This window comes from Chrysemys picta, chromosome 2 (assembly GCF_011386835.1).
Source record: "Chrysemys picta bellii isolate R12L10 chromosome 2, ASM1138683v2, whole genome shotgun sequence".
NCBI classification, from domain to species: domain Eukaryota; kingdom Metazoa; phylum Chordata; order Testudines; family Emydidae; genus Chrysemys; species Chrysemys picta.
In genome coordinates this window covers 1,742,161-1,813,458 of record NC_088792.1, presented here as the reverse complement: position 1 = coordinate 1,813,458, position 71,298 = coordinate 1,742,161, and the positions used below count along the sequence as shown (strand labels likewise).

General features: G+C 50.0%; 1 protein-coding gene across 2 annotated transcripts; it reads right to left on the bottom strand.

Moving 5' to 3' along the window:
• Nucleotides 1-13,077: 13,077 nt before the first annotated feature.
• Nucleotides 13,078-69,103, bottom strand: LOC122173213 (stonustoxin subunit alpha-like). Of its 2 annotated transcripts, none has more exons than XM_065586516.1 (4): nt 68,978-69,103; nt 35,184-35,315; nt 25,608-27,662; nt 13,078-13,738 (listed from the first exon to the last, which is right to left on the bottom strand). In XM_065586516.1, the coding sequence occupies exons 2-4, from the start codon at nt 35,278-35,280 to the stop codon at nt 13,209-13,211; spliced, it is 2,682 nt and encodes an 893-aa protein (XP_065442588.1). In that variant the 5' UTR covers nt 35,281-35,315; nt 68,978-69,103; the 3' UTR covers nt 13,078-13,208. The 2 variants fall into 2 exon arrangements, with proteins under 2 accessions (XP_065442588.1, XP_065442587.1); XM_065586515.1 differs by lacking the exon at nt 68,978-69,103 and adding an exon at nt 40,921-41,006.
• Between the last annotated feature and the right edge of the window lie 2,195 nt (nt 69,104-71,298).

Here is a 71,298-nt window from a genome sequence, read left to right as displayed (position 1 = left end):
AGAGGGGGAAGGAGGGAAGAGACATCCCGTGGCATATCTAAGTAAGAAATTGTCCCTCACTGAGCAAAATTACGCTACCATTGAAAAGGAATGTTATGCCATTGTCTGGGCTGTCAAGCAACTTAAGCCCTATTTGTACAATAAAAAATTCACTGTGTTGAGTGATCATGCCCCTCTGGTCTGGCTGCACAGGGCCAAGGGCAACAACTCCAGGTTGCTGCGTTGGAGTTTAGCCCTTCAGGAGTATGAAATGGATATAGTCCACATAAGGGGAAAGGAAAATATTGTAGCTGATGCATTGTCCAGAGTGGAGAGCTCTTAGGATGCAGTCAGTGGTGTTTGTGACATCCCTTCCTGCATCAATTTTGCGTTGGGGGTGTGACGTTATTGATATACTCTGGGACCATATAGATCATTGTTGCAACCAAGGTCCTGTAGTGGCACCCAGATCTTGTGTAAAGGGGGTCAAATGGGGTGTCTAAGACAAGGCTATGGTTTACTGGTTATAATTATGCTGTCTATATGTATGTATCAATTTTGTAGTTGAAGTTAGGAATATTGGCTCTATACTGTCTGTATTTCAAACTTAGGCTATGCTGCTGGGTGACATCCCAGACAACATGGTGTTAGCTCTGCCTAGCCTGCTTGATGGCCCATTAAAGGACCATCAGCTATACAATGGACCCATTGAGAGAAGGCAGATACGCCTTGTAACTCAGCAAAGTATGCAGGGACTGGCCCATGTGACTCCAGACTCCATTTGCTGTTCTTACACCTGGAAAAGACTATATAAGGCTGATGCCTCATCTCCATCTGATCTTCAATCCTGCTTCTTACCTCTGGAGGGACTTTGCTACAAGCTGAAGCTTTGAACAAAGGACTGAGGACCCATCCCAGCGGGGGATGTTCCAGAGACTTGATTTGAACCTGCAGTTTATTCCATCGCTGCTGCAAGCCTGAACCAAGAACTTTGCCATTACTGTATGTAATTGATTCCATTTAACCAATTCTAACTCTCATCTCTATCTTTTTCCTTTTATGAATAAACCTTTAGATTCTAGATTCTAAAGGATTGGCAACAGCGTGATTTGTGGATAAGATCTGATTTGTATATTGACCTGGGTCTGGGGCTTGGTCCTTTGGGATCAGGAGAACCTTTTTCTTTTACTGGGGTATTGGTTTTCATAACCATTTGTCCCCATAACGGGTGGCACTGGTGGTAATACTGGGAAACTGGGGTGTCTAAGGAGATTGCTTGTGAGACTTGCGGTTAACCAGGGGGTGAGACCGAAGTCCTCCTAGTCTGGCTGGTTTGGTTTGCCTTGGAGGTGGAAAAACCCCAGCCTTGGGCTGTAACTGCCCTGTTTGAGCAATTTGTCCTGAGTTGGCACTCTCAGTTGGGTTCCACCAGAACCGCATTGTCACACCCCCACCCCCACCTGCCTGTCTGCCCCCCATCTGAGAGAAACATGGGCTGATCCCCACCCCCTGCTGCCTGCCTCTCCAGCCCCCATCTGAGGGGAGCGCAGGCCAACCCCCCTGTCTGCCTCTTCGCCACCTGTCTGAGAGGAGCGCAAGCTGCCCCCCGTCTGCCTCTCCACCCCCCGCCTGAGGGGAGCACGGGCCCATGCTCCCAACTGCCTCTCCACCTCCTGCCTGAGGGGAACACGTGACAACTCTCCCCGCCTGCCTCTCACCTCCCACCTGAGAGGAGCGTGGGCTGACCCCCTGACTGCCTCTCTGCCCGCCCCGTGCCTGAGACAATCGTGGGCCGACCCCCCAACTGTATTTTGACCCCTTCCTGTGTGTGGCCTATTTTGCCATGAAAAGTGTTTGTCCAACTACTCTGGGAGAGAGCGACTTGGTTGAAAACACTGAGGAGACCCCTGTATCGTGAGGACTTTCTCCTGGGAGTAACGCCCTGGCCTGTTGCTGCCACAGAGGTTGACCTGGGCCAATCCGCGCCCTTATCACCTCGCCGCTCTCAAGCACCTTCAGCCTGCGACGCCTCATCCAGGTACATGGTTTCCCCACATTTCAGAGTCCACTGGCGTGGTCTAAAGTGGACTCATGAACAGAGGGAAATCCACCCTAGGAGCTGTGTTACTTGCGGGCCGTATGGTCTTACTGATGTACCCACTGCAAATCCATCTTCCCCTTCCCTTGATATGCTCCTGTCAGGGTTCCCTCCCCACTCTGAACTCTAGGGTACAGATGTGGGGACCCGCATGAAAGACCCCTAAGCTTATTTCTACCAGCTTAGGTTAGAAACTTCCCCAAGGCACAAATTCTTCCTTATCCTTGGACGGCATGCTGCCACCACCAAGTGAGTTAGACAAGGATTTAGGAAAAGGACCACTTGGAGTTCCTGTTTCCCCAAAATATCCCCCCAAGTCCCTTCACCCCCTTTCCTGGGGAGTTTTGAGACTAAACAAGGTGAGCACAAACCCTTGAGGTTTTTAGGATGCTAAAAAACCAATCAGGTTCTTAAAAGCAGAACTTTATTATAAAGAAAAAGTAAAAGCAGCACCTCTGTAAAATCAGGATGGAAGGCAATTTTACAGGGCAATCAGATCCAAAACACAGAGGATTCCACTCTAGGCAAACTTTAAAGTTACAAAAAACAACAACCCAGGAATAAACCTCCCTCTTAGCCTACGGAAAATTCACAAAAGATAATCTAACGCATTTCCTTCCTATTACTTACAATTTGTAATCTTAGATGCTTGGTTCAGGTCTGGCTTTAGGAGATGTATTTTCCCTGCCCTGATTCCTCACTGACCCGGAGAGAACAACAAAGAGAGACAAAACAAAAACCTTCCCCCACAGATTTGAAAGCATCTTCTCACCTTATTGGTCCTTTTGGTCAGGTGCCAGCCAGGTTACCTGAGCTTCTTAACCCTTTACAGGTAAAGGAGGGATTTTATGCTACCCTTAGCTGTATGTTTATGACAGCTCCTCTATATTTTCTCATGTGTCCCGGATCCACAGGATCAGTGCTGTGCCCCCTGCTTTGGAACAGTCTCTAGGAGGAGCTCCTTCACTGTGCCAGACCTCCTAGGGGTCTCACTCTTCTTCCACAGTGAGCCATGTGGCTTCACCACCTCCTTAGACCGGACCTCTGGGCCTGCAGCCCCCCCTGCTCCACCCTGTGAGCCCTGTGATGCATCCGAGAAGTGGGTATTCAGCCACGAAAGCTCATGCTCCTATACGTCTGTTAGTCTACAAGGTGCCACAGGACTCTTTGCTGCTTAACTATGGAGTGACTTCCAGCATCTCTTCCCTTAGCACCACCCCAGTGCCACTGACACCTCATAGCTGTGATTTCAAAACACTGCCCAACCCTCTCCCCTTGCCATTCTGGGCTGAAGAGAAGACACAGCCGAAACCAAAAGTGAAATGTTGTCCTGGCAACCCAGAAAGGGGCCTATCAAGAGGCTCCAGAAAAAGGACCCGAAAGATCTGCCTACCTGACAGCCGGTGGAGACTGCACCAGAGAAGAAGGGGAGTTACTGGGCTCAGAATCCTGACTGACATGCCAGGGCAACCAAGCAAAAGCCCAGAATAGCCTGTCTATTGCTGGGACCATTCAGATTTGTGCACAGACGCTAAATAAGCTCATTTAGGGGGATGGGTTCAGCCGTAGGCTCAGGAGGAGACACAGCCCCTGGGTTGCTTTGAGTGGGATGGGAGAAAGCAAAAAAAAATCCTCTTCCTATCAGATCCAGCACCTGGGGCTTTCCCTCGACAGGGCAAGGCTGAAAGAGACATCCCTGTTCCTCACCAGGCTCGCTGCCCCCCAATGAATCCCCTTAACAACCAGGGACAGGAGGGAAGTGAGCAGCTTCCCAGCAATGGACTCTACCCAGCAGCGGAGTGAGACTTCTGGCTTCCTAGGGCTGAGCAAGAGGGGGCTCCAGCAGCAGCATCCAAGCCCCTTCCAACGAACAGACCAAACATGCAGGGTCACAGCTGTCGAGGCTGTTTTTGTCTTTGGTTGGATTCACAGAACGTGTGGATGGACTCTGGAGACTCTTCCCCCCCCCCAGTTCTCTGAGTCCATCCATATTCTGCCCTCTATTCCCACCAGTCCCTCCATCCTACTCCATCCCAGAGTAGGATTGCTGGGCATGCCAGGTCATTTGCAGGAAGTGGCAGAAGAAAGGACACATCGCTGTGTCCTGTCGCAGCGTTCAATGACCAGGAGCACAGAGTAATCGCCACGTTTTTGAAGCCTTATACCAGAGAAAAGTTAGTACCAAAAGGGATACGCCAGGTGAAAGTTCAACTAGATGGACCATCAGTTGTTTTACCCATTTATGTGATTGAAGGAAAGTATCCACCACTATTTTGGCAGATCTTGGCTTGAGCTCAAGGTGAATTGAACTGAGATCAAGGCAATCAAGACCACAAGCTAAATATGAGTCAACAGTGTGATGCTGTTGCAAAAAAAGCCAACATGATTCTGGGATGTATTAACAGGTGTATTGTGAGCAAGACACGAGAAGTCATTCTTCCGCTCTACTCTGCTCTGGTTAGGCCTCAGCTGGAGTATTGTGTCCAGTTCTGGGCATCGCATTTTAAAAAAGATGTGGAGAAATTGGAAAGGGTCCAGAGAAGAGCAACAAGAATGATTAAAGGTCTTGAGAACATGACCTATGAAGGAAGGCTGAAAGAATTGGGTTTGTTTAGTTTGGAAAAGAGAAGACTGAGAGGGGACATGATAGCAGTTTACAGGTATCTAAAAGGGTGTCATAAGGAGGAGGGAGAAAACTTGTTCACCTTAGCCTCTAAGGATAGAACCAGAAGCAATGGGTTTAAACTGCAGCAAGGGAGGTCTAGGTTGGACATTAGGAAAAAGTTCCTAACTGTCAGGGTGGTTAAACACTGGAATAAATTGCCTAGGGAGGTTGTGGAATCTCCGTCTCTGGAGATATTTAAGAGTAGGTTAGATAAATGTCTATCAGGGATGGTCTAGACAGTATTTGGTCCTGCCATGCGGGCAGGGGACTGGACTCGATGACCTCACGAGGTCCCTTCCAGTCCTAGAATCTATGAATCTATGAATCTATAAAAGCACCTCAAAGTCTTCAAGAAATACTGAGCAGACACTCCAAAGTTTTTGAAATAGAACTTGGGCCGATGAGCAACATCAGTGAAATTCCCTGTTCAGTCTGACAGCCAGACAAAATAGTGCAAGTCCAGCGTTGTGCCTTGTGCTCTAAAGCCTCTGGCAGAAGCTGATTTGGACTGTTTAGTGTTGTCAGCTGTTGGCTGCGAGTGTGTCCTCTCTGTGTGCTGCACCAGCTCTGGGCAGAGAGCTGCCACAGCAGACTTCGGTTGCACTGCCCAAGAAGACCACAGACTTGGTTCAGTGGCAAAGGCGCTTGGCCAGAGTGTTAACAAAGCACAGTCCTAGTGTCCTATATGTGCTACTGGTAACTAACACATGTATGCCCGTGCAGTGGCCTCAGCTCTGTGAGCAGCAGGACTTTCCGCTCCCCTCTAGGCCAGACAGACACCCCCTTTGTGACTCCTTTTTTACACACTGGAACAAACAAGGTATGTATTGCTCCTCTGACGTAGTTAGTTACCACCCTTTTCTTTGTACCTGTTGGTTCAATCAAAACATTAAAATCCATCACCCTGTCTTCCTGACCTTATCTTTAGGAGGGGTCAGTGTGTCCCTGTATCATCTTCGGAGAGTGTGTTTACCCCATAACCTTCTACATTTAGTGAACACTGGGGTCTTGTCACTGGTTTCACACAGTGAGTGGGCTACGTTCTTCGTACCAGTGATGAAGAAGGATGGCTCCATCTGTATTTGTGGAGATTTCAAAGTGACACTGAATGCAGTGTTATGTGCAGACCAGCACCTACTACCTCGTATTGCCATTAGAAAGCACATCTTTACTTTTGTTTGTTCATGACTCTTTCTATCTTTACACCTTACACTTGGTAGCACTTAAACCTATGATTTTTGTTTAATAAACCTGTTTTACCTTTATTATAAACCAGTTCAGGGCTGTGATTAAAATGGGAGTGTTTGTCAAACCCCAGTGAAATTAATGAACTACAGTGTATTGACTCTTTAAAAGAGCAATGAATTTAAGTGGGGGGAGGGATAGCTCAGTGGTTTGAGCATTGGCCTGCTAAACCCAGGATTGTGAGTTCAATCCTTGAGGGGGCTACTTAGGTTGCTGGGGTAAAATCAGTCCTTGGTCCTGCTAGTGAAGGCAGGGGGCTGAACTCAATGACCTTTCAAGGTCCCTTCCAGTTCTAGGAGACAGGATATCTCCATTTAAATAATAATAATAATAATAACTTGTGTGTGTGTGTTCCAGGAGAGGACTGGACGCTACAGAGACACAGTTTTGGGGAAATTCAGCACTGGGAGGGTGTTGGGGTCATTCTGCACAAGGTAACCGGGTGGTGGAAGCCAGTGTGTGGCTTGTAGTTTTGGCTGGGCTGTGTGCCACATCAGCGTAGCATTGAAGGCACCAAGAGTTGCAGGGCAGAGGGTGACACGCCCCTTCATTGATGACTTGTGCTGGACACAGCGCCTAGATTGTCACCTAATTACTAAAACAATTAGTGTGTTACAGTGACTGACTTTATTGGCAAAGGAAAAGTGAAACCGCAGATGAACCACAAGTGTGGCTGGCATTTGGTAACACGTTTGCTGTCCTGGGTCTGCCATTCTAGACACTTTCCAGCAGTGAAAGAGAAACATGAAAGATAAACCATTTCTTTAACTAATCCTATAGAGCCCAGAACATGCATTATAGGATCTGAGGACTTTGTAGATCTTCACCAATTTTTTTTAAAACAATCACATTTCAACCTGGGGGGTGGGGTCGGGTTCTGTTTTCATCCACTTTAAAAGATTTTGAAGCCACTGAGCTGAGGTTGAGACATTTTCTGTGTGGCAGGCTGATTCTTTGGGTGCTGTTCTTTGGACTCTGCAAGTTTTGGTTCAAGACAGAGCCTTCATCAGGATTTTTTTGGACAACTTCTACATCACTTAAAAATCTGTTCAACGTGTAACACCTGGTCAATACCCTGAATTTGCAGGGACATAACTCCTGGTAAGCAAAAAATTCAAAGTCATCTGTCATCCCTGCATCACCCACTGACTTTGGCCAGATTCTGAAAAGTATTTTAGTGCCTAACTTATATTGTCTTCAGTGGGCGTTAGTTAGGTACCTAAATCTCTTGGAAGAAGCTGGGCCTTGGTTAGTAGATTCAGTACAAACTCTTTGGCGCTATTTCAAAAGGCCCCAGTGGCCAATGATAACAGATTTCAGCTCAGCAACAGGCTTATCCACCTGCTTAGCTAGTTGCAGGGGGGAATCCTCGTGAAAGCCGAAGACTGTGCAGTAATGCTGTATTGATGTCCGCAAGACGGTACCTCACAAGTGAAAGGGAGCCCTGTACAAGGACTGGCAGCAATACTACAAGGTAATACAAGGGCCACTTTCCATATCTGCTTCTTCAGGAAATCCTGTTTCTTTATCAAGATTGCTGTAGAGATGTTTGGGAGTGTGACGGGGTGTACCAACCACGCACTGGGCCACTGGGAGCGGACCAATCACTGTGGGCCCAGGAGGCCATGTCCCCTTTCCCCGCTGCGCATGCTCCAGGTGGAGAACCCAGGTAAAGGAGGCAGTCCAGCTCGGTCGGGGCGGGCGATGGAGGAGGAAGGACGTACACTGCCGGTTCCTGCAGAGGTACCTGCGACGCTCCTGGTGGTAGAGCCCGAAGACCCGGACTATGCGCCAGACGACTCGCTGACTGCGGAGACTGCCGGGGAAACCAAGCTGTCGCCCGCTGAGGAGGCTGCGGCCTGCTCTGTGCCCGGCCCAGAGGGAAGTAAGACCTATGCACTGTTTGCTTACCTTGCCCCACCCAAAGGCCGCAGCCTGCTTGCTGCTTCGTCCTGCCCGGGGGGCTAATTACCCAAGTGCCACAGCCACCCCAGCCAGGAGGCTGCAAGGCTCTGAACTGTTCTTTTACCTTGCCCCACCCAGGGCCTGCAGCCTGCTTGCTGCTAAGTACTATTGCCTGCCCCAGCCAGGAGGCTCCAGGGCCCCAGACTGTTTGTTTTGCCAGCCAGAGCCACGGACTATTCGTTTCAGTGACACCATCAGGGGGCCGGAACCCACTTGGCCAAAATCACCCATTTAACGGGGAATCCCGACAACTGGGTGACGGGGTGCACCAACCCCATACTGGGCCGACGGGGGAGCCCCAGCTTGAGGCGCAGGGCCCCTGTCGTAGGCAGGATAACTAAATATAAGCTTCTCTTATGAACATACAATTCCTCTTCTGATTTTCCTTCCAAAGGATGGCAGTCGTATGTACTCAGTAGCCAGGTGGAGAGAAGGAAATCAACAGGGAGACCACACGTCCTTGGGATGATTATTTTAAGCAGCAGAATATGCCCGTTTCGGAGCATAGAAAATAAAACTTCTTCCCTATCTTCTGAATCGCTCACACAGGGTTGTCTGGTGGGACGGGCAATGCTCAGAGGAAATGATATGAAGGAAATATCCCCTTGAAGTCTCTGTTTGTGCTAAAGTATCATTCCTCAAATACTCGTTCTTCAGGCCCATGCATACTGCATTTGTTACATTAACTGATTTAAAAGTTCTATTTCAACATCCGAGAGAAAGAACATGAACTAGCACAGGGCACCCACCTTTCTGCGTATATCACATTTCAGTACGGATGAAAACTTTCCAAGAAAGAAATAACCTGCATCCGCTCTCCCCCAAAGCAAATTTGTTGTCCAAAATACCCCTGCGTATAAAATACTAACTATGTAGCCACCACATTTTTGTATGACAATATTCTCTCTTATAATCAAGGTAGATCATCATAAGTAGAGATCAACACTTTTAATTCAGGTGAACAACAAATACCTGGAAATGTGTCGGGTTAGAATTTAGCCTTTTCATCCAGCTGATTGAAAGTTGATCCCAACTTGTTACCCCTGTAGTCATTTCATTAAAAAAAATAGGAATACAGTTGGTTTTATGTAAATCTTTCATGTCCAGAGTAAAAATTAGTCAGCTCTCGTTAAGCTCTTTGGCTTCAATTTGAAAGGGACATCTTTGTTTTAGAGAGACAAGCTGGGTGAGGTAATATCTTTGATTGGTCCAACGTCTGTGGATGAAAGAGACAAGCCTATGAGCTTACACAGAGCTCTTCAACCTGAAGAATAGTTATCTGAGAGCTCGAAAGCTTGTCTTGATCACCAGTGGAAGTTGGTCCAATACAAAGTATTACCTCACCCACCTTGTATCTCTAATATCCTGGGATTAGCATAACTACAGTAACACTGCATCTTTGTTTGATGCATTCCGTTCTCTGTACATTTTGCAAAATGGATTTAAATAGATTTAGTGGGTAAAATTCTGGCTCAGCTGAAGTCAGTGAGAGTTTGGCCATTGACTGCAATGGAGCCAGGATTTCACCCCTTAGCTTTAATTTTGAAACCTGATTTGAATCCATTTTCTTAAGTCCTAGCACTCATTTATGATACAGTATTCATGGGATCAGATCAGGGAAATAGTATGCCACTTTCATATCATGATACAAGATGGGAAGGATGGCCAACCAGAATACATTTGAAACTGGCATTTTTGTAAATAGTTTTGGCAACACTAAATTAACTAAATGTGGAGAAAGAAAAAAGCTTGGGGGGGAGGGGGTGTTCTTCTTTGTAATTTAAAATAAGTGGAGATACTGCCATTAATTAAAATAGAGGGACAAGGAAAAGCATATAAGGACGATATCAAACTTTGAAAATCATCTGAGATACACATAACTGAAAATGCATCAAAGAGATAAATTCATTCAACGGAATCAAATCTCGTCTTGGCATCAAGTGATAAACTACGTCTGATTTGTAGGAATAATGGACTGAGTGGATTATTCCAACTGCTCTTCTAACGCTAGCTGCTGAAGATTCTCCACAATGACAAGGGATCAGCAGGAGCGAGAGATGTAACTTCATTGGTGTTTGAACAGCACTACAATAAATCCCACAAGGATTTGCACTCTGAACCCCAAAACTATGAGATCCATATTGAATCTGCAATAATCAGAACTTATATCAATTAACTGGGTGGGCACCCTGAAAACTATCATGATGGAGTAAAAGAAGAAATCAAAAATACATGTCTAAAGCAACAACAAGAAGCCACTAACACAGAAGGAAAAAAGAAAACACTTATAGTTAAGGCCCTACTTGAATCGCGGGATGATTGTCAAATAATTGCGGCTGAGTTGCTGAGAAGACATGGAAAATTGCAGAAAAATAATACTGGACCTTTATTAATTGCAGTAAGATGGAAAAGCCAGAGGAGACCAATTTGTTTAAGAAAAATTTGCTGGAACAATATAAGCACTCAAATATTATGTTGTGCCTGCTAAGTTTTTTGATAACTAGATAGTCTGCTGCAACTGCCAGCCGCCCAGAGCTGACAGCGGGAGCCCCGCTATGTACGGGGCTGACAGTGGGAGCCTACTGTCAGTCCTGCCCATTTCGGGGGTCCCGTTGTCAGCTGCACAGCTGACATAACTGTGATGGAAGCTGAATATTGCGGGATCTGCAATATCCTCAATATCACGAATTAAGCAGGGTCTTACTTATGGTTTAATGAATATTCAGTGTAGTACAAAACACAAAATTGAATTAAAGGGCAAAACAATTAATTAACTCAGAATTAAGGTTACGCAGTGGTCTCTCATATCCTTCCAGGACATCAGGTTCAGCAAAACTCATACCTGTGAAAACCAGGAAATACAGAGTTCAGGTAAACGCCCACGCAACCTTAACTCTGCCCCCTGGAGCTGGCAATGGCCACTGGGAATGATCTGCCTGCACTCTGGCTGCATTCACTGTGTTAGGTGTAGCTGTGTGGAATGGTGGAGGAATTTGTGTTTTGAAATGTCAAACTATTTCCAAATTTTGATTAGCTCTGGCCTAAAGCAACACGTTGCGTAGTACGATATACCTAACACACAATCTGACAATGGTCTGAAAGCATAAAGTAGGATTTTATTTCGTAATTTCTGCTGTTAAAATACTTTGCATTCCTTGCTGCAAGAGAACGACATGTTTACAGTAGGATATAAACACCTCTGAGCAACCCAGAGAGAAGATGTGAGTAATCATTTTAGCACAATGGTAGGGGCTGATCCTGGGGCAGGGATCTGCCCTTTGTAGCCTTTTCTTTTATTTAGAATAAATGTAGTGATGTGATCCTACATCACCCTGGGTTTGGCTCTGGTTGCCACAGTGTCGAGTTCAACAGAGTGACAATCACCTCTGCTACTTGCTTCAGATTTAGAGCCTCTAGGAACACGTGAAGACCATGGATGGTGACACGCACATTCACAAGTACCACATCTAGTCTGTGTTACAAGTTTTCTTAGAGCCACAAGAAAGGTTTTAATTACCCAAGTGTGACTGGGGCCCTAGTGAGGAGCCTGCTGTGGTCACTCAATTAGGATGAACTGCATTTCCTTAAAGATATTCTGAGAGTCTGATGGATTCCTCATCAACTGAACATCGGTAGAGAAATGGCTCGTGCTGGGAATTTTCTCTTGACTACTCCCAATTTCACTCTTTTTCCTTATCTGTATTTCCACACCCCAGGAATATTGGGGTGCCCTGTTTTTCACAGGTCGTCTGTAGTTCCTCTTATTCTCATTAGCATCTATACACAACATGTACCCTGCGGCCAGGACACGTGTTGTAAATGATGTTACAATAAGGTATCTCGTGATTTTGAACAGTATATTGCAGTTGATTTTCCGCAACATCACCTGTTGGCACATCTTTCCAGTAGTCTTGTGATCTTACTGGCATAGGGTCAATCTTTGGTCACCTACTCATGTCAGGCATTCTTAAACCTATGGCCTAGTATGGCTAAGCTGAAATCTGACAGGCCTCGGCCTGCAGGCCTTGCGTTTCAGCCGTGCTTTACTTATATACCTAATGCTACTCATCACTCTTATATTTCTATAATCCTACGTCTTAAATCTAGTTAGCATACCTTAATGATATGTACCTCAGCGTCTGAGTTAATCATTACATCACACAGCACAACCATACATGGATAATAAAATGAACTAATTGGCTACACCTTGCGCCATCAGGCTGTGCAAAGGGCCCATGCTGCGCGTGGAGCAATTGTACGTGAATCAGCTAGAAGCCCCCCGATGAGCACATGGAGGCGGTGCAGTGAGCTGCCAGGGCTTGTGCCCTGTCCAGGAAGAGGGGGTGGAGATGCAGGGCGAGAGCCGTGGTTTTACTTCGCCCCTTTCAGACAGTGAGCACCACGGAGGTTCTGGCCAAGACCTGCACAGGGCTCAAAGGGCGGAGCTCCTGGTGCCCGTTCTACAGCTGAGCTTCCAGCCGCAGTGGCTCTAGGACAGCGCGGGGATCGCACTGCCAGTGGCATTGTGGCCCTGCCTGCAGACCCCTCAGCTTTCCTTTCCACCCTCCGCGCCTGTGCGGGGTCCAGCCAGACCCTCCCACAGACTCATTCTAAGGGATCCATTTCTGTCATATGTACTGGTGCATTGAGCGGGATCCGGACAAGGATCCTGCCATGGGACAGAGAATCTCAGGCCAGGTGGACACGACAAACTCACATCGGTATAACTACGTGTGAAACCCCCCCCCCCCCCGTGCGACACAGTTACACCGACCTGACCCCCATGTAGACGGGAGAGTGTCTCCTGCCGATGTAGCTCCTGCCTCTCGGGGAGTGGAGTCACCACGCTGACGGGAGACGCTCTCCCATAGTAACGTCTTCTAAAGCGCTACAGCAGCGCAGCTGCACCAGCGCAGCTGTTGAAGTGTAGACAAGCCCCCACTGACTCCACAAGGAGAATTACTAACCCCTCATCTCAAGGTCTGTGCCCCTCCCCCTTCTAGCTGTTTGCTTTGTTATCCATCCTCCATCCCTCCCCCCACCCAGCCCCCAGTTCCCATCTCCCATCCCCTCCTTCCCCACGCCCCGGACATACTTTTTCTTTCCTCCCCCCCAACCCCCCCACGCCTTTCTCTGACCCTGTTCTCTGATATAATCCTACATGAGAACAAGCAGACCGGGCAGTCACTGCAGGACCGTGAGATGGGTATACCCTGCTCTCTCTGGTACTGACAGGGGCCCGGGCTACCCTGAGTCTCAGGGATGCAGGCTAAGCTGGAATCCTGTACCCCAGACCCAGAAGAAAGGGAAGATTTTCTCCCCATTGAAAGAGGCCCGTGGGAAAGTGAAGATCGGGGCCAGATCATCAGCATAATTAAATGCCACCAACCCCCCTTCATAGTCCAGAGAGACCCGGATCCTGCTGGGTTCTCTATTCAAGGACAGGCGGGTGACAGGGGAGGTGTGAGCCCGGTAGTCTGGGGCACTGCCCCACTTCTGCACCACCCAGACCCCGTCCTCGGGGGTAAAGCCAACCTCTTCCTTCCTCTGCACAGACTGTCTAGCTACCCCCACAGCCCAGTCTCTGTCTGCTCCTCCCTCCACCTTCACCTGCCAGGAATGTTTCCCCGAGGTGAAGCCCTCAGAGCCCAGCACACTGAGCAAATAATCAAATCTCTCCGGTTTGTAAGGCAACATCTGGCTCTCATGTCCCCGGCTCACGCTTCTTCGATCTTCAGACAGGACGAGCTCAGGATGTGCCGTGTCTGGATTCAGAGTCACATTCGCTGGGGAGAGACAGAATCAGAGCGTTATTGGCAGACACGGGTCAATGACAGAGCGAAAGGATCGGCTGGGCCAGACCTGAGACTCAGAATCTTCCCCCCTGCACTCACCTACTTAGGAACAATACTGTGTAACGTATACGTGTGCCAGTGGGTGCTGCTCTTTATATAGCTAACTATCTACACAGAGAGAGAGAGATTACCTGGCAAAAGTACGTCACTAACCCAGCGTTAAGATGCCTGGTGATACCTTGTGCCCTTCAAGAAAGTCAGTTCAGCAAAACTGAATCTTGTGAATGCCGGGAGATAGCGAGTTCAGGTAAACGCCCTCACAACCTTAACTAGGCCTGCTGGAGCTGGCAATAGCCACTGGGAATTATCTGCATGCACTTCAGCTGTAATCCCTGTGCTAGGTGTTGCTGTACTGAAGGGTGGAGGAATAAACTGGACCAGCTTGAAAGATCTGTGATTGTGATAGGAGGTGACTGGGGGGTTGTGACCCTCTGGGGTGTGTGTCTCTCTCTCCCTGGCCCCTGTGTGGGTGATCAGAGGAAAGAGGTGCCTGGGTACCTTGGGAGAGCCAGGATGCCTTGTTTCACTGCTACGCTGGGCAGGCTGGTGTCACAGTGAAGCCCAGGGTTCCTCTTGCCCTGGGGAGCTGGGAGATGAGTGTGGAAGGTGAGTTTAATGCAGGGTAAGGGAACACAGGGTGTCAGATGGCATCATGTGCATTAGAGGGAGGTGACTGTAAAAGGGGTTGTAAGATTTAGCCGCTGTGATGTTCTTTCTATGGCATGGGCTGAGATTGAGTGTAGGGCAGGTGTAGGGAAATCCTGTTCAGTACAGCGCAAAGGCAGAGCCGGAGTATGTGTTATGGGTGTACTGGGGCATGGCTCAAAGTGGGCAGAGTTAAGGTTGTGTGGGCTTGTCCCTTAGCTCTGTATTTCCTGGTTTTCACAAGTTTGAGTTTTAGAAGCATAGAGTAACAGGGTTGGAAGGGACCTCAGGAGGTCATCTAGTCCAACCCCCTGCTCAAAGCAGGACCAACCCCCAACTAAATCATCCCAGCCAGGGCTTTGTCAAGCCTGACCTTAAAAACCTCTAAGGAAGGAGATTCCACCACCTCCCTAGGTAACCCATTCCAGTGCTTCACCACCCTCCTAGTGAAAAAGTTTTTCCTAATATCCAACCTAAACCTCCCCCACTGCAACTTGAGACCATTACTCCTTGTTCTGTCATCTGCCACCACTGAGAACAGTCTAGATCCATCCTCTTTGGACCCCTCTTTCAGGTAGTTGAAAGCAGCTATCAAATCCCCCCTCATTCTTCTCTTCTGCAGACTAAATAAGCCCAGTTCCCTCAGCCTCTCCTCATAAGTCATGTGCTCCAGCCCCCTAATAATTTTTGTTGCCCTTCACTGGCCTTTTCAATTTTTCCACATCCTTCTTATAGTGTGGGGCCCAAAACTGGACACAGTACTCCAGATGAGGCCTCACCAATGTCGAATAAAGGGGAACGATCACGTCCCTCGATCTGCTGGCAATGCCCCTACTTATACAGCCCAAAATGCCATTAGCCTTCTCGGCAACAAGGGCACACTGTTGACTCATATCCAGCTTCTTGTCCACTGTAACCCCTAGATCCTTTTCTGCAGAACTGCTGCCTAGCCATTCGGTCCCTAGTCTGTAGCAGTGCATGGGATTCTTCCGTCCTAAGTGCAGGACTCTGCACTTGTCCTTGTTGAACCTCATCAGATTTATTGTGGCCCAATCCTCTAATTTGTCTAGGTCCCTCTGTATCCTCTCCCTACCCTCCAGCGTATCTACCACTCCTCCCAATTTGGTGTCATCTGCAAACTTGCTGAGAGTGCAGTCCACGCCATCCTCCAAATCATTAATGAAGATATTGAACAAAACCGGCCCCAAGACCGACCCTTGGGGCACTCCTCTTGATAGCGGCTGCCAACTAGACATGGAGCCATTGATCACTACCCGTTGAGCCCGACGATCTAGCCAGCTTTCTATCCACCTTATAGTCCATTCATCCAGCCCATACTTCTTTAACTTACTGGCAAGAATACTGTGGGAGACTGTATCAAAAGCTTTGCTAAAGTCAAGGAATGACACGTTCACTGCTTTCCCCTAATCCACAGACCCAGTTATCTCCTCATAGAAGGCAATTAGGTTAGTCAGGCACGACTTCCCCTTGGTGAATCCATGCTGACTGTTCCTGATCATTTCATCTCCTCTAAGTGCTTCAGAATTGATTCCTTGAGGACCTGCTCCATGATTTTTCCAGGGACTGAGGTGAGGCTGACTGGCCTGTAGTTCCCCAGATCCTCCTCCTTCCCTTTTTTAAAGATGGGCACTGCATTAGCCTTTTTCCAGTCATCCGGGACCTCCCCCGATCGCCAGGAGTTCTCAAAGATAACTTGGATTGTCAAGAGAACCTGGAGGTGGAAAGTTTCCACTGTAGCTGGAAAGGTCTCTGCAGACATGGCAATTTCCTGCAATATCACTGAAGGACCCTATTGTATTAACTGTATGTATTGCTGTGGGCCAGGGTTGTATGTAACCTCTCTAGTGAGGAGATGTGATGGATGTAAGACCCGGCAGTTCAAAAGGCTGTATTGAAAATGTGCCAGACAAGTATGGACTTTTGGGACAATTAATATTAAGTGGATTTCCTGGGGACTCCCAAGGGAGAGCTTAATGCAAATTCCCCATCTCTGGTCAATGCAAAAACCCAGCCTTTTGAAGCTATGCCCTGAGGAGAGGGTTTTCTCTGTTGATTACCTGTTGCAGAAAGCCAAGATCAATAAAAGGCCCAAGTTGGATAAAGAAATAGCTGATCTAGTGCCCTAGGTTGGCAGTGGGGAGATCTCTGGTAAGCGTTCGAGCACACGTGAAGGTTCTTTTATTGTTTTAATGTTTTCTCTGTAATGCTTTTACCTTAGGAAGAAATGTGCTTGCTTACAAGGAGCTGTGTGGAAACGTATAGCTGTGGGCAATTCACTAGTCGTTGTCTTCAGAGATAAAGCAAAGCGCAGGCCCTGGCCTGTTTAGGCAGTCTGGCTTGTTGGGGACATCACAGTGTGAGGCCGGGAGCTGTGCAGCCCTAAACCCAGTCAGGAGGCAGTGAGACGTGGGTCTCTGCCTATGAGAGGTGACAGCTGGGATCTGGAAATCTTTAAATGGGTGCCCCTGACAGACCATGCAGGGGTAATAGAGGAGCTGTTACTCTGAAAACTGTGCAAGTGAGGATGATGAAAGTCCCAGGGAAGGAGAGTATCTAACTGGAGCAGAGGGAAACAATCCCATGGTTGGGACCCTCCTTCCAGGTGATGTTGTGGTATCCTCTCACACTGAGGATACCTCCCTGGGGGAGGGAACTCCAGCCATTAGAAAGAGACAGGTATTAGTAATGGGCAATTCGATCATTAGAAACATAGATAGCTGGGTTTGCGATGTCCAGGCGAACAGCATGGTGACTTGCCTGCTTGGTGCGAAGGTTGCGGGTCTCTCGAGACATCTAGATGGACTTATGTGTAGTGCTGGGGAGGAGCTGGTGGTTGTGGTACATGTAGGTACCAATGACATAGAGAAGGATAGAAGAGAGGTGCTGGAGGCCAAATTTAGGCTGTTAGGTAAGAGATTGAAGTCCAGGACCTCCATGGTAGCATTCTCTGAAATGCTTCCAGTTCCACGTGCAGGACCAGTTAGACAGGCAGAACTGCAGGGTCTTGATGTGTAGATGAGATGATGGTGTAGGGAGGAGGGGTTTAGATTTATTAGGAACTGGGGAAACTTTTGGGATGGGGGGATCCTATACAGGAGAGATGGGCTCCACCTAAACCAAAATGGAACCAGACTGCTGGCACTTAACATTAAAAAGGTCGAGCAGTTTTTAAACTAATGGCTGGAGGAAAGCTGACAGGTGCAGAGGAGCACGTGGTTTGGACAGAGACATCCCTTAATAGAGAATCTCTATGTCCTAGTGAGGACGAGAGGATGGAAAATGATAAAATACAGGCAGGGTCTGATCAGAAACAATCAAATAAAAAAAGAGTCCCATTCAATTACATCATGTAATGGCAGACAGCTAAAAGGAGACAAGTTTTTAAAGTGCTAATATACCAATGCTAGAAGTCTAAATAATAAGATGGGTGAACTAGAGTGCCTCCTATTAAATGAGGATATTCATACAATAGGCATCACAGAAACTTGGTGGAATGAGGATAATCAAAGGGACACAGTAATACCAGGGTACAAAATATATCGGTAGGACAGAACAGGTCGTGCTGGTGGGGGAGTGGCACTATATGTGAAAGAAAGCATAGAATCAAATGAAGTAAAAATCGTAAATGAATCAAACTGTACCATAGAATCTCTCTGGATAGTAATTCCATGCTCTAATAATAAGAATACAGCGGTGGGAATATATTACCGACCACCTGACTAGGATGATGATAGTGACTCTGAAATGCTCAGGAAGATTAGAGAGGCTATTAAAATAAAAAACTCAATAATAATGGGGGATTTCAATTATCCCCATATTGACTGGGTACATGTCACCTCAGGATGGGATGCAGAGATAAAGTTTCTTGACACCTTAAATGACTGGTTCTTGGAGTAGCTGGTCCTGGAACCCACCAGAGGAGAGACAATTTTTGATTTAGTCCGAAGTGGAGCACAGGATCTGGTCCAAGAGGTGAATATAGCTGGACCACTAGGTAATAGTGACCATAATATCATTAAATTTAATATCCCTGTGGCAGGAAAAACACCACAGCGGCCCAACACTATAGCATTTAATTTCAGAAAGGGGAACTACACAAAAATGAGGAGGTTAGTGAAACAGAAATTAAAGGGTACAGCGCCAAAAGTGAAATCTCTGCAAGCTGCATGGAAACTTTTTATTGACATCATAATATAGGTGCAACTTAAATGTATACCCCAAATTAAAAAACATAGTAACAGAACAAAAAAAGAGCTACCGTGGCTAAACAACAAGGTAGAAGAAGCAATGAGAGGCAAAAAGCATCCTTTAAAAAGTGGAAGTTAAATCCTAGTGAGGAAAATAGAAAGGAGCATAAACATTGGCAAATGAAATGTAATAATACAATTAGGAAAGCCAAAAAAGAATTTGAGGAACAGTTAGCCAAAGACTCAAAAAGTAATAACAATTTTTTTTTAAGTACCTCAGAAGCAGGAAGCCTGCTAAACTACCAGAGGGGCTACGGGACGATTGAGATGCTAAAGGAGCACTCAAGGACGATATGGTCATTGCAGAGAAACTAAATTAATTCTTTGCATTGGTTTTCACGGCTGAGGATGTGAGGGAGATTCCCAAACCTGAGCCATTCTTTTTAGGTGACAGATCTGAGGAACTGTCCAAAATTGAGGTATCATTAGAGGAGGTTTTGGAACAAATTGATAAATTAAACAGCAATAAGTCTCCAGGACCAGATGGTATCACCTAAGAGTTCTGAAGGAACTCAAATGTGAAATTGCAGAACTACTAACTGTAGTCTGTAACCTGTCATTTAAACCAGATGACTGGAGGATAGCTAATGTGACGCCAATTTTTAAAAAGGGCTCCAGAGGTGATCCCGGCAATTAAAGACCTCTAAGACTGACTTCAGTACTGGGCAAACTGGTTGAAACTATAATAAAGAATAATATTGTCAGACATATAGATGAACATAATTTGTTGAGGAAGAGTCAACATAGTTTTTGTAAAGGGAAATCATGCCTCACCAATCTACTAGAATTCTTTGAGGGGGTCAACAAGTATGTGAACCAAGGGGATCCAGTGGATATAGTGTACTTAGATTTTCAGAAAGTCTTTGACAAGATCCCTCACCAAATGCTCTTATGCAAAGTAAGCTGCCACGGGATAAAAGGGAAGGTTCTCTCATGGATTGGTAACTGGTTAAAAGATAGGAAACAAAGGCTAGGTATAAATGGTCAGTTTTCAGAATGGAGAGAGGTAAATAATGGTGTCCCCCAGGGGTCTGTTCTCGGACCAGTCCTATTCAACATATTCATAAATGATCTGGGAAAAGAGGTAAACAATGAGGTTGCAAAATTTGCAGATGATAAAAAATTACTAAAGATAGCTAAGACCCAGACAGACTGCGAAGAGCTACCAAAGGATCTCACAAAACTGGGTGACTGGACAACGAAATTTAATGTTGATAAATGCAAAGTGATGCACATTGGAGAACAGAATCCCAACTATACATATAAAATGTTGAGATCTTGGAGTCATTGTGGATTAGGGTGACTGGACAGCAAATGTGAAAAATCGGGACAGGGTGGGGGGTGGGGGGTAATAGGAGCCTATATAAGAAAAAAGACCCAAAATCGGGACTGTCCCTATAAAATCAGGACATCTGGTCACCCTATTGTGGATAGTTCTCTGAAAACATCCACTCAATGTGCAGCGGCAGTCAAAAAAGCGAACAGAATGCTGGGAAGAATTAAGAAAGGGATAGATAATAGGACAGAAAATATCATGTTGCCTCTATATAAATCCATGGTATGCCCACATCTTGAATACTGTGTGCAGATGTGGTCACCCCATCTCCAAAAAGATATATTGGAATTGGAAAAGGTTCAGAAAAGGCAACAAAAATAATTAGGGGTATGGAACGGCTTCCGTATGAGGAGAGATTAATAAGACTGGGACTTTTAAGCTTGGAAAAGAGACGGCTAATGGGAGATATGATTGAGGTCTATAAAATCATGACTGGTGTAGAGAAAGTAGATAAGGAAGTGTTATTTACTACTTCTCATAACACAAGAACTAGGGGGCACGCAATGAAATTAATAGGCAGTAGGTTGCAGACAAACGAAAGGAAGTATTTCTTCACACAACGCATAGTCAACCTGTGAAACTCCTTGCCGGAGGATGTTGTGAAGGCCAAGACCATAACAGGGTTCAAAAAAGAACTAGATAAATTCATGGAGGATTTGGATTTTTTGACCATGGGATGGTGTTCCAAGAAGGAGGAGTGCTAGGCAGAGACGGGCTCCACCTAACGAAGAGAGGGAAGAGCATCTTTGCAAGCAGGATGGCTAACCTAGTGAGGAGGGCTTTAAACTAGGTTCACCAGGGGAAGGAGACCAAAGCCCTGAGGTAAGTGAGGAAATGGGATACCAGGAGGAAGCACAAGCAGGAGAGCATGAGACGGGAGGACTCCTGTCTCATTCTAAGAAAGCAGGACGATCGATGAGTTATCTTAAGTGCCTATACACAAATGCAAGAAGCCTGGGAAACAAGCAGGGAGAACTGGAAGTCCTGGCACAGTCAAGGAATTATGATGCGATTGGAATAACAGAGACTTGGTGGGATAACTCACATGACTGGAGTACTGTCATGGATGGATATAAACTGTTCAGGAAGGACAGACAGGGCAGAAAAGGTGGGGGAGTTGCGGTGTCTGTAAGAGAGCAGTATGACTGCTCAGAGCTCCGGTATGAAACTGCAGAAAAACCTGAGAGTCTCTGGATAAAGTTGAGAAGTGTGAGCAACAAGGGTGATGTCGTGGTGGGAGTCTGCTATAGACCACCAGACCAGGGGGATGAGGTGGACGAGGCTTTCTTCTGGCAACTAGCAGAAGTTGCTAGATCGCAGGCCCTGGTTCTCATGGGAGACTTTAATCACCCTGATATCTGCTGGGAGAGCAATACAGCGGTGCATAGACAATCCAGGAAGTTTTTGGAAAGTGTAGGGGACAATTTCCTGGTGCAAGTGCTGGAGGAACCAACTAGAGGCAGAGCTCTTCTTGACCTGCTTCTCACAAACAGGGAAGAATTAGTAGGGGAAGCAAAAGTGGATGGGAACCTGGGAGGCAGTGACCACGAGATGGTCGAGTTCAGGATCCTGACACAAGGAAGAAAGGAGAGCAGCAGAATACGGACCCTGGACTTCAGAAAAGCAGACTTTGACTCCCTCAGGGAACAGATGGACAGGATCCCCTGGGAGAATAACATGAGGGGGAAAGGAGTCCAGGAGAGCTGGCTGTATTTTAAAGAATCCTTATTGAGATTACAGGAGCAAACCATCCCGATGTGTAGAAAGAACAGTAAATATGGCAGGCGACCAGCTTGGCTAAACAGTGAAATCCTTGCTGATCTTAAACGCAAAAAAGAAGCTTACAAGAAGTGGAAGATTGGACAAATGACCAGGGAGGAGTATAAAAATATTGCTCAGGCATGCAGGAGTGAAATCAGGAAGGCCAAATCACACTTGGAGTAGCAGCTAGCAAGAGATGTTAAGAGTAACAAGAAGGGTTTCTTCAGGTATGTTAGCAACAAGAAGAAAGTCAAGGAAAGTGTGGGCCTCTTACTGAATGAGGGAGGCAACCTAGTGACAAAGGCAGGGCCGGTGCAAGGATATTTTGCGCCCTAGGCGAAACTTCCACCTTACACTCCCCCACCCCTCCCCCCAGAGCATTGCTTATTATAAACTTTCAAAAATGAATACTGCATAATGTGGCATTGTTAATTAGAATTAATATACGTTCGGCTTGAAAATTTATTATTTTCATTATTTAGTCTACATATTTAATGAAAATAAATGAATAACCTGACAGAGTGTGGGGCTGGGTGGCTTCGGGCAGAGGGTGTGGTAGGGGCTGGCTGGCTTCGGGTGGGGGGTGCGGCAGAGGTTGTCTGGAGACAGGGGGTGCGGCAGGGGTTGGCTGGAGACAAGGGGTGCGGGGCTGGCTGCGTGCAGGGCAGGGGGTGTGGGGTTGGATGGAGACGGGAGTGCGGGGCTGGCTGGCTTCGGGCAGGGGGGTGCAGCAGGGATTGGCTGGAGACAGGGGAGTGAGGGGCTGGCTTTGGGCAGGGCAGGGGGTGCAGCAGGGGGTGCGGCAGGGGCTGGCAGGAGATGGGGTGTGGGGCTAGCTGGCTGCGGGCAGGGGGTGCAGCAGGGGCTGGCTGGAGATGGGGTGTGGGGCTGGCTGGCTGCGGGCAGGGGGGGTGCAGCAGGGGTTGGCTGGAGACAGGGTGTGGGGCTAGCTGGCTTCGGGCAGGGGGGTGCGGCAGAGGTTGTCTGGAGACAGGGGGTGTGGGGCTAGCTGGCTTCGGGCAGGGGGGTGCGGCAGGGGTTGGCTGGAGACAGGGGAGTGTGGGGCTGGCTGGCCTCGGGCAGGGGGTGCGGCAGGGGCTGGCTGGCTTCGGGCAGGAGGGTGCGGCAGAGGTTCTCTGGAGACAGGGGGTGTGGGGCTAGCTGGCTTCGGGAAGGGAGGTACAGCAAGGGTTGGCTGGAGACGGGGTGTGGGGCTGGCTGGCTGCGGGCAGGGGGTGCGGCAGGGGTTGGCTGGAGACAGGGGGTGTGGCGCTGGCTGGCTTCGGGAAGGGGGGTGCAGCAAGGGTTGGCTGGAGACAGGGTGTGGGGCTGGCTGGCTTCGGGAAGAGGGGTGCAGCAGGGGTTGGCTGGAGATGGGGTGTGGGGCTGGCTGGCTTCGGGAAGGGGGGTGCAGCAAGGGTTGGCTGGAGACGGGGTGTGGGGCTGGCTGGCTTCAGGAAGGGGGGTGCAGCAGGGGTTGGCTGGAGACGGGGTGTGGGGCTGGCTGGCTTCGGGCAGGGGGGTGCGGCAGGGGCTGGCTGGAGACAGGGGAGTGCGGGGCTGGCTGCGCGCAGGGCAGGGGGTGCAGCAGGGGCTGGCTGGAGATGGGGTGTGGGACTGGCTGCGGGCAGGGGGGGTGCCCCAGGCCTCCATGGGGGCGGGGAGTGGGCCCAGGAAGGCCCCAGGCCTCCTCGGGGGGGCGGGAGCAGGGGGGCCCCAGGCTTCCGGGGGGGTAGGCCTTGGGGGGGGATGGCTTTGGGGGCAGGGGGGAACCGCCCCCCAGCACTCCCCGGCGGCGTGGCTGGGGCCGGGTCTCTGCACTTCCCCCCACCGGTGAGTGCAGCCCCGGCCCTGCTGCAGAGCTCAGGGGAGTGTGGGCGGGGCGGGGCGGAGCAGGGGCGGGGCCCTTGGGAAGAGCCAGAGCAGCAGGGAGCAGCGCAGCGCCCCCGGCGGACGGAGGAGGAATGACATCACTTCCCGGCCGGCCGGAGCTGATCAAAGCCGCAGCGCCCCCTCGCACAGCGGCGGGAAGAGGGTTACACGTTTAGCAGGTGCCGAGTGAGCATCCCAGACATTTTGGGCACCGCTTTTTGGCACCCTCAAATCTTGGTGCCCTAGGCGGCCGCCTAGTTTGCCTAGTGGTTGCACCGGTCCTGGACAGAGGATGTGGAAAAAGCTAATGTACTCAATGCTTTTTTTGCCTCTGTCTTCACAAACAAGATCAGCTCCCAGACTACTGCACTGGGCAGCACAGTATGGGGAGGAGGTGACCAGCCCTCTGTGGAGAAAGAAGTGATTCAGGACTATTTAGAAAAACTGGACGTGCACAAGTCCATGGGGCCGGATGCGCTGCATCTGAGGGTGCTAAAGGAGTTGGCGGATGTGATTGCAGAGCCATTAGCCATTATCCTTGAAAACTCGTCGCAATCAGGGGAAGTCCTGGATGACTGGAAAAAGGCTAATGTAGTGCCCAGCTTTAAAAAAGGGAAGGAGGAGGATCGGGGGAACTACAGGCCAGTCAGCCTCACCTCAGTCCCTGGAAAAATCATGGAGCAGGTCCTCAAGGAATCAATTCTGAAGCACTTAGAGGAGATGAAATGATCAGGAACAGTCAGCATGGATTCACCAAGGGCAAGTCATGCCTGACTAACCTAATTGCCTTCTATAATGAGATAACTGGGTCTGTGGATGAGGGGAAAGCAGTGGACGTGTTATTCCTTGACTTTAGCAAAGCTTTTGATACTGTCTCCCACAGTGTTCTTGCCGGTAAGTTAAAGAAGTATGGGCTGGATGAATGGACTATAAGGTAGACAGAAAGCTGGCTAGATCGTCGGGCTCAATGAGTAGCGATCAACGGCTCCATGTTTAGTTGGCAGCCGGTATCAAGCGGAGTGCCCCAAGGGTCAGTCCTGGGGCCAGTTTTGTTCAATATCTTCATTAATGATCTGGAGGATGGCTTGGACTGCACCCTCAGCAAGTTTGCAGATGACACTAAACTGGGAAGTGTGGTAGATACGCTGGAGGGTAGGGATCGGATACAGAGGGACCTAGACAAATTAGAGGATTGGGCCAAAAGAAACCTACCTGAAAGGGGGTTCCAAAGAAGATGGATCTAGACTGTTCTCAGTGGTACCAGATGACAGAACAAGGAGTAATGGTCTCAAGTTGCAGTGGAGGAAGTTCAGGTTGGATATTCGGAAAAACGTTTTCACTAGGAGGATGGTGAAGCACTGGAATGGGTTACCCAGGGAGGTGGTGGAATCTCCTTCCTTAGAGGTTGGAACCTTAACTTGACCAGACCTAGCAGTCCAGTATAATTTGTACAGTCCCTGGCTGATTCCTGTGGTTTGGTTGGGCCCTGTATTCATTACTGCAGTTCAGATATTAAATTGCAATAAATAGTTTGAGTCTGAAAAACAACAAGGAGTCTGGTGGCACCTTAAAGACTAACAGATTTATTTGGGCATAAGCTTTCGTGAGTTAAAACCTCACTTCTTCGGATGCATAGTTCCTATGCATCCGAAGAAGTGAGGTTTTAACTCACGAAAGCTTATGCCCAAATAAATCTGTTAGTCTTTAAGGTGCCACCAGACTCCTTGTTGTTTTTGTAGATACAGACTAACACGGCTACCCCCTGATATTTGATTCTGAAGTCACTCCTACATTATACACCTGGGACATCTCAGTTTTCTTCCAATGATAAATATAGTTTTACCTGAATGAACTACTCCAGAGTCCTGTGTTGGGGGGGTGGAGGGGTGGGAAATGTGCAAATATATTTATATGTTACCTTTCTTTAGGGTTGAGATGCAAGTCTCCTCACTTGGGTCACTCACAGCCCCATCCGCACACACAGCCAACACCCGGAATCTGTAGGGAGTCTCAGGCCTCAGTCCATCAATGCTACAGAACTCGGTTCTCTTTTCTGTCCTTCGTTCCAGCCATTTGCCTTTCCCCTCCTGACTCGTATCTCCTGCCTCCTCTTTATATTCCACCTTATACTCCCTTATACTGACTCCATCTGCAGTGACACTTGGACTCTGCCAGGAAAGGGCAATGGCAGATGAATCTACAATAACTGTTACAGGCTTCCCAGGAGGGCTGGTTGGAGGGAGAGTCTTCACAGGATCACTCACGTCACTGCTCTCGCTGAGCCCTGGTTTGCTCACTGCAGCGTATCGGAACTGGTACTCGGTGTTTGCATGTAGCCCTGTTACTGTGAATGTCTCTTGTGTGTTATTTACATCCAGAGCCGTCCAGTTCTCCTGCCCTGCAATTCTGTACTCTGCCCGATAGCCGGATATCGCAGCCCTGCCATAGGCTGCTGGATTAAACGTGAGCTGCACACGGTCATGTTTGATTCCACCAATCAGGGCAGGAAGAGGCTTTGATGGAGGCTCAAAGTTGGTGCTGATCAGCTCCCCATCTCCATACAGGTAAATGGCAGTGCCGGGATTGTCCTTGTCTGGAACAGACGCCACAATGAACCGAGTCTTCCCGTTAGATTTGTTGACACTGACAAAATGTGAAAGGGACTTTGCAGATTTTCGAGCTTTTTGATATATTTCTTTTTCCTCAAACCACACTTTGGATTTTGGTTTCTCAGCGACAGAACTGGCTGATGCAGGATCATGAGTTTCCTTTATAAACTGGGTCTGAAGCCATTGTTTTAAATCTGATAAATATGGCTCCTCTTCATGCAGTGAGGTGAATGTAAAGGAGACGATGAAGTCAAACTCATGATTGAGTACTATTTCATCTAGTTCACTCTGAGAGGACACAACTCCTACATTGCTTAGGATCCTAAGGTAGGAATTCACATAATTCATCTCTTTCTCCTTTGTATCCAGAAATTCACTGAGTCGCTGGGTATTGAACGGTGACTGGTTTTTACATGATAAAATATCCACCAGGGCCCCTTCCTCTTCTCCACCTCCACGGATAGATGGCAAGACGCATGCTAGCTGTTTCTGGAAAGTCTGTCTGTGTTGCTTACACAGATCTCTGAATTGCTCGATTTTCAGCTTGATTTCAGGGAAGCTTGTGGCGATCGGATTCTTCACCATGTCATTGCATCGCATGTTTAGTTCTGCCAGTTCCTCCATAGCAGTCTGAGCATCAGAAATCAGTGTTAAGCTGATCTCACGCACCAGCTGAGCAGCTTTGGAATCCAGCTTGGTCAGCGGGTACAGCCAGACTCTCACCGGTACGGCCTTCTCCCCGCTGGCACCCAGCAGCTTGGGGAGGGTGGAATAAATTTTCATGGCATCTTGGAAATTAGTTGGATTGTTCTCAAGAGCAAAATCACCATGGAACTTGCAGTTAAAATTTTCAGCATTTAATTTTTCCTTGTCATCCATTTTGACAGCTCCTTCCCCTTCTATGGAAACGAAGGGTATCATTTTAATTGCAAGCTGGAGCTTTCCCTCTATCTCACGTACATCCTCAGAAGAAGAAACTTCCCGATCAAACACGAAGAAAGCCTGAGCCCCGTACAGCACAGCCGTGACCACATGGGTGGCTGTGCCTTGGTCAAATACAGCAGGATAAGAGACATTCTTTGGTCCTAACTGGCTCATAGTTAGGTGCTCAAACCTTGTTGTGGCAGAGTACTGGAGAGTAACTCTGGCCTGTTGTTTGGATTTTTTGGTGTCATTTAAGTATTTGGCAGATCCACTTACTTCAACCAACCCCCCCAGGAAACTGGCCTTCAGCGATGCTGTGACATTGAGGGCATTGGCCTTCTCTTCAATGGTGTCGGATGCAATGATCTCATAGCTAGTCCAGGGTTGTGGTTTTGTGTTTACATCCTTGAGAAGCTGTTCCGGGTCCCACAGCGTGATCCCTGGAATAGTAGAGACAAACACATGGTAACGTAACTGATAGATGCACAGGACACAGAGTCATTTCTGAGATTGAAAAATAATGAGTGAAGGACATCAAGTAAACTGACCTGGTAACATACAAACATGCCAAGTCAAGGCTGGACTATGCCCCTAACAACCTTCCCTTGCCCCCGGCTTCTTACAGGACTTTGGAAGACGTGATCTTTTCTGATATTTTTTTTAATAAATCCCTCTCCAGAGTGACTGAGTTCACTCCCCTTCAGGAGTACACTGTCACAGGCAGCAAGTGCTGTAGTTAGGATTGAAATGTCACTTCATTAGAAACATCTGGTTTATTGGATTTAAGAAGCTAGGAATTGCCACGCTTGACCTGATCCGTGATCCATCTAGCCTAGTATTCTGTCTCTGAGCGTAGCCAGCACCAGATCCTTCACAGGAAGGCGCAAGAAACCCTCCTATATTGTTGGAAAATCTGCCCTCATGCAGGTCTCGTCGATCTCTAATAGTTGGAGATTGGCTTAAATCTTGAGCATGAGGTTTTATATCCCTTCCTCCACTTTCTTTTCATTGTTATAATCCCCGTATTCCTGTTACCTATATAAACTTCCAGTCCCTCTAAATGTCTAATCCTGGCCTCCGGACACAAGGCTGGTGAGACAAAGGCAGATGGGAGACTAAGGGAGTAGCCGGCTGAGTTTGCCAGGGAAGGAAGGCAGGGAGGTAGGGTTTTTCTTTAACTTGAAGGCACTGCACAAGGAAGAACCTGCAATGGTGCATTGCCAACACCACTGCTAGCTCTTAATCTGCCTGCATCTGTGGGGGCCCTGGCCAGACAGCCATCCTGACTGGAGGCTTCTACCCAGATCCTCATCTTCACTTGCTGGGAATGCAGCCTGCATGTCCCTGCTGAAAACAGCCAGGCCGGGGAACCAGCTGGTGTGAGAGGCGTCTGTCTGGGGAGTCCCTCAGGGAGCAGGTAAGAGCTGTGGGAGGAGGTGGCTCATCTGTGTAGCATCCAGGAGCGTGAGGACTTCATCACCAGGATGCACATGGAGACAGCCGGGATGGAGGACGCTAGCTGAGTAGGGATGACTACAGAGGCACCAGAAGAGGAAGGAGACCTGGCTGCTCTGCAGAAAGGAGACTGGCTGCTGGCCACCTTAGACAGTAGGCTGTGCTCCACTCCATCCCGCTCCTCCATCCGTCGAGGTCAAGGACTGGCACGTGCTGCACTGGCCACAGGAGGAGAGGAGCAGACCCCAATGGCTGAGGGAGAGGAGCCGCCTGCTCCCAAGGCTGGGAGGGTCACGGCCCCCACACCCACCAGGAGGGGACGTAGGTGGCAGTGGTCTGAGCTCCCTGCTGAGAGGGATGGGAGCCTCCATCTGCTGACCTGACCTGACGTCCCAGGAGTTGTGCTGCCTGCCTGGAGCCACAACCCAGGTGTTATGGAAAGTAGGGTTACCATATTTCCACAATCAAAAAAGAGGACACGGGAGGAAGCCCCGCTCTAGCCCCGCCCCATCCACTCCCTCCCACTTCCCGCCCCCTGACTGACCCCCTCAGAACCTCCAACCGCCCCTGCTCCTTGTCCGCTGACTGCCCCCTCCTGGGACCCCTGCCACTAACTGCCCCCCAGGATCCCACCCCCTATCTAAGCCTCCCTGCTTCTTGTCCCCTGACTACCCCCTCCTGAGAACCCCCCACCCTAACTGTCCCCCTAGGACCCTACCTGTCCCCTGACTGCCCCAACCCTTATCCACACCCCCTCCCCATATTCACACCCCCGCCCCCAGACAGACCCCCGGGACTCCCACGCCCTATCCAAACACTCCCCACCCCCTGACAGGACCCCCCAGAACTCCCGACCCATCCAACCCCCTCTGCTCCCTGCCTGCCTCGACCCCTCTCCACACCCCCGCTCCCTGACAGGCCCCCCCCAGAACCCCCGACCCATCCAAGCTCCCCCCCACTCCCTGTCCCTTGACTGCCCCCTCCAGAAACCCCCTGCCCCTTCTCCAGCCCCCTGGCCCCCTTACTCTGCCGCTCAGAACAGGGTGTTGGGCTCTGTGTGGAGCCGGACACGTGGCTGCGCTCCCCAGCGCAACACACAACCCGGTCCCTGGCCCCGCACAGTGCTGCCGGAGCGGGGCGCTGGGCAGCGGGGGAGGAGGAGCTGCCGAGGCCGGATGCGAACGGCCCGGCCGGCCGGCCGGCCGGCTCAGAATGCGGGGGGTGGGGGGGGGGAGGAGGAGCTCTACGGCTGCTCCGGAGTCCAGCCCGGAAAGCTGCGGGGGAAGGGCTCCGGCTGACTTTCCTGCAGCCCTCCCAGCCGCGCCTCGCTCTGCCTGGGGGGGAAATCCCGGACATTTTTAGTGATTTACAAATTCCCCCCCGGGCGCTATTTTTAACACAAAAAGCAGGACATGTCCGGGTAAATCCGGACGAATGGTAACCCTAATGGAAAGGTTTCCAAGGCTCGTCCATCCATCTAGCCACTGCCGCACACCGCGCATCTATGTGGGCACTAATGATACTGCCAGTCCGACCCTGCACAGCGACTCCTGGGCTCTGGGAGTGAGGGTGAAGGAGTCACGGTCCCATGTTGTGTTCTTGTCCATCCTCCTGGCTGAGGTTAAGGGCCCAGGCAGGGACGTAACCCCGGAGATGATGCACGGCTGTGCGGGTGGTGTCAAATGGTGGAGTTTGGCTTCCTGAGCCATGGGATACTGCTTCAGGAAAGAAATCTGCTGGGAAGAGATGGGATACACCTGACCGAGAAGGGAGGGAGCATCTTCGAGCACTGACTTGCCAACCTCGTGAGGAGGGCTTTAAATTACGATCAAAGGGGCAGGTGACAAAAGACCACAGGTAAGTATCAAAAAAGTGACCTTCACAGAGGGCGAGATATTGCTGGGGTGAGGGGGAGGTGGAATGGAAAATTTACAGTCGGGTCATAGGAGCAACAAGTGGGATAACAGAAGGGGAATCTGCTCAATATCTTACTAGGCTATACACAAATGCCAGGTGTATGGGGAATAGACAGGAAGAACTGGAAGTCTTAGTACATAAACTAATTTAGTGTTTAATTGGCATCACTGTGATTTGGTTGGATAAATCTCATGACTAGAATATTGGTGCGTAGCGTGTTCAGGACGGAAAGGCAGCAAAAAAGGAAGGGGGGAGGGTTGCACTATACATCAAGAGTATTTACACATATGCTGTGGTCCAGGAGGTGAGAGGCCGACCCAGTTGAAATTCTGGGTAAAGATAAAAGTGGGCGGGGAAAACAGGGGTGATGTTATGGTAGGGGTCTTCTATAGACCATCACATCAGGAGAAAGAGACGCATGAGGCATTTCGAGAGCAAATAACAGAAATATCCATACCACAAGACCTGGTAGTAATAGGGGACTTCAACTACCCAGACATCTGTTGTAAAAGTAATACCACAAAACACAAAGTGTCCAGTAAGTTGTTGGAATGTGTAGGGACAACTTCTTATTTCAGAAAGTGGAGGAAGTTACAAGGGAGCAGACATTTTAGACTTGATTCTTCTCCATATAGAGCAGGGTGGGGACAGGGATGGAGAGAGATAGCAGCTTCTGTCTCAACTTCCTGATCCACTTAAAAAGACAATGCACTTAAGAGTGGGTCAGCTTACTTAAAGCTGCAGTGTGCATCTCTCTCTCTCCCACATACAAGGTGTGTGTCTGTCTCTGTCTGCGATGCTGTCTCCCCTCCCCTCCATTCCTGCTGCCTTGAAGAGTGTGAGGCTACATTAACAACAATGTGTTAACCCTTGAGGGCTCAGCCAAGTGCTAGTTCATCATTTAGCACCAGGGTTCTTAAACTGGGGGTCGGGACCCCTCAGGGGGTTACAAGGTTATTACATGGGTGGTCACGAGCTGCCAGCCTCCACCCCAAACCCTGCTTTGCCGCCAGCATTTATAATGGTGTTAAATATATAAAAAGTATTTTTAACTTATATGGGGGTGGGGGTCACACTCAGAGGCTTGCTATGTTAAAGGGGTCACCAGTACAAAAGTTTGAGAACCACTGATTTAGTAGCAAGGCATTCCCTGGGAAATATCCCACCCTCTTCCACCCTCTAACTTCACCACCTCAACCAAGCTTCACAATCATCATAGCTGTGAACAGTATTAAATTGTTTGTTTAAAACGTATTTGTCTGGTGAAAAAAATTTCCCTGGAACCTAACCCCCCCCCTTTACATTAATTCTTATGGGGAAATTGGATTCGCTTAACATCGAGAACACAGAGGTCTTTAATGCCTATTTTGCTTCAATCTCCTCTAAAAATGTAAATTGTGACCAGATGCTTAATACAATTAGTATTAATAATAAGGGGGAAGGAACACAAGACAGAATAGCAAATGAACAGCTTAAAGAATATTTAGAGAATTAGGGGTATTCAAGTCAGCAAGTCTTCACTAAAGTCACCTTAAGGAATTAGCTGAAGCAGATCTTGGATCTGTCAGTGATTATCTTTGAGAACTCCCGGCGGATGGGAGCCGTCCCAGAGGACAGGAGAAGAGAAGATGGTACCTGTCTTTGAAAGGGGGAAGAAAGAGGACCCAGGGAATTATAGAACAGTCAGCCTAACTTCAACACCTGGAAAGATACTGAACAAGTTACTAAACAATCAGTTTGTGAGCACCTAGACAATAACAGGGTAATAAGGAATAGCCAACATGGATTTGTCAGGAACCAGTCATGCCAAACCAACCTAATTGCTTTCTTTGACAGGGTTACTGGCCTAGTGTTTAGTGGGAGAAGGAGGAGTCATGATAGATATTGATTTTAGTAAGGATTTTGACACAGTCCCACGTGACAGTCCCATAAGAAACTAGGGAAATGTGGTATAGATGAAATTGCTATAAGGTAGATGCATAACTCGATGAAAGGCTGTACTCAGAGATAGTTATCAATGGTTTGCTGTCAAACTGGGAGGATGTATGTAGTGGGGTCCTGCAGGGGTCTGACCCAAGTCTGGTGCTAATCAGTATTTTCATCCATGACTTGGATGATGGGGTGGAGAGCCCACTTATACAATTACCAGATGACACCAAGCTAGGAGGGGCTGCCAGCACTTTGGAGGACAGGATTAAAACTCAAACTGACCTTGTTGATTTCAGATCAATTCTCCAGTTTATAAAGATGAAATTCAATAAAGACAAATGCAAAGTACTACACTTAGGAGGGAAAAATCAAACGCACAAATACAAGATGGGGAATAACCGGCTAGACAGTAGTACTGCGAAAAAGGAACTGGGGTGATAGTGGATCACACAGTGAATAGGAGCCCACAATGGGATGCAGTTACACAAAAGGCTAATGTCATTCTGGGGGGTGTTAACAGGAGTGTCATATGTCAGACACGGGATGTAGTCGTCCCACTCGTCTCGGCACTGGTGAGGCTTCTGCTGGAGCACTGTGTCCAGTTTTGGGTGTCACACGTCAGTGGACAAATTGGAGAGTCCAGAGGAGAGCAACAAAAATGATAAATGGTTTAGAAAACATGACCTCTGAGGATCGGTTAAAAAACAGGTATGTTTAGTCTTAAGAAAAGGAGACTGAGAGGGGACCTGATAACAGTTAAGGGCTGCTATAAAGAGGGCAGTGATCAATTGTTCTCCATGTCCGCTGAAGGAAGGACAAAAAGTAATTGGCTTGATCTGCAGCAAGGGAGATTGAAGTTCAATAATAGGGAAACTTTCTAACTATGGGAGTAGTTCAGCTCTGGACCAGGCTTCCAAGGGAGGTTGTGGAATCCCCATCACTGGAGGGTTTGAAGAACAAGTGAGACAAACACCTGTCAGGGATGGTCAAGGTGCACTTAGTCCTGCCTCAGCACCCGTAGCTGGACTAGAACCTCTCCAAGTCCCGTCCAGCCCGACATTTCTGGGATTCAGTGATATCGAGGGGCAGAGAGTTCATCATGCTGATCACATTGCTTTACAATGTCTGTCCTTTTGTTGTTTAAATCAGTTGTATTTTAATTTCATAGTGTCCCCTTGTTCTTGTACTATGAGAGAGTAAATAGGTCCTGCGTATTTCCCTTCTCTAGCCCATTCATTCTTCTGTTCCCTGGAGCATTTTCCCCTTATTCTTCTCTCCAGATGAAATCTTTTGTTTTGTCAATCTCTCTTCCTGTGAAATTCTCCCCAGGCCTCTAGTCATTCTCATCATCGCTGTCCAAACCCCCCTCGGTTTCTGTTAGATCCTCTTTGTGCTGGGATCGCCAGCACTGAACACACGTTCCAGGGGAGGGTGGCCCATTGATTTCTATGGAAGCAGGGTTTGAATGAGCTCTCCCCTGACGGCTAGCTGGGGAGGGGGAAAGGCTTCAGGACCAGACTGTATTGACATGAACACACCCACTCGGCCCAGGTATCCAGCAGACAGAGCCGTGCTGCCAAAGGGATCAGCTCTTGCTGGTGTTGGGTTAGAATCACTTTGTGTTGAATGCAGGGGAATGAAATGTTGTTCTCCTGATTGTAGGAGTAAAGGGCAGCAGATCTGTGCTTAGCCTGGCCTGTCTGAGGGGGTCACCCTCAACTGAACCGAACTCACCAAGCAGGGCAGACCCCTGTGAAAGTGAGGGTAAATCTACACTATGAAATTAGGTTGATTTTATAGAAGTAGATTTTTTAGAATTCATAATCTGAGGTGAGAAAAGGGAGAGGTTTTCCCAAATTAATATCAGGTGACTTCCCTCTTTTCATTCAAAGTTTATTTTTAGACTGTGCTTCAGAGTGGGGAAGGACAGCCTCTTCCAGGCGCCCAGGGGTGTGTGTAATTGTCCCGGGTTATTGGGTGGGAGCTTGAGCCGGTTCTGTGTTGTACTGTTGAAAGGGAACCCCTGGATATTGAATCCGGCCCTGGTTGCTGTCCATGTCCCCTGGCAGAAGGGTTATCTCTATAATGCCATTGGAATAGCTCTGGTGGCATTTTCCATCCCGTTCCTCGGGCACCCTGGCACCGTTTACTGTTTGGGCGGCGACTGGACCCAGAGCGGGTGTTTTCACTGAGCTGCCCACAGCGATGCCCAGGCCTTTTCTGGGGTGGGAACAGTTAATATAGGACACAGTGATGGGTGTGAATAGCTGAAGTTTGTCCTTCTAATGGGTCCCATCATGCCCTGAAGATCTGTGTAGAGAGGAACCTTCTCACTGGGACCTCACCCCTCCCATGTGGAAATGGGGGGATGAGCCAGCTCGGGGGCACTGTCCCCCTTTCCTAGGCCGACTGCGGTGCAGGGGAGGGAGTGGCTGCAGAGATACTGCAGTGGCAGGGGAGCGGATGGGGATTTTCTCGTTTCTCCTAGTGCAGCCAGGGCTGTAAGGAGGGTCGGCAGTACCCGGGCAGGTTTGGATGCCCTTTATTTTCCCCCAACTCAAATCCCAAACCCAAATGTTCCTCAAATAAACAGGTGCCAAATGCTTCTTTTTCCAGAAATACTAAGTTGGGCCCCGGGCTCCCCCCGGGGTGACAGTTACCTGGGATGAGGGAGTCGCTGCGGCAGTCGTACAGCATCCCCAGCTGGAACGGGCGGCCCAGAGCCGGCATCTCAATGGTGTCAGCTGACCCAGCCATTGTTCCACACCCAGACGCTCTCCCCTCTGTCTGACCTGCAAGAAATAACTGGGTTACACTTCCGTTTCTGGGGAGCAGATTTAGAATCGAGTCACTGGCTTCAGTCTTCAAAGTTTTTTCTGAACATTGCCCTGGTTGTAAAAGAAAGACGTATCTTCTAGTCTCCACAGGGGACAGGAGAGGAAGAGTCACTCACAGATTTACCTCTCCCTTTTCTTACCTCAGATTATGAATTCAAAATTTTACATTTCAAAGGATTTTGTTTCTTTTAGCAAGAATGGGAAATAGTTATAATTTGACGTAATTTAGAGAGATGTGAGCCACAAAGCAAAACTCCTGTTGTATTTTGCAGCTCTCATGTGCGATCCCAGAGGTGTTGAACGAATGCTGTGACATGCCAGCAAGCTGGATGTCCTGATAGGTGCTAAGTTGGAGCCCAGGAAGCCACAAATACCTGCTGCCCAATGGTTAAGAAGACACAGGCAACAGCTCTTACTTAACACAAGCCAGAGCATGCCTCTGAAGCAGGGGTGGGCAAACTACGGCCCGTGGGCCGAGCCGTTTTAAGCCGGCCCGCGAGCTCCCGCTGGGGAGCAGGGTTTGGGGCTTGCCCCACACTGGCGCTCCGGCCAGGGTGCCGGGTTGGAGGCCACTCCAGCTGGGGTGTCGGGTCGGGGGCCGCACCACACAGCTCCTGGAAGCAGCCGCATGGCCCCACTCCGAGGGTCGGGGCCGCTCCACATGTAGGAGCCAGAGAAGGGACATCCCCCTCCCGCACTCCAACCCCAACCCCAATTTTGTGAGCATCCATGGCCTGCCATACAATTTGTATTCCCTGATGTGACCCTCAGGCCAAAAAGTTTGCCCACCCCTGCTTTAAAGTCTAAATAAAACCATACCCCTTGCAGGCCTTGCAACTTGGAATAGAGCAGGAACATCAGCCAATAGATACAGCATAAGGAAATCTCCCTGAGACCATTCCCAGAAGAGAGTTAAAGGGAACGTCTCCATTTCATGTCTCTTACCTACACTTACAGAACCACAAGCCACCCACCAACTGTCTTCCTGTGACACATTTACCTCAGAATCCATCACACCAGCCTCCTCTTGATGTGTGCACTACACAGGGTTGTTTTAGAGTTTAATGAAACTCAGGCATTGTTCACATGGGGGTACGTTGGCAGGGAGCTGACACACACCAGTAGCTGCGCACTACGTAAGCCATACTCCTAGCAGGCCTCGGGGCGGAGCGTGGGCCTGGCCATGCGGGGCTGTTTGGGGAGGCACAGCCTTCCCCTGCCTGTGCTATCTACAGCCCACACACACAGACCAGTGTGCCCAGTGCCAGCTCTGCTGGGAGAACGGTTCTCTGGTCTTCCCTCCGAGCCTGCAGCTCGCTCTGACTTCTGTGCTGTCTCTCAGGCTGCTGGGGATTTCTCAGCACAGCTCTGGGGTTATGTGGTTCTTCTACATCAGACTAGGGCTTCTACCACGTGGAAACAGATTTCAGTTTCTGTGTGTGCCAGTGTTTGAGGTGGGGGGTGGAAAGGTGCTCGGTCAGCAAATTCTGACAGGAAACTTATTTGGAGTGAGTTCTACCGGTATTTTTTTTTCAGAGCAACATACGGGTACAACACCGGAGAGAGAACAGACTGAGCTGTTCCAAACAGTTAACCACACAGTGGGGTGTGGGAACAGGGTGTGCGATTTTAGAGCACTTAGAAAAATCAGTTGTTAAACAGTGAGAGAGTTTCAACCATAACTATGGTGGAGCTACTGCCCCACTAACATCTAGGTTCATCTGCTGCCCCCTTTACCATGTGTCACAGGGTCCAGACACCCCAAGGGCAGAACAGGGGGGTCTGAACCCCAAAGAATAAGCAATGGAATCAAATGATTGTGCACAATGCTATTGTGTTGAGTGAGGTCTTTTCTGAAAGCTTGTGATGTTCTCAACTTACTGGTCACTGTGCGAGATGGATCCAGACCGTGGTTAGGGATTTATGTATCGTGTTTGCAGAGAGCTGGTTCCTAAAGCTTTTCCTCCCCGTCCCAGCAGGGTGGTGGCCAGCCAGGGGGGAGGAGCTGCCTCCCCAGCCAGACAAGACTGACCCAGCACTTCGCATTGTACAACCCCGGGAGAGACAAATGCTGGGTCTCTAGTGTGCAAATGGTGTGGGGTGTGTCCCAAAGTGACCTGAGAACTGGGGGCTGGTTTCAGGCCTTTGGGGTGAGGAACCAGAGGGGAAAAGTCCCCAAGTCTGGTAGTGAAGAACTCGGGGTAGGCGGATTTGGGGAGGCTTGGGACTGGAAGAGCTGGTGGGGTCACCCTGCAGGGATAACGAGGCTGCTGGAATCCGGGGTGAGACCTTTATGCCTGTGGGTGGCTACTGGTGCCAGGGCTCTGAGCCAGAGCCGCACGGCATTAAGGCCCCCACGGTCACAGGGCAGGTGGTGACAGACCCCCTGACTGCTCTGGGCAGGGCCGGCTCCAGGTTTTTTGCCGCCCCAAGCCAAAAAAAAAAAAAAAAGCCAGAGTGCCGCCCCTTGAAAACAGCCACCCTTCAAAAGTGGTGCCCCAAGTACATGCTTGGAGTGCTGGTGCCGGCCCTGTCTCTGGGGGATCCCCAGAACGTGTCACCGTGGTATCAGAGTGCTTCACATCCAGGCTCCTGCTGTGTCTTGTCACTGTTCCCTGTACAACATCAGTACAAATTAACCCTCTCTCTGCCACCCTGTCAGCTACAGCCCCTGGCCAGACTCATCCCAGCACTGGCACTGCGGCTGGTGCAGGGGGGTGGCTCATACTCTCGGGGCCAAGGCCGGCTCTACCTTCTGTCACGGAGTTCCCGGGCGATGCTCTGGAGCTGCTCCCCACAAAGCCAGTCAGGACTCTGGGGAGCCTCCTCTCCCTCGGAGCAGACTGTCCTCAGGGCAAGAAGCTCACACGGCTTCACCTCCTGGGTCTGACCTTGGAGCATTCAGCATATGCCCCTCCGTGCGCTTCCCACAGCGAGTCCGCCCAGGCGCGGTCCTGGGGAAGCCAAAGGGTCCTGCCCCCCCACTTCGCAGTCAGACGTGACTCTCAGACAGCCGGGAAAATAGAGGTTTATTAGATGACAGGAACACGGTCTAAAACAGAGCTTGTAGGTACAGAGAACAGGACCCCTCAGCCGGGTCCATCCTGGGGGGCAGTGAGCCAGACACCCCCGTCTGCCCCCACTCCCCGTCCCCAGCCAGCTCCAAACTGAAACCCCCTCCAGCCCCTCCTCCTCTGCTGAGTTCCTTTCCCAGGCCAGGAGGTCACCTGACCTCTTTGTTCTCCCACACCTTTAGCATCCCCTTGCAGGGGGAAGGGCCTGGCCATTAGTTGCCAGGTGACAGAATGTCGGCCAGAAACTGAGGCACCCACACAGTGTTCAGAGGAAACGTTAAGAACAGTCCCACTTTGTCACAGCTTCTTTGCCGCCCCAAGCAAAAAAAAAAGCCGGCCGACGAACTGCCGCCCCCAGAATAGCCAGAATGCCGCCTGTTAGCATGTGCCGCCCCGGGCACCTGCTTCCTCGGCTGGTGCCTGGAGCCGGCCCTGCTCAGGCTGCCTTAACTTGTGCCCTGCTTCAGTGGTTCCTCTGGGCCATTGCAGAGATGTAAGAACGCCCCTGTCATGTCTCCTCCAACCCCTGGCGCTCCGCAGAACACCCCTGACACCCCCCTGTGCTGGGCTCTTGGAGAGGGGGCCCAGGAGCTCTCTGGGGTGGGGGTTTTATCCGAGTGACTGTACATTATAGGGCACCTTTGAACCTGGTCCTTTGTCCATCTCCCAACTAGTGTATCAAAATCTCCAGCGTCCCTGATTCACCTCCTTCCCCTCCAGTCTGGCACCAATGCTGCTGCGAAAGTCACCTCCCTCTGCTTCCTCTCCAGGCACATTCTCTCCTCCTCAGTTCCCCTCACTGACTTCTGCTCTGTTACCACGTCCAATCCAAGCGCTGTGGGCCTGAGCCCCATTGCCCTGCACCGTGTCACTCACCCCAGTGCAAAGGGGATGTAAAGCACTGCCCAGTGGAATGAAAGTGCTTCACCCCCCAGTGTGCACTGGTGTAATTCACTTCACAAAGTGCCGGGCGACAGGAAATCAGAGCCAGTGAGTGAAACCCGCGTGTTCTATGTATTGTCCCCCTGTAACCTGCTTCCTTGGGTTCATCTCTCGCTCTCGCTCTGTGGCTCTGTCTCGCTGCGTTCTCTCACTGCCCAGTCCTACGTTTCATCTCTCCTCAGACAGCTCCTCCGGATCTCACCCCCCAGACCATGTACGAATCCTGCTGCTCCTGCCTCCACAATGTCTGTAAGATCCAACCTTTCCTCTCCAGCCTGACTGCTAAACCTCGTCCTCCCCGATCATCTCTGACTGCAACCTCCTCATCTCTGGCCTCCCCAATACCCACATCACTACTCCCCAATACAAAATGCTGCTGCCCTGATACTTCCCAGCCTGTCATTCTGACCCGACAATTCCCTCTTTCGATCTCTCCACTGGCTCTTCCCTACTTCACTGCATGTGGTTCAAACTTCTTGTCCTCACCTTCACAGCCAGTCTTCACCCCTTAATCCCTTATCACGTCACCCGCCATCCCCTCTGCAGCACCAGGAATGCCAGTCTCAGTGCCCACTCATCTGCTTCTGCCAAACCCGCTCCGTGCCTGCTCCCGTGATACCCTCCACTCTGGGAATGCCCTGTCCAGCCAGCTCACCGAGTCGTCACCCGCTCCTCACGTTTCCTTCCAGGAGACCCACAAGGAGTCCGCGAACAACACTGATTATTGCATGCATGCATCCGAAGAAGTGAGGTTTTTACTCACGAAAGCTTATGCCCAAATAAATCTGTTAGTCTTTAAGGTGCCACCAGACTCCTTGTTGTTTTTGTAGATACAGACTAACACGGCTACCCCCCGATACTTGACACTGATTATTATTTAATTTAAAAAAAATAAGACTAAGCTGCTTGTGGCAGGGACTGTGTGTGTGTGTGTGTGTGTGTGTGTGTGTGTGTGTGTGTGTGTGTGTATGTGCACACACGGGTCTCCAATGTGTCTGTGCAGCACCTAAAACAGTGAGGCCTCGATTCTGATAAAAGATAAATAATAAAAAGTTCAGAGGAAGTCCCCAAGAGGTGCAGGTGTCTGTATGGCTGTAACCTTCCTTCTTCCATGCCCCCTCCCTCCCTTTGGTTGGGTACCCGTATTGGTCACATCGTTCTAAACTCAGATTGGATCTATCTGAGGTGGGGACCAAGTTCTTCCATTTGTAGCCCACGATGTTCAGAAGTGGCTAGTGACTGTGGGTGCCTCAGTTTTCAGGTGCCCAATTGGAGACACTTAAAGGGGCCTGATTTCCAGGGGTGGGGGCTCAGCACATTCTGGGAGTCAGGCTCCTCTGAGCTGGGTCAAGCTGGGCCCCCAGCCCCACGAGTCACTTTTGACAATCTTGGCCATAGTGTGAAGTGCCCAGAACTTTGGGGCTGTAAAAACACCAATTGCTATTAACAAACAACCGATGAGAATTTTCAATGCAGTCACTGCTGTCACAAGTCCTTCTGTCAAATGCTGAACCCAAGTTTCAAACCCACAGAGAACACTGTACCTTGGAGCTGCTAATTCAGCTCGGAGACCCAACGTGTATTTGTCCTTCAGAGTGCGCTGGTCCCTGCAGCCTGTCCACCGCAGCCGTGGGACTTTCACAGAAAAGTATGTGGTTATATGGTTTATATGGTTTCATCTATTTATAATCCAGTTTCGGATTCGATCTGACACAGTTAAACTGTTTTACATTTCACTTTCTATATGGGGTCATGCCCAGGACCTTTAGGAATTGCTTGGTCAGTGAACTAAATTTACAGGAAAACAGCTTGGAGCTTTGCATGGTGACAGGTTTCAGAGGGGAGCCGGGTTAGTCTCTATCAGCAAAAACAACACCTTCTGGCACCTTAGAGAATAACACATTTATTTGGTGCCACAAGGACTCCTCGTTGTTTTAGCTTGGAGCTGATTTACCAGACTTGCTTTCTCAGATCAGTTCTCAGAAAACGAGACCCCAGGAGACAATCTGGCAAGCGCAGCTCTGTTCATGGTTACTCGGGGGGGCGAGTTGTATGGGCCACTGGTGCCTGGGCTCAAGGAAATTCAGGGCCCAGGGGTCCGGCTCCACAAATGTTCGGGACCACGCCTCTTCCCTGGCTCAGCCTGCCGCCCCTGCATCCTCTCCCCCGAGGATCCCCCAGCCCTGTGTACTGCCCCCGCATCTCCCCCGCCTGCCATCCCCACGCACCCCCTGCCTGCCATCCCCATGCGTCCCTGCACCCCACCTGCACCCCAACCCTGTGTCCCAGCCCAGAGCCTGCACCCAGCACCCAAACCCCCTCCCAGAGTCTGCTCCCCAAACCCCCTCCTGCACCAAAACTCCCTCCCAGAGCCTGCACCCGCTCCTGCACCCCAACCCCCTGCCCCAGACCAGAGCTGCACCCCACACACTCTCCCACAACCAAACTTCCTCCCAGAGCTTTAAGCTGGGTTTGGGGGCGGGGCTTGCATTCTGGGCACCACCAAAAATGATATGAGGGGGAAAGGAGTCCAGGAGAGCTGGCTGTATTTTAAAGAATCCTTATTGAGGTTGCAGGAAAAAACCATCCCGATGTGTAGAAAGAACAGTAAATATGGCAGGCGACCAGCTTGGCTAAACAGTGAAATCCTTGCTGACCTTAAACACAAAAAAGAAGCTTACAAGAAGTGGAAGATTGGACAAATGACCAGGGAGGTGTATAAAAATATTGTTCAGGCATGCAGGAGTGAAATCAGGAAGGCCAAATCACACTTGGAGTTGCAGTTAGCAAGAGATGTTAAGAGTAACAAGAAGGGTTTCTTCAGGTATGTTAGCAACAAGAAGAAAGTCAAGGAAAGTGTGGGCCCCTTACTGAATAAGGGAGGCAAACTAGTGACAGAGGATGTGGAAGAAGCTAATGTACTCAATGATTTTTTTGCCTCTGTCTTCACGAACAAGGTCAGCTCCCAGACTACTGCACTGGGCAGCACGGTATGGGGAGAAGGTGACCAGCCCTCTGTGGAGAAAGAAGTGGTTCGGGACTATTTAGAAAAACTGGACAAGCACAAGTCCATGGGGCCGGATGCGCTGCATCCGAGGGTGCTAAAGGAGTTGGCGGATGTGATTGCAGAGCCATTGGCCATTATCTTTGAAAACTCATGGCGATCGGGGGAGGTCCCGGATGACTGGAAAAAGGCTAATGTAGTGCCCATCTTTAAAAAAGGGAAGAAGGAGGATCTGGGAAACTACAGGCCAGTCAGCCTCACCTCAGTCCCTGGAAAAATCACGGAGCAGGTCCTCAAGGAATCAATTCTGAAGCACTTAGAGGAGAGGAAAGTGATCAGGAACAGTCAGCATGGATTCACCAAGGGCAAGTCATGCGTGACTAACCTAATTGCCTTCTATGATGAGATAACTGGGTCTGTGGATGAGGGGAAAGCAGTGGATGTGTTATTCCTTGACTTTAGCAAAGCTTTTGATACGGTCTCCCACAGTATTCTTGACAGCAAGTTAAAGAAGTATGGGCTGGATGAATGGACTATAAGGTGGATAGAAAGCTGGCTGGATTGTCGGGCTCAACGGGTAGTGATCAATGGCTCCATGTCTAGTTGGCAGCCGATTTCAAGAGGAGTGCCCCAAGGGTCGGTCCTGGGGCCAGTTTTGTTCAGGATCTTCATTAATGATCTGGAGGATGGTATGGACTGCACTCTCAGCAAGTTTGCAGATGACACTAAACTGGGAGGAGCGGTAGATACGCTGTAGCGTGGGGATAGGATACAGAGGGACCTAGACAAATTAGAGGATTGGGACAAAAGAAACCTGAAGAGGTTCAACAAGGACAAGGTTCAACGGAAGAATTCCATTCCCTGCTACAGACTAGGGACCGAGTGGCTAGGCAGCAGTTCTGCAGAAAAGGACCTAGGGGTTACAGTGGACGAGAAGCTGGATATGAGTCCACAGTGTGCCCTTGTTGCCAAGAAGGCTAACGGCATTTTGGGCTGTATAAGTAGGGGCATTGCCAGCAGATCGAGGAACGTGATCGTTCCCCTTTATTCGACATTGGTGAGGCCTCACCTGGAGTACTGTGTCCAGTTCTGGGCCCCACACTACAAGAAGGGTGTGGAAAAATTGGAGAATCCAGCAGAGGGCAACAAAAATGATTAGGGGGCTGGAGCACATGACTTATGAGGAGAGGCTGAGGGAACTGGGATTATTTAGTCTGCAGAAGAGAAGAATGAGGGGGGATTTGATAGCTACTTTCAACCAGCTGAAAGGGGGGTTCCAAAGAGGATGGATCTAGACTGTTCTCAGTGGTACCAGATGACAGAACAAGGAGTAATGGTCTCAAGTTGCAGTGGGGGAGGTTTAGATTGGATATTAGGAAATACTTTTTCACTAGGATGGTGGTGAAGCACTGGAATGGATTACCTAGGGAGGTGGTGGAATGTCCTTCCTTAGAAGTTTTTAAAGTCAGGCTTGACAAAGCCCTGGCTGGGATGATTTAGTTGGGATTAGGTCCTGCTTTGAGCAGGGGGTTGGACTAGATGACCTCCTGAGGTCCCTTCCAACCCTGATATTCTATGATTCTATGATTCTGTGATACAAACCTGCCGCTCCTGCGGGCTCTCTGGTACCCAGCTTCACCTGTCCCTCAAGGTGACCCTCTGGGAGGAACATTGAGCTCAGGGCATTCTCTTGTCATAGCCTGACGTATGTCTGCTGTACATGGTGGAGAGGTGTGCTCAGTACACAGTGAAGTGATCTACCTGCCTCTGGAAATTTCCACCACATGCGTCTGACGAAGTGGGTATTCACCCACGAAAGCTTATGCTCCAATATGTCTGTTAGTCTATAAGGTGCCACAGGACCCCCTGTTGCTTTTTAGTGAAGTGAGAGTATCTGAGGCTATAAAGACCCACAGCGATGTTGCATTTGAAGCTTATTCTCTTCATCATGAGCCACATTCCCTCCTTTGTTCTCTTTCCCTGTGTATGAGGCAAGTACAGTGACTGGGCCTGTTGAATGGACACCCATCTGTCAGCGTCTCGCAGCCACCTCCAAGTCAGCTACCGAATGCAGGATCCAACCTCCCTGAGCTCATCTGCAAAGCCCCGAGCTGGGCAACATTTCAGTACTTTTAAAAGCCCCGTTCCTGCTGTGCTACTTACAGTGAACTGAGGTGATTGTATGTAAATTGCCTACTGCTGTTCCCCTTCTCCTAGCCTCTCTCTACTGGTGTCATAACTATCAAGGGAAGGGTAACAGCCCTCCTGTGTACAGTACTAGAAAACCCCTCCTGGCCAGAGACTCCAAAATCCCTTTACCTGTAAAGGGTTAAGAAGCTCAGGTAACCTGGCTGGCATCTGACCCAAAGGACCAATAAGGGGACAAGATACTTTCAAATCTTGGTGGGGGGAAGGCTTTTGTTTGTGCTCTTTGTTTGGGAAGTTGTTCGCTCTTGGGACTAAGAGGGACCAGACATCAATCCAGGTTCTCCACATCTTTCTGAACAAGTCTCTCCTATTTCAAACTTGTAAGTAGATAGCCAGGCAAGGCGTGTTAGTTTATCTTTGTTTTCTCAACTTGTAAATGTACCTTTTACTAGAGTGTTTATCTTTGTTTGCTGTACTTTGAACCTAAGGCTAGAAGGGGGGGTCCTCTGGGCTCTTTAAGTTTGATTACCCTGTAAAGTTATTTTTCATACTGATTTTACAGAGACGATTTTTACCTTTTTCTTTAATTAAAAGCCTTTTTTTTAAGAACCTGATTGATTTTCCTTGTTTTTAGATCCAAGGGGGTTGGATCTGTATTCACCAGAGTTGGTGGGAGGAAGGAGGGGAATGGTTAATTTCTCCTTGTTTTAGATCCAAGGGGGTTGGATCTGTATTCACCAGGGAATTGGTGAAGGTCTCTCAAGGCTACCCAGGGAAGGGAATTAGCTTTGGGATGGTGGCAGCGGACCAGATCTAAGCTGGTAGTTAAGCTTAGAAGTTTTCATGCAGGCCCCTACATTTGTTCCCTAAAGTTCAAAGTGGGGAAGCAGCCTTGACAACTGGTCTGTCCTTAGACTGGGAGCACCTTGGAACAAGGACCACCCGTGCCATAGCACAAGCTAGCTCTGATCTAGTGCCTCTGTCAGGAGATCTCCAGGCGCCTTACCAAGGAGGGGAGTGTCCCTGAGGCCTGGAGGGGTGAAGTGGCTTCCCCAGGGTCATCCAGCAGCAGAACAGGGAATGGAGTCCAGGCCCCCTGAGTCCCAGTCTAGTGCTTTATCCACTAGGCCATGTTGCCTCCCATTAATTCTTGAGTGATTGGAGGGCACCTAGCCCACAATGGGGGCAACTGTAAGTGAGTTATAACGAAGCGTATCCATATACAATTACATTCAACCTCCTCACTGAAAGACTCCTACCAAACCCTGTGACTAAACTTTGGAAAGGGGAATTGGGGGTGGGGAGTGAGGAGAAATGAGGAAGTTGGTTAAAAAGGCTCCATTGCTTAATAAACAGCCTTTATGCTGACCCTGAGGATTTTAATGTCCATATCAAACACTAGGGAAATTAAACCCTCAGACGCAGCGCAGAGGCTATGTGACACCTCAGCACTTCAGGCCTCTCCAGGAGCCTCCAACCCCAAGGGTGCAAAGCCTGATTGTTCCCCCTGCCCGAGTGACTCTGGGACCCACCTTAGCTCCCTGGAGCCTTCCTGCTCCTTGGGCGGATGGTAAATCTCAGGCCGTAGCGCGCTGGTCTCCTGGGACTGTTCCCCTTTCCCCTTCCGTGGCCTCCAGGCCTCACCCGCTTCATTTACCCCCTCCCCCCCAACGTCCTGACCCGATTGCTAGGGCTCGGGGCCAAAGGCACCTGCCCTCACCCAGCTCCTCGGCCTGAGGCCGGGTTGGCCTTAGGGGTGGGCGGGCTGGGCGACCACCCAGGGCGCATCTTGCTGAGGGGGCACTTCCAGAGCAGGGGTGTCCTGTCCCTCCTCCCCCCATTGCAACTACCCCTGCCCCATCCCTTCTCCCCCTGCCGCTGCCCCTGGCCAAGCTGCTCCTGGGAACCTCCTGTCTGCTGTCTGGGGGGTCGGGGGGGGGGCGATGTCAGGGTGCCTCTATCCCCCGTCCGTGTTCCCTGCCTCCGCTGAGCTGGGGGCGGGGTGGGGGAGGGGGACAAGGGTTTGTGCGGCTGCCTCTGGGGCAGGAGTGGGGACTGGTGGCCACTGCTGCTGGACTGAACAAGCCTTCAGACTAGTGAGTGCTCTGCTTAAAGAGACAGCGCACGGTCTCTCATGCACTCCCCCAACACACACACACTGTCTCACACTCCAACACACACACACTGCCCCAACAGACACTCTCTCTCTCTCTCTCTCTCTCTCATACATACACACATACACACACACACTCTGTCTCTCTCTCATCCACACACACACACTCTCTCTCTCTCACACACACCCTCACACACACCCAACACACACTTTTATTGTAGTTGTTACTTCTTGGTACTTCCTGTCAAAATGCACAATGGTTCAGACCCGACGCCACCAGCACTCCCAGCTATCTCCGTGACACCACAGATTTCCTGAGAAAACTACAATGCATTGGTGACCTCCCAGAAAAGATGCATCCGAAGAAGTGAGGTTTTTACTCATGAAAGCTTATGCCCAAATAAATCTGTTAGTCTTTAAGGTGCCACCAGACTCCTTGTTGTTTCTCCCAGAAAACACCATCCTAGCCACCATGGATGTAGAGGCTCTCTACACAAACATCCCACATACAGATGGAATACAAGCTGTCAGGAACAGTATCCCTGATGATGACACAGCACAACTTATTGCTGAGCTCTGTGACTTTATCCTCACGCACAATTATTTCAAATTTGGTGACAATATATACCTCCAGACCAGTGGCACCGCTATGGGCACCCGCATGGCCCCACAATATGCCAACATTTTTATGGCTGACCTGGAACAACGCTTCCTCAGCTCTCGTCCACTCATGCCCCTTCTCTACCTATGCTATATTGATGACATCTTCATCATCTGGACCCATGGGAAGGAGGCCCTGGAAGAATTCCACCATGCTTTCAACAGCTTCCACCCCACCATCAACCTCAGCCTGGACCAATCTACACGGGAGGTCCACTTCCTGGACACCACCGTACAAATAAGCGATGGCCACATTACCACCACCCTATACCAAAAACCCACCGACCGCTACGCCTACCTTCATGCCTCCAGCTTCCACCCCGGTCACACCACACGATCCATCGTCTACAGCCAAGCACTGAGGTACAATTGCATCTGCTCCAACTCCTCAGACAGAGACCAACACTTACAAGATCTTCACCAAGCATTCTCAAAACTACGATACCCACACAAGGAAATAAAGAAACAAATCAACAGAGCCAGACGTGTCCCCAGAAGCCTCCTGCTACAAGATAGGCCCAGAAGAGAAACCAACAGAACTCCACTGGCCATCACCTACAGTCCTCAGCTTAAACCTCTCCAACGCATCATCAGTGATCTACAACCCATCCTGGACAATGATCCCTCACTTTCACAGACCTTGGGAGGCAGGCCAGTCCTCGCCCACAGACAACCTGCCAACCTTAAGCATATTCTCACCAGCAACCACGCACCGCACCATAACAACTCTAACTCAGGAACCAACCCATGCAACAAACCTCGATGCCAACTCTGCCCACATATCTACACCAGCAACACCATCACTGGACCTAACCAGATCAGCTACAACATCACCGGCTCATTCACCTGCACGTCCACCAATGTTATATATGCCATCATGTGCCAGCAATGCCCCTCTGCTATGTACATTGGCCAAACTGGACAGTCACCACGCAAGAGGATAAATGGACACAAGTCAGATATCAGGAATGGCAATATACAAAAACCTGTAGGAGAACACTTCAACCTCCCTGGCCACACAATAGCAGATGTAAAGGTAGCCATCTTACAGCAAAAAAACTTCAGGACCAGACTCCAAAGAGAAACTGCCGAGCTCCAGTTCATTTGCAAATTTGACACCATCAGATCAGGATTAAACAAAGGCTGTGAATGGCTAGCCAACTACAGAAGCAGTTTCTCCTCCCTTGCTAGCAGAGCACCTCACCCTCCCTGATTGAACTAACCTCGTTATCTCCACACTGATTTATACCTGCCTCTGGAGATTTCCATTACTTGCATCTGAAGAAGTGAGGTTCTTACCCACGAAAGCTTATGCTCCCAGTACTTCTGTTAGTCTCAAAGGTCCCACAGGACCCTCTGTTGCTATTTATTAACAGTTACCAAAACAGACTGCACACGCTGACCAGGGCCGGCTCTAGGCACCAGAGCCCCAAGCATGTGCTTGGGGGGGCACTTTCCAAGGGGCAGCACTCCGGCCCCCTCCCCCCCCCCTTTTTTTTTTTTTTTGCTTGGGGCGCAAAAAGCCGGAGCCGGCCCTGAACCAAGATGTTCCCTGTCAGCTGAGGCTTTCAGGCAGAGCTGGAACTGACGCTGCAGTTCTGGATTCAGTCGCTAGATGGCGCTCACAGCAGCCGGAGTCGCACAGGCTGGATGCAGTTCAGGCTGCCCGGCCGCTGGAGAGCCGGAGCGTCATCCCCCGGAGCTGAGCCCGGAGCGTCATCCCCCGGAGCTGAGCCCGGAGCGTCACCCCCGGAGCTGAGCCCGGAGCGTCATCCCCCGGAGCTGAGCCCGGAGCGTCACCCCCGTAGCTGAGCCCGAAGCATCATTCCCGGAGCTGAGCCCGGAGCGTCACCCCCGGAGCTGAGCCCGGAGCGTCGTCCCCGGAGCTGAGCCCGGAGCGTCACCCCCGGAGCTGAGCCCGGAGCGTCATCCCCCGGAGCTGAGCCCGGAGCGTCACCCCCGGAGCTGAGCCCGGAGCGTCATCCCCCGGAGCTGAGCCCGGAGCGTCACCCCCGGAGCTGAGCCCGAAGCATCATTCCCGGAGCTGAGCCCGGAGCGTCACCCCCGGAGCTGAGCCCGGAGCGTCACCCCCCGGAGCTGAGCCCGCAGCGTCGTCCCTGGAGCTGAGCCCGGAGCGTCGTCCCCGGAGCTGAGCCCGGAGCGTCACCCCCGGAGCTGAGCCCGGAGCATCATTCCCGGAGCTGAGCCCGGGCTGCGGCTGCTGGAGAGCCGGAGCATCATCGCCGGAGCTGAGCCCGGAGCGTCATCTCCGGAGCTGAGCCTGGAGCGTCACCCCCGGAGCTGAGCCCGGAGCGTCACCCCCGGAGCTGAGCCCGGAGCGTCATCCCCCGGGGTGAGCCCGGAGCGTCACCCCCGGAGCTGAGCCCGGAGCGTCACCCCCCGGAGCTGAGCCCGGGCTGCGGCCGCTGGAGAGCCGGAGCATCATCGCCGGAGCTGAGCCCGGCTGTGGCAGCAAGAGGGGCTGAGCTCCAGACCGGGGGATGATGCTCTGGCTCTCCAGCGGCCGGGCAGTCTGTGCGTGAGGAGCCGGGGAGGGAGGGAAGAGTGGCCCGGGATGCAGGGAGCAAGGAGGGGTCCTGCTGCCACCGCTGCTCTGCTCTGAGTCTCCCCAGGGCAGCGCGGTGTTTCCCCGCCCAAGGGGGCTGTGCAGGGCGCTGACGGGCTGGGCAGGGGGCGCGGATCCCGGCTCGCGAGCTGTCAGGACAAGTGGCTGAGCAGCCCGAGCTGCCAGGGAACTGCCGCCGCCCCCTCCTGACTCTGGACCCAGTCCGCCACGCACCTCCCCCCCTCAGCCCCGCGCTGCCTGCCCTGGGCGGGGAGAGGCAGAGCCCGGCTCCGAGCGGGGCAGCGGGGGATACTGCCCTGCCGGGGGACCCCCGCAGCTCGGGCATCTGGGGGTCAGTGTCTGTCCTCTCGGCTCTGCCTGCACGGGGCTGGGGAAGCAGCTGTCAGCGCCTGCCCCTCTCAGTCCTTGTACCCCCATCCGCTCACAGCCCCTCCACTTGTACCTCCACCCAGCCCTCCTTCGCCACACCCCTTCCCCTTGTATGCTCCCTTCATCCGCACCGCTCCCCTTGTACCTTCCCCCAGCCCTCTCCTCCCGCACCCCCTTCCCCTGCACCTCTTCTCCCGTAACCCTCCTGATAATCCCTCTCCTCCTCCACCCTCCTCCGTGAGTACATCACACCCCGCTTCTCTGCCAGTGTAGAGCCCCCAAGCACTCCCGCACCCGCTCCTCTGCCTGAACCATCTTTACTAGATCCCCATCCCTTTCCGGGTACAAGGTTTGAGGGTTAGTCTCTATGCCTTCCACGTGCATTTGGAGCACTACAGATGGGGTTGCGGGGGATGGGGGGGCGAGATTTATACTAAAGTGAAATAAAAATAGGAGAAACGGTTTGATCCCACTGCAAGTGTAAACGGGGATTGCTGTGGTGAACGAGGAGGTCACGTTTGGGAGGGGGAGCCCAGGGCTGGGGCGGCAGGGTGTGCTGGTGGGGGAGGACACTGGGGGGGGGGAGTGCCCAGGGCTGGGGTGGGGGGCAGCCAAAATTTCTTTTGCTGGGGGTGGCAAAAAACCTAGAGCTGGCCCTGGCTTCAGGGAGTAGGAATGGATCCACATGTGTGAAACATTTAGGCCTTGGCTACACTTGCAGACGTACAGCGCTGTGAGTTAAACCTGTCTCCGTGCAGCTGAGTAGGGAGAGCGCTGCAGTCTGTCCACACTGACAGCCGCCCAGCGCACTGTCGTGGCCACATTTGCAGCATTTGCTGCGCCATTGGGAGCGGTGCATTATGGGCAGCTATCCCACAGAGCCCCTTTTCCCATTCTGGCGCCGTGGGTTGTGGGAAGGGGACGTGGGTGCAAGGCATTCTGGGTCCTGTCCCAACGCCCCGTGATGCATCGCTTCGCATCCCAGAAATCCCTTTGTTTCCGTCCACCTTTGGCGCCATCTTTCAACGGTTTCTGTGCAGCGCGATCTGTCTGCGGGAAATGGAGCCCGAACTGCTGAGGCGTATGCTGACGAGTCTCGCCAGCACGTCACGTTTGGCTGTCGAACTATTCCTTAAGATCCAAAGTGACAGTGAGAGTGAGGGTGAGGAGTCCAACGATGCTATCGAGCCGCGTAACGCGTACGACACGAAATTGCTTGTGGCATTCATGGACATGCTCAGTACCGTGGAACGCTGCTTTTGGGCTCGGGAAACAAGCACCGAGTGGTGGGATCACATCGTCATGGAAGTGTGGGATGACGAGCAGTGGCTGCAGAACTTTCAGATGAGAAAAGCCACTTTCATGGGACTGTGTGAGGAGCTCGCCCCCACCCTGCGGCGCAAGGACACGAGATTGAGTGCTGCCCTGCCAGTGGAGAAGCGGGTGGCTATTGCAATCTGGAAGCTGGCAACTCCAGACAGCTACCGGTCGGTCGCAAACCAGTTTGGAGTGGGAAAGTTGACTGTTGGAATCGTGTTGATGCAAGTTTGCAAGGCCATAAATCACATCCCACTCAGAAGAACCGTGACTCTGGGTAATGTGCAGGAAATAGTGGATGGCTTTGCACAAATGGGGTTCTCTAACTGTGGAGGGGCGATAGATGGGATGCACATTCCTATTCTGGCACCACCCCACATAGCATCCGAGTACGTTAATCGGAAGGGGTATTTCTCTGTGGTTCTCCAGGCGCTTGTGGATCACCATGGGCGTTTCATTGACATTAACGCAGGCTGGCTCGGAAAGGTGCATGACGCAAGCATCTTTCGGAACACTTGGCTGTTCAGGAAGCTGCAGGATGGGACTTTTTTCCCAGAGCGGAAGATCACGGTAGGGGAAGTTGAAATGCCCATTGTGATCCTTGGAGATCCCACTTACCCGTTAATGCCGTGGCTCATGAAACCCTACACAGGGAGCCTCGACAGCAGCAAGGAACGGTTCAACTACAGGCTGAGCCGGTGCCGAATGACTGTGGAGTGTGCCTTTGGCCGTTTAAAGGCCCGCTGGCGATCTCTGTATGGGAAGCTGGACTTGGCCGAAAGCAGCATCCCCGCGGTTATATCTGCGTGCTGTGCCCTCCATAATATTTGTGAAGGGAAGGGTGAAAGCTTCACTCAGGCATGGACCTCCGAGGTTCAACACCTGCAGGCTGAATTTGCACAGCCAGAGAGCAGGGCTATTACAGGGGCCCAGCGCGGGGCTGCAAGGATTAGGGATGCCTTGAGGGAGCAATTTGAGGCTGAAAACCAGCAGTGATATCTGGTGCCCTGCATGGGAGTGAAGTGCAGTAGTTCCAATCTTTAGGAATCAGTGTTTGCTAAGCAGACAAGCAGACTTGCAGTGCCTGTTTATTTCCTGGGCTAAGGAGTCTTTTACTTTATGCAATAATAAAGAATGTTTTCAAAGCCAAAGAATCCATTTATTGAAAAGAAAATTTATTTATTGTAAAGAAACACAACTGCTTGGGAATCAGAAAAGGCAAGGGGGTGGAGTGGGGAACGGTACAATCACAGATCCGCGTCTGTCCTGGCTGGTGTGCTGGGCAGTGAGTGCTGCACTTCAGGGCAGCTATACTGCATGGTGATGGGGGTTGAGTGCAGAGGGTAAGGGTCGTGGTTTTCAGGGCTGGGTGGAGAAGATACTGGTGTTGGAGGCAGCGGGTGGCGTGAAGAACACGGAAGTTGGGGAAAGTGGGTTGGAGGTGACAGTGGGGCACAACGGAAAGAGTTCTGGGACAAGGGCTGTGCGGGGGGTGGCGTTTGCGGTACTGCTCCTCTTTCTGCACGGCTACCAGCTCCTGGATAGCGTCTGCTTGGCGCTCCAGGATGCTTATGAGCCGATCCGTGCTTTGCCGCCGGTGCACTGCGTTTTCCTGGCGGATCCTGCTTTCTCTCTCCCTCCAGTTCTGTGCTTTCTCATTCTCTTTAATAGATTGCCGCATCACTTCTTGCAGCATGTCTTCTTTGCTTTTTCGCAGTCTCTTCCTGAGTCTTTGCAGTCTCTGAGGAGGCGATAAGAGGGACAGCTGAGGTCTTAAGGTTGATGCAGCTGTATAGGCAAAATGCAACATTTAACAGAGGCAGCATTGTTTATACCAGACAGAGTAATGATTCCCCCCGCACTTAAGGAGTAGAAAACACACAGGGTCTACACAATAGCATAATTTTCCCATCCGAAACAGAGCACACATATCCCACGGGAGCCTCAAAATGGTGAGTAATGGGGACTGATTGTTTCAGGGCTGCACTGTCCTCTGGGTTTCTGTACCTTGGGGAGAGCCAACAGCTTCAGGGGGCACCTACACTGAACACTGTCCCAACCTTTTCCACAGGAGTTCGTCCTGGACGATATCTCGCTGCTGAGGGTGACCTGGGAAGCAAGGGAGGGTCTTCTACTGCAATGCGGCTTCCGCCCTGGCCCATATGCAACTTGCCTGTGTGCAGCAATGGTCCCCCGCCCCTCGCGGCACAGTGGCGCGGACATGTTAGCCTGGCTGGGACAAGGACCACGGTGGCTCTCCCAATAAACCTGCCCAAGCGCATTGCACATGTTCTGGATGAGACATTCGAAGAGATTATCGAGGCCGATTACCGCGATGTGATAAACCACATCAATGCACTATTCCGCATCTAGGCATGCCTAACCCTCCTCTCCCAAAGAGCCCGCACCGAAAAAATTCCTTCCCGAAAAAAAAACCGCTTACCGGGAACCTGCACTTCTGTTTGTCCTCCACCAAGTACCGGCCGCTGCGACTGGCTATCTTCCTCCTGTCTCGAGAAGAGCTCCTGGCTGCATGGCTCCAGGGATTCCGGGGTGTCTCCATCCGGCCCACCACCATCACTCCCGTTTTCCTCCTCCTCCTCCTCCTGCTCTTCCTCCTCCCCCGCCCCACTGGCTCTGAAGTGTCCATGGTGGTGCTCGGAGTGGAGGTGGGGTTAACCCCAAGTATCGCATCCAGCTCTTTGTAGAATCGGCAGGTCGCGGGGGGAGCACCCGAGCGGCTGTTTGCGTCGCGGGCTTTGCGGTAGGCACTCCGCAGCTCCTTCACTTTAATCCTGCACTGCAGGGTGTCCCGGTCATGGCCCCTTTCCATCATGTCCTTTGATACCTTCCCGAAGGTATCGTAATTCCTACGGCTGGAGTGCAGCTGGGACTGGACAGCTTCCTCCCCCCAAACACTGATGAGGTCCAGCAACTCGCCATTGCTCCATGCTGGGGCGCGCTTGGCGCGTGGAGGCATGGTCACCTGGAAAGATTCGCTGATAGCACTCCACGCCACGCCTGGCCGAGCAAACAGGAAGGGGATTTTTAAAATTCCCGGGGAATGTAAAGGGTCGGTCACATGGTTGGTTACCTGAGGCCAGGGCAGTAGAGTTTGAACTGATGACCAGAGTGGCTAGAACAGGCATTGTGGGATACTGCCGAATAATTCTGGGGTCCATTCACAGCGCATTGGGCGGCCACACTGGCGCCGCAGCTCTGCAGCGGCAGCGCAATACTCGCTGTTCCTCTCGGGGACGTGGAGTACATGCAGCGCTGCAACCACGGAGATACAGTGCTGCAAATGCCTTGCCAGTGTGGACGGGGAGTGAGTTACAGTGCTGGGGGCGGCTATATAGCGCTGTAACTCACAAGTGTAGCCAAGGCCTTTGTTTCGGTCTTCACCGAGAAGTCTGAAGGAATGCCTAACATAGTGAATGCTAATGGGAAGGGGGTAGGTTTAGCAGATAAAATAAAAAAAGAACAAGTTAAAAATCACTTAGAAAAGTTAAATGCCTGCAAGTCACCAGGGCCCGATGAAATGCATCCTAGAATACTCAAGGAGCTAATAGAGGAGGTATCTGAGCCTCTAGCTATTATCTTTGGAAAATCATGGGAGATGGGAGAGATTCCAGAAGACTGGAAAAGGGCAAATATAGTGCCCATCTATAAAAAGGGAAATAAAAACAACCCAGGAAACTACAGACTACTTAGTTTAACTTCTATGCCAGGGAAGATAATGGAGCAAGTAATTAAGGAAATCATCTGCAAACATTTGGAAGGTGGTAAGATGATAGGGAATAGCCAGCATGGATTTGTGAAGGACAAATTGTGTCAAACCAATCTGATAGCTTTCTTTGATAGGATAACGAGCCTTGTGGATAAGGGTGAAGCTGTGGATGTGGTATACCTAGACTTTAGTAAGGCATTTGATACGGTCTCGCATGATATTCTTATTGATAAACTAGGCAAATACAATTTAGATGGGGCTACTATAAGGTGGGTGCATAACTGGCTGGATAACCGTACTCAGAGAGTAGTTATCAATGGTTCCCAATTCTGCTGGAAAGGTATAACAAGTGGGGTTCCGCAGGGGTCTGTTTTGGGACTGGCTCTGTTCAATATCTTCATTAACGACTTAGATATTGGCATAGAAAGTGCGCTTATTAAGTTTGCAGTTTATACCAAACTGGGAGGGATTGCAACTGCTTTGGAGGACAGGGTCATAATTCAAAATGATCTGGACAAATTGGAGAAATGGGCTGAGATAAACAGGATGAAGTTTAACAAAGACAAATGCAAAGTGCTCCACTTAGGAAGGAAAAATCAGTTTCACACGTACAGAATGGGAAGAGACTGTCTAGGAAGGAGTACGGCAGAAAGGGATCTAGGGGTTATAGTGGACCACAAGCTAAATATGAGTCAACAGTGTGATGCTGTTGCAAAAAAAGCAAACATGATTCTGGGATGTATTAACAGGTGTGTTGTGAGCAAGACACGAGAAGTCATTCTTCCGCTCTACTCTGCTCTGGTTAGGCCTCAGCTGGAGTATTGTGTCCAGTTCTGGGCACCGCATTTCAAAAAGATGTGGAGAAATTGGAGAGGGTCCAGAGAAGAGCAACAAGAATGATTAAAGGTCTAGAGAACATGACCTATGCGGGAAGGCTGAAAGAATTGGGTTTGTTTAGTTTGGAAAAGAGGAGACTGAGAGGGGACATGATAGCAGTTTTCAAGTATCTGAAAGGGTGTCATAAGGAGGAGGGAGAAAACTTGTTCACCTTAGCCTCTAAGGATAGAACAAGAAGCAATGGGCTTAAAGTGCAGCAAGGGAGGTCTAGGTTGGACATTAGGAAAAAGTTCCTAACTGTCAGGGTGGTTAAACACTGGAATAAATTGCCTAGGGAGGTTGTGGAATCTCCATCTCTGGAGATATTTAAGAGTAGGTTAGATAAATGTCTATCAGGGATGGTCTAGACAGTATTTGGTCCTGCCATGCGGGCAGGGGACTGGACTCGATGACCTCTCGAGGTCCCTTCCAGTCCTAGAATCTATGAATCTATGTGCTATCTGCTTTAAACTGCGCCTTGTGTTATTGTGCCTTCGGGGGACAGAAGGGTGTTAGAGCATTACTAGACTTCTGCCTTTCAAACGAACTCAGGTTTAAACTGCATTAAAGGCCTACTTTCTGTACCTCCATTTCCCCTGTTACCAGATGTGCCCATTACTTTGGGGTATGCTCATTTTTTCGGGTTACTCTTCTGGGGGAGGAGATTCTGTAATTCTATCCATGTCCTGCTTGTGTCGCTTGTGTTCTCAGACGGAGCTGTACTTCTCCCTTCTGCAAGTCCCCTCCCAATGAAGCTATCCTGCAGGACCTAGGTTCCCCAGGGCTGGGTTACTCCAGCCCCAGAACCGGATGAACACACACACACACAGCAAGTCTGAGCAGACCGGGTCAATCAGCACTGTCAAACATACATGATTAAAGGTTAATACCTAAGGTAGAAAGGAAAACAGAGAGAGAGGGGATCTCACCCACTCCATGAGGCTTGAACTGGTCGGAGTTCCCAGATGATGGTGGTAGCTCCGGGTCCTGAGTGCTGGAGACGAGCAGAGCCCCCGGCACGATCAGTCAGGAGAAGATGGAGTTCCAGTGGAACTGATGCATAGTTTGGATCTAAGCATCAGAACCCTGACTAGAGGGTGAGTAGGGATTTTTGTAGAGAAAATACAATGGTTGAAGGGAGAACACTAGATTTGTTTCTAGGTAAGCTGATGACTCAAGGGTTTTCTTTAGACTAGACAATAGGAGCTGATCCCTCTTGGCTCTGGGTGGTGTTTTCTTCCAGGGAGCTCACAATGCAACTAGGCTGCTTCAGTATTTGGATATCAACCAAGGATTCATTAATAGAATTGGTCTGATAATTGCTGAGCCAAGCGTGTGCAGACCTAGGTTCATTAGCAGCTGGAGCAGAGATTCCCATGATGCAGTGCTTCCCTGCTTTTTCTGGTCCCAGAGTTCAGTGCAGTTCTCTGTTCTCCATTCTGTATGCAAATTGAGATGTCTCCCTGTCCCATCTTTCATGCAGATGAGGTGAGGGGAGTTGTCTCTGCTCTCCATTCTGTATGCTAATGGGGATGTCTTAATCTTGTCACCCTTGTCAGGGGTGGTCTAGGTGTGTCTCCCAACGCCCTTCACTGCTCTCTGCAAGTTTTTTTCCCCTCTGATGGGTTTTCGTTTAAGCACAGGCTGGGGCAGGGATGTCTTTCATGAGTCAGGCTGGATACTGTACCCTGATTCCCCAAGAACACAGAGGTGTCTGGTATCACCCCTCATATCTTCTTTGCCACTGCTCTTGCCTGTGTGTGTGTGTGTGTGTGTGTGTGTGTGTGTGAACAAGTGACAGGTAATCTCCATTTCACCCTTCCTGTTTACAACCTGCTGCTCATGCTGTGAGTGACGAGAGAGACAAGAATAACCTCTCATAATTTTCACATCACTTCAACATTTGATTCCCTGTGTATGTGTTCCAATCCTGAAACACCTCTTTCTAGACTGATCCTGATTACCCTGTTCCACACTAGCAGAACTCATTCCAAAGAGACAGAGTGAAATTTTACCAATCAAATGCTGTTTGCCTTCTACTTCAAGAGGAACCTCAGGCTCTGACTAAAATTTCTTTGTCTAACCCAAGCTCTGAGCGTGAGTTACATTTCTATACTCCTTCTGCATTTTCAACTTCTGGAATTTGCACTAGACTTTTATCTGTGCCTCCCCTAAAACTTTTCATAGACACCCTCTTCCTCTAGATTAACTCACTGGGCCTGGCCTTTTAAGCACCCGCACCTTGCTCGCCTGAAGCCTTAACTTGACACTGCTACACTGGACAGTAGCAATGGCTTCCACACCTTTCAACATCTCCCAGTGAACCCAGCACAATCTCTATGCTATCGAAGCTGTTATATTTTGCTATTAAAACATCCCTTGAAAATGGTTATTGTAACAATAATTAAGCATGGGTGTGTATTAAACATTAGCATTGAGGTTATGGTGGTCACAATTTGAAAATGTGTTATCTTGAGTCTCGCAATCAGTTTTAAAAGCAGCCGTGTTAGTCTGTATCCGCAAAAAGAAGAACAGGAGTACTTGTGGCACCTTAGAGACTAACAAATTTATTAGAGCATAAGCTTTCGGATGCATCTGAAGAAGTGGGCAATAGCCCACGAAAGCTTATGCTCTAATAAATTTGTTAGTCTCTAAGGTGCCACAAGTACTCCTGTTCTTTTTGTAGTTTTAAAAGTGTTTTCCTGAAAGCATTCCAAATGAGTTATCACTTGGCCTTAAAGCTTGGTTGGTTTAATGGAGCTAAGATCATTTTGCCTTCCTGTTTTATGGTCTTCCTCTACTCGGTTTAAAGACTTTAGTATAACTCAACTACGGTAGTGCATAGAAACTTGTGTTGTGAAATGAATTTGCATGCATTCATTTTGTGACTCAGTTACCTCATGAGAATCTATATTTTCCCATATAGTACTGTTCCTTTAAGAATGGTGGTTGAGTTGCATTTGTAGTGTTGCCGCCACAGTTGCCAATTTTCATGCGGTAAACAAACACCCCGACTTTCACAATAAGCCAAAAATCAAGCAAACCCCATTTCAAAACAAGGCCCAAACCAGCCAATCCCTAAGAACCCCGACACTCTATGTGACTAGATCCCCCCGGCGTGCAGCCTGGGGCTGTGGTGGGCCGGCTGTGCACCCCTGACTCTCTCCCCTCTTTCCCCTGCTTGCCCCCCACCCTTGCCCCTGCTTGCTAGGAGCCAATCAAAAAAAAGAAGCAACAAGCTACAAGCCAAAAACTAGCCAACAAGTAACTCACAAGCCAATTAAGCCAAAAACAAGCCCAATTTCTGCATTTTTTCCGCAGGTTTGGCATGTCTGGTTGCCACCTCAATCAAGTCCTGCACTCTCTCCACTGATTCTTCAGTGATATTGTGTCACAAATGACTAATGGAATAACTCTGTGTTTAACAGTGGCTATTGTTGAGTTTTTTATTTCCTTTGACACTAGTTTCTCATTTCTATGTTACTTTGACCTCTGCGATAGCCCTAGAATTTATACTCAATTTTAGTATGACTTCTTTTGCCTAATCAATGCACTGTAACACTCACTTATTTACCTTTTATGTTGCATAACTATTTACCTGCTCTTTAGTGTTTGCATAATTGTGCTTTCTTTTCATTTTCATTTTCTTTCCTTGCAAATTTTAATAAACAACTTTCATTTTAAAATTAAGTTGACTTGTGGTGGTGTCCCTAAATGCATGAGAATAGCATGTGGGATCACCTCCTGGGATTAGTCTCATGATATAATAATTAACCATTATGCTATCTTGATTTTTGTTTTCCCTGAACAATCATCTGGGAAATAATTATTTAATTCCATCTAATTGATTCTTCCACTTATCAGTTTTGATAATTTGGTTTTAGTTTTTCTTTTAGTAAGCTTAGACTCTTTGAAAGACACCCTTTCACTCTATATCCTACCTGAGTGCCCAAACCACCAAACAATAGTCATTCTGTTCTATGGCCCAGTGACCATGTAATTATTTATACACAGTGGAACAGCTTCAACAGGAGAAATTTGAGAGCTGACACAAAATGCCCCTGTAGCCCAGAGACTTGGGCACACTCCTGGGAGATCCAAGTTCAATTCCCAATATGTCTGATGTGGTGAAGGGATTTGAACTTGTATCTCCCATGTTTTAGGCAAACGCCCTAGTCACTGGGCTAACTGTTATAAGGGAGAAACCTCTTCCTTTAGCATTACTTGCACAGAACAGCTTAGTGACCCGGTGGGTGAGGCAACATCTTTTATTGGACCAACTTCTTTTGGTGAAAGAGACAAGCTTTCAGGCTACACAGAGCTCCAGGTCCAGGTCCTTCACTACAGGACAGGGTGCATCACAGAGGATTCTTAGCAAAGATAGGTGCACAATTTCCTTTGATGGGTGGGACTTAGGCCACACACCCCTCCTTGGTCTCTGCTACTGGTCATCTTATGTGGCTCCCCTGCCAATCACACTGGCTTCTATGCTTCCCATTCTTAGGCATCTAAATCTACCCATGCATTGTGTACAAGTGTGACTCAGGGCTGTGAATTCCACTGGGTGGCAAAGCACCCACAGGGTACAGGATTCTACGCTGAGCACTGACATGCCTGTGTCCCTTTTTTGGACTTAGCCCACAGTCTCTAGATTGGGGTCGGCAACCTTTCAGAAGTGGTGTGCCAAGTCTTCATTTATTCACTGTAATTTAAGGTTTCATGTGCCAGTCATACATTTGAACATTTTTAGACGGTTTCTCTCTGTGTCTATAATATAGAACTAAACTATTGTTGCATGTAAAGTAAATAAGGTTTTTAAAATGTTTAAGAAGCTTCATTTAAAATTCAATTAAAATGCAGATCTTATCAGTTTAGTGTGATCCTTGCCCTCGCTTTTCCTTGCTGAGTTTTCCAATGTCTGGCCTGGATTTGGATACAGGTGTGAAAATACCTGTTCACACAGGTACGTGGATCCAAATGCTGAAAGCATTGCAAATGTAATTTTCTTCAAACAGTTCCATTTCACTGGCAGGGACGTCCAGCAGGTCAGAATAGAGGCCCCATGATCTCTCTCAGTAGCTTCAAGTGCACTCCGCAGATCCACAAACTTTGATGCCCACAATTCTGAGCTTTTTAACTGAATGAGTTGCATTTCGAAATCTTCAACACCCATCCACTGAAATACAGACAAATTCAAGTCGCTTTCATTGAACTTTTTAGGTTTAATTAGAAAAGAAAGCATTGGGCCAAATCGCTGGAAATCTTGAAATCTGTCAGAAAATTCTGATTCCAGTTCTTGCATGTACATTTCAATCTCATCGACACTGACAGTGCAACGTGTCGATAGCTCTTTTATGTGTTGGAAGTAGCGGAAAGTAGAAGTTTGAATATCCCGAGAAAAAACTGCTAGTTTTACAACAAATGCCTTCCAGGCTTCATAAAGATTCGGAACCGTTTGCCCTGCACCCTGGAGACAGAGGTTGAGTTTGTTTAGGTGAGCGGTGATGTCAGTTAGAAACATCAGCTTACACAGCCATTTGTCATCATCCAGTTCGGGGTAGTTTTGTCCTTTTTCTGACAAAAAGGCCTTGATTGCATGAAAACAGTTTACAAAGTGCACCAAAACCGTGCCACGACTTAGCCACCGAATGTTGCTGTGAAGTGGAATGTCGTTATAAGCACTGTCCATCTCTTCTAGCAGTGCTTGAAACTGTCTGTGAGTCAAAGCAGATCGAGCAACAAGGAAATTCACAATTCGCACCACTGTATTCATCACATTATTAAGCTCTGAACTAGAAATTTTAGCACACAGCTTTTCTTGATGGATGATACAGTGAAATTTGACTGTCGGGCAGCCAATTTGATCTTCAAGTAACTTGACAAATCCCTTCTGTTTTCCGACCATGGCAGGAGCACCATCTGTTGTCACACAAAATATTTTTCTGATGTCAACTCCTCGTTCTTCAAAATGGTTTACAAAACTTTCCAGTATATCTTCCCCCTTTGTTGTGCCATGCAGGGGTTTTAGGCAACAAAGTTCCTCTTGGATTTCATCGGAAGCACAATATCTTGCAACAGCTGCCAAACATGGAACGTCATTTATATCCACGCACTCATCAACTGCAACACTAAACACTGCTGTGTCTTTTAATGCAGTCGTCAGCTTTTCGTTAATGTTTTCTGCCATTTTGCTTATGCGTCTCTCAACTGTTCTGGCAGAGAGAGGCAGTTCTTTTATTCTAGATAGGATCGTATCTTTATTTGGCAAATCATTGAACAAAACCTCCAAACTGCTGAGAAAAATGTATTTTATATATTCCCCATCTGTAAACGGCTTTCCGTTTTTTGCAATGCACTGTGCAATCTTGTAACTTCCTTCTGTAGCTTGATTGTTACTTACACCTAAGCATTTAAAAACACTGCTTTGCTTCTCATAGACTGCTACTGCCTTTTTGATCAATTCAGTCTTCTCTGCTTCGTCAAGAAAGGTTTTCTTGTGCTTCGTTTCAAAATGTCGTTGAACACTTGATGTGCGACAACACTTTCACAACAGAAAGCACAAACAGCACGGTCCTTCTTTTGAATAAATCCAAGCGTCTGAAATGAACGGACATCTAACTTTGCTTTCTTAGGAGCTGACATTTTGTCAAATGTACCCCTTAACTCACAGTGTGGGGGGGGAAATGGCGACAGATGGCACGCACAACATAAAACTGCAGCTGCAGCTATTTTGTATGCTTATACGAAGCTCAAATTATTCCTGACTACATGGTGTTCTCGCTTCCAGTTAATGGCGGCTGAGTGCACAAAATGGCTATGGTGTTGTCAAGTCAATTTCTCTTGTAACAAGAGCTGCTTATAGTCATAGATTCTAAAACCACATGAGACCATTTGTGATCATCTAGTCTGACCTCCTGTATAACACAGGCCGAGAAATTAATTCGGGTTTGAACTAGAGCAGAGCTTTTAGAAAAAACATCCCATCTTGATTTAAAACTGACAGTGACAGAGAATGCACCGCAACCCTGGGTAAATTGTTCCACTGGTTAACTGCCCTCACTGTTAAACATGTGCCTTGTTTCCAGTCTAGCTTCAACCTTCAGCCATTGGATCTTATTATACCTTGTCTGCTAGAATGAAGAGATGATAATCAAATATTTGTTCCCCACATAGGTACATATAGAGTGTAGAAGTCACCCCTTAACCTTCTCTTTGTTGAGCTCTTGGAGTCTATCACTCTGAGGCAGGTTTTTTAATCCTTTAGTTGTTCTCATGGCTCTTCTCTGACCCCTCTCCAATTTATCAACATCCTTCTTGAATTGTGGGCACCAGAACTGGTCGCTATTCCTGTAGTGATCGCACCAATGCCAAATACAGAGTCAAATGATCCTTACTCCTACCTGATATTGGAGATATTGATATTCCCCTGTCCGAGGATCACATTTGCCCTTTTGGCCACAGCGTCACACTGGGAGCTCAGGTTCAGCTGATTGTCCACCACTGTAGGCTAATGGGGAGACATTGTCTCAAATATGTTGTACTCCATTTTGCTTTGCACTCTGTTTTCCTAGCTTTGAATTAGTAAGAAGAACTTGTTCTGGGTTTATTCTTTGCTGATTGTGTTAATGATTGTTCTTAGAAGGATAGAAGTTTTATGGCTGTAATTCTTGCCTTTGAAATCATTTACTGTTTGGTGTGTGAGTGAAGAACATATGGCATACTGGTTAACAGAGAAGAGACAGGAGGCACCCAGTGATGATGGGCCGGATGGTCGAGAGTGGAGGAGTTGAGGGGCACCAACTTTATTATCAGAACTACCCAGATGGCAGATTGACAACCCTAAAGCAAAGGTATAAACCCCAAGGACGAGATAAGGAGTTGAGCCAGAGGGACGAGATAAGAAACAGCTGCGGATCCTTCCGGTAACAACTCAAAATAATGCTGATTAAGAGCAAACTTGACTATCTCATGATTAACAGCTCCGGTGTGACACAGCGAGGTCCAGAGACTTCTATGGGAACTTATCACTATAAAAGAAGGGTGTATTGCCATGGGACTTTGGGCTCATTCTGCATCAACATCGGAGCTTCGGACACGTTTGACAGAGACTCAGCTCCCCTCCCTCGTGTGCAGTTTCAGCTGGCCGCTGGAACTGACTGAGCAACACTAAGGACTGGTAACTATAAGATCCAACTGCAGAACCTTTTGGTGTGTGTGTGTGTGTGTGTGTGTAAGCATATGCTGATTTTATTGCTTAAATTGTACTCTCAATAAACATGGCGTATTGCCTTATCCCCTTGAAAAAGATTCTATGTGATTCTTATAAGCATAAGACCACGACCCCCAAATCTTTTTCAGAATCACCCCTTCCCAGGATAGCACCCCTCCTGGAAGTATGGCCTGCATTCTTTGTTCCCAGATGTCTACATTTACATTTGGCTGGATGAAAGGGCATCCTGTTTGCTTGTGCTGAGTTTACCAAGCAATCTAGATTGCTCTGTATCTTTGATCTGTCCTCTCCATTATCTACAGCTCACCCAATCTGTGTCATTTGCAAACTTTACCAGTAGTGATTTTGTTTTCTTCCAGGTCATTGGTATAATTTTTATGTATTTTAAGGCCAAGAACCAATCCCTGGATGTAGTTATTTGTTGGCTGAGTGTGTGTGTTCTTTCTGTGTGCTGTCCCAGCTCTGCGTACAGAGCCAACACAGCAGACCTCGATCAAACTGCCCAGTAAGACCACAAGACTTGGTTTATAGCAAAGGTACCCGGCCAGGTTTATTGTCAATGAAGCACAGTACAACCCAGATAATTATAGCTTGATCTGGGACCTGATTAATAAAAGAGGGTAATATAATTAATGCCAATCAACATTGATTTACAGAAAATAGCTCCTATCAAACTAATTGGCTGTCTTTTTTTTTTTTAATGAGATTACAAGTTTGGTTGATAAAGGTAATAGTGATGATGTAATCGACTTAGGCTTCTGTAAGGCATTTGATTTGGAAAAAAAGCTAATGTTTTTTATATATATATATAAAACATTAGCTTTTTTTCAGTCTTCTGGAACTTCCCCAGTGTTCCAAGAGTCACTGGAGACCAACATTAAGAGCCCAGTGAGCACCTCAGCCAGCTCTCTTGAAGGGATGCACATTATTCAGAGCTGCTGGTTTTAAAAATGTCCAACTGCCGTCGTTGGTGTTTAACTCTTGCTGCCACATTTCACAGCCGTTTAACCTCTCAGGCCAGGCCTAGGTTTGGTGACTTTCCTGCATAAAATCCTGGACTCGGGCAGCTGCAGCGCTTCGTCCAGCAGAGGGAGTCGGGGCTGCATCCACGGCCCTGGGGAGACACCACAGCTGCACCTCCCAGCCCAGAAGACGGGGAGCTCTGATCCCCCTTCTCTCTCCCGGCCTGGCAGAAGCCCTGAGGGAGACCCCACTCTCAGCTTACACAGCCAGCCCCTAGACACCACACAGCTCTAGCTCCACACACACCGCTCCAGGTCACAGCCCCCTTACATCCCGGAGATGTAGCGCTTCCGGCAGACGTCTGAGCTCTGCTTTAGGTACGTGAGCTGAGCGCAGTAGGAAAAGAGTGGGCAGCATTTCCAAAGGACATGCCCATGTGAGGACTTTCCAGCAGGGTGACCAGACAGCAAGTGTGAAAAATCAGGACGGGGATGGGGGGTAATAGGAGCCTATATAAGAAAAAGACCCAAAAATTGGGACTGTCCCTATAAAATCGGGACATCTGGTCACCCTACTTTCCAGACCGTACTTTGCCTTTCCTTCTGGCCTTCGCATTGACAGAAGCTGCTCTCAGCCAGGGTTCATTCTGTATAAGGTAGGGTTACCATATTTCAACAATCAAAAAAGAGGATGGGAGGAGCCCCGCCCTAGCCCCGCCCCTGTCCTGCCCCTGCCCCTTCAACTCCCTCCCACTTCCTGCCCCCTCAGAACTCCCAACCCTCCCCCCCACGCCTTGTCCCCTGACTGCCCCCTCCTGAGACCTTCCCCACATCCTAACTGCCCCCCTAGGACTCTACCCCCTACCTGTCCCCTGACTGCCCCAACCCTTATCCACACCCCCACCCCCAGACAGACCCCTGGGACTCCCACGCCCCATCCAACCACTCCCCACCCCCTGACAGCCCCCCCCAGAACTCCTGACCCATCTAAACCCCTCTGCTCCCTGTCCCCTGACTGCTCCGATCCCTCTCCCCACTCCTGCCCCCTGACAGCCCCCCCCCTGAACTCCCAACCCCCCCTGCTCCTTGTCCCCTGACTGCCCCCTCCTGGGACCCCCCCACCTGTACTCTGACTGCCCAAAACCTTACACCCCCAGCCCCCAGACAGCCCCCCCCGAACTCCTGACCCATCCAACCCTCCCCCTGTCTCTTGACTACCCCCCCCCTCCCAGAACCTCCCTGCCGCTTCTCTGGCCCCCGGCCCCCTTACTGTGCTGCAGAGCAGCGCGCTCGACAGCGGGGGAGGGGAGCAGGGTCGGAGCTCCAGACTGCCGGAGGCCGAGGCGAACGGCCCCGATCTGCGAATGCGGGGGGGGGGAGGGAGGGAGAGGAGGGGAGTGATGTCAAGTTGCAGGGGCGAGGAGGGGGAAGCGGAGGAAGGGCTCTGGCTGCCGGAGCCCCGTGCGAGTGGCACCATCCGGCTGGCTGCCCTGTAAGCCCCGCACGCTCTGCATTTGGGGGGGGGGGCAGAGGGGGGAAGACTGGACATTGACAAATTCCCCCCGGACGCTATTTTTAACTGAAAAAAGCCGGACATGTCCGGGGGAATCCGGACGAATGGTAACCCTAGTATAATGTGTGACTAAAGGAACTATATTCAGTGAGAATCTAACAAAACCTTATTGTTGTATTTAAAAATAAAGACACACCCCCTAGTTATCCTTTAACCATCAGGTATCTGTGGCTCCTGGCTGGAGACACTGCTGGGGAGACATTAGCCTGTTATCTGCATTTACTCTGTACAGCACGTTAAAACTTCCAGACCGTTGTCAACACCACAGATTTCTCAGACTTCAGAGACACACACAGACCACACTGTACCTGGTGCTGCCAGCCAGTACTGGGATTACAATGGCACCAATGGTGCAATGGCATCTAGCCCACATTGGGAAGGACCCGTCTAACCCATCCATACAGCTGGGTTTGGCCCTCGCCCGGGGCAGTCCAACACCCAGGCTTTGCTGTGCCAGGGGCTCCCAGCCAGCCTTGCGGGGGTGATGGATGATCTGGCAAGGAGCCCCCCTGGGCCCCAGGCACACAGCCAGCTCTGGGAGGAGACACCGCTCTCCACCGGCAACAGCTCCCATCCCTGTCCCACGCCAGGCCTGGCCCCCCAAGCGGCAGGATTCCTCTGCCACCGCTGTGTCACCTGAAGCTCGCCCTCCTCCCAGTGGCAGATTAGCCACTGGGCCAAAGGGGCGTGCCCAAGGACCCCAGCCAACTGAGATGCCCCAAAAAAGGGTGCCCTCTTCCTGCTTCCCCCCACCCCACTTGATGCTCCAGCCAGGGAGTGAGGTCAGGGCAGGAGGGATTGCAAGCTCCCGCGCCCTGACCGAGGTCCCTGGCTGGAGTGCCAGGCGAGCGGAGCGGGGCAAGCCCCCCCGACCCCACTCCCCATCTGGAGCATCAGGCGGAGCGGAGCAAGCTCCCACGCCCTGACCCCATTCCCCAGCAGAAGCAGCGGGCAGGCAGAGCGGGACAAGCCCCTGCACTCCGCTCCCGCTCCCTGGCAGGAGCACCGGGCCAGCAGGCAGAGCGGGGCAAGCCCCCCGCTGCCTGCAGGAGCACCAGGCGGAGCAGGATTGCAAGCCCCCGTGCCCTGTCCCCACTCCACAGTTGGAGCACTGGGTGGGTGGAGTGGGGCAAGCTGGGGCCGGAGCAGAGCCAGGACTGGGGGGTGGGCCTGTATGCTAAGTGGGTGGGCTGTGGCCCACCCAGGCCCACCTGTGGCTACACCCCTGGTTTGTGTGGTTTTGGGGTGCTGGGCATAGGGGGTATGGTGGGGGGTGGGGAGGTCTATGTGTGTCAGGTCATTGGGCGGCAGGGTCTGTGTGGGGCGCTGTGCAGTTGTGGTACTGGGGCTGTGGGGGGGAGCTGGGCAGTGGAGGAGCTGTGCGGGGGCACTGGGCACAGGGGTCTGTGGGTGGGAGGCGCTGGGCACTGGGCAGTTGTGATGGGGAGTCTATGGGAGGGTCTCTGTGATGGGTTCCCCGGGGTGTAATCTGGAACTGGGGCACCGCTGAACCCTCTGTCCCACCAGTCTGGGCTACCTCTCACTCTGTAATGCTGTGACAAGCTACAACCCTCTGGCATGTCCTGCACTTACAGAGACATTCACATGCAGGGACACACCCTGCTGAGTTAAATGAATGCTTTCGCTAGCCACTCATGAACCAACAATAGAGAGACTCCAGCCAATCCCCCCCAGCTCCCCAGCCTAGGACCCCAGAGCTGTACTGTCTTGCCCTGGGCAGAAGCCTGAGCACTGTACGTTTATTATCCAGTCTGCCACTTCTACGAAGGAAAATGGACGTGCACCAGCACTTGCACCCTGAGCAGATTTCCCAAGCACTCAACCAAACCACACTGGTTTAGGTAAAGTATAAAACAGATTTATTACCTCTGAAAGAGAGATTTTAAGTGATTATAAGTAATAAGCGTCCAGATCAAGATTGGTTACCTAAGAAATAAAACAGTTTTTTAAAATCGAGACAAAAAACAAAGTTCTATAAACTAGCCAGGATTTGAATCAAGGAGTTTCTCACCTTGATAAATGGAACAAACAGGTCACAGATCTTCAATACACAGGTTGGAATCCTCCTTTCCAGCCTGGGATCCCCTCCCCCGTCCAAAGCCTTTATCCACCAGACGTCCTTCCAGGTGTTGAGTTGTGGGGGAGTGAGACCAAGTCATGATGTCACATCTCCTCTTTTATATCTTCTTCCAGCTTGCTGGACACCTCTATGCTGGTGACGTGTCTCAAGCAGTCGCCATTGGCTATGTGCTCTCTCTGAGAAGTCTCCGTTGAACACTGCTCCTGTGCCAGTCCTTGTGGGTGTGGATTCCCTTTAATGGGCCATCAGCGTGTCTGGCTTCCTCATTGTTACACCTGAAAGGCTGCTTGTAGGTGTTTCTAACTTCACAACACATTTCAGTAACACACACACAGCAAAACTTCATAACTTCCCATACAATGACAGCACATACCATCCAACAGGATATTGATGTTCCGCAGATCAAGACGTTTAGAATGATACCTCACAAGGCAAACTTTGTACAAAACACATAATTATTTGACAATGGTGAATATGGGGGTTCCAGGTGCTGCTTTCAGGCACAGAGTGCCACAGCCTCTGGGTGGAGGGGCGCTGGGCATAGGGGTCTGTGGGGAGTGTGTGTGCAGGTCCCTGTGCAGTTAGGTAGGGGGGATCTGTGGGGGTCTCTGGGTGGAGGGGCGCTGGGCATAGCAGGTCTGCGGGTACTGGGCAGAGGGGTTTGTGTGTTTTCTCAGTGGGGGTGGCGCTGGGCATAGAGTTCTGTGGGTGGGGGGCACTGGGCAGGGTGGTGGTGTGCAGGGCCCTGTGCAGTTGTGGTGGGGGGATCTGTGGGGGGTCTCTGGGTGGAGGGGTGCTGGGCATAGAGGTTGCAGGGGTGCTGAATGGGGGTGTGTGGAAGGTAGCACAGGCCCACCCCCGAGGGGAAAGGGCGCACTGACAGCGCAGGACCAGATGTGCCAGTGTGCATCGGGTGGCTGCCAGTTTGTAAACACTGCCCTTGCACTGGCCAGCCCCTCGCTCCAGGAACCCATCCCCCCACCCCGCCCACCATGTCCCCTCTACGTATTGCTTAGGTATCTAGGTGGTGGGACAAGGGTGTTGGGCAGGGGGGGCTGTGTGGCACGGCATAGGCCCACCCCCGAGGGGAAGGGACATGCTGGCAGCACAGGGCCGGGCGGGCCATTGTGCGTCTGGCAGCTGCCGGTATATAAATAGTGCCCTCGCACTGGGCTAGGCGGAGCGGGGCTGCCTGCCATGCCGTGCCCCATTGCCCCTGGCTGGCCCCTTGCTCTGGGGACTGACCTCCCCACGCCAGGCTCCATTGCCTACATGGGGGGCCACAAATATGTTTGGCGATAGGCCCCCAAAAGGTTAATCCGGCCCTGCACCAGAGTCCCGGCCGGTTCATTCAGAACATCAAGCCTGTGACTGTGGGACACCTCAACCCCACCCCCAGAACATGGCTCCCTCTGCCCCACTCCCGCCCCCCACGCCCAGAGCATGGCTCCCCCTCCCCCATCCTGCCCCACTCACCACACAAGCCCCAGAGTACAGTTCCCCCTCCCCTGTCCTGCCCCACTCAGCCCCCCCACCCCCAGAGCACGTCTCCCCTCCCCCACCCTGCCCCATTCACCATCCCAGAATTTTTAATATTTTGGTGCAGAATTCCCCCAGGTGTATAATTTAGCATTCTTTAAAAATATCAGTAAGATATAAGATTTAGTGTTTATTTTAACATGGCTGTGCCAGATATAAATATAAAATGTAAAGCAAACCCTGCTCTCTCCCCTCTAAGGGATGGTGGGGGTGAGTGGGAGGGAGAGGAGGAATAGAAAAAGGAGAAAACGTTAAACCCTTCGGCATGAAGTATTTCTATTGCTCTGCTGCACGCATGTCTGCCTTGGCCAAATTGCCAGCCATAAAAAGCTTATTCGGGGTCAAAGCTTTGGTTTTTGGCAAACGTACTTTTGATTGAAGGAGTTGGTTGTTGTGTATCATTATCCCAAAGGTTGGTATCAAGTCAATTGCGATTGCAGACACACCTGCCATGGCCTTGGCAAATTAAACCAGCAACGTGTGACCTTTGTTTTACACAGGAATCATTCTTCTAAGGAAGTAACTAAGCCTCAATAAAGCCTCTGCTACCCGCAATATGTCATGATTATTATCATTATAGGTCTTAACTGTCATTTCAGTAGATGTGGCTACATTTATTCCTTATCAAATGTTTATAATTTCCTTTTATTTTATCTGTGCAAATAAAGCACGTGTTAATATTATTTTTGTTAAACATTTGTTTTTTTTTAATA

Bases quoted from the DNA above. Each gene is read 5' to 3' on its own strand.
- LOC122173213 (XM_065586516.1), bottom strand. From the start codon at position 35,280: ATGGCTGGGTCAGCTGACACCATTGAGATGCCGGCTCTGGGCCGCCCG. The intron at 27,663-35,183 runs GTAACTGTCACC...CTACTATTCCAG, and splicing joins CAGCGACTCCCTCATCCCAG to GGATCACGCTGTGGGACCCG. The intron at 13,739-25,607 runs GTAACATATAAA...GTCTCTCCCCAG, and splicing joins CATCTCAACCCTAAAGAAAG to CGAATGTGACTCTGAATCCA.